This window comes from Phaethon aethereus (genome assembly GCF_964289735.1).
Source record: "Phaethon aethereus genome assembly, chromosome: 21".
In the NCBI taxonomy this organism is placed as follows: Eukaryota; Metazoa; Chordata; class Aves; order Phaethontiformes; family Phaethontidae; genus Phaethon; species Phaethon aethereus.
This window is the reverse complement of record NC_138597.1, coordinates 6959423-7030182: the sequence shown is the minus strand read 5'-3', so window position 1 is coordinate 7030182 and position 70760 is coordinate 6959423. Positions and strand designations below refer to the sequence as shown.

The 70760-nt window shown below is 45.3% G+C and overlaps 2 protein-coding genes across 2 annotated transcripts; both read left to right on the top strand.

Moving 5' to 3' along the window:
• The first annotated feature begins 10742 nt into the window (after window positions 1-10742).
• SSU72 (SSU72 homolog, RNA polymerase II CTD phosphatase) lies at window positions 10743-40547 on the top strand. The gene is made up of 5 exons (XM_082009401.1): window positions 10743-10836; window positions 17637-17780; window positions 36484-36623; window positions 38444-38562; window positions 39613-40547. The coding sequence occupies exons 1-5, from the start codon at window positions 10757-10759 to the stop codon at window positions 39712-39714; spliced, it is 585 nt and encodes a 194-aa protein (XP_081865527.1). The 5' UTR covers window positions 10743-10756; the 3' UTR covers window positions 39715-40547.
• A 5931-nt stretch (window positions 40548-46478) lies between these two features.
• Window positions 46479-63713, top strand: TMEM240 (transmembrane protein 240; the record flags this gene model as incomplete). The annotated part of the gene is made up of 4 exons (XM_082009513.1): window positions 46479-48017; window positions 48239-48345; window positions 60147-60355; window positions 63565-63713. Exons 1-4 carry the CDS (start codon window positions 47961-47963, stop codon window positions 63711-63713), a joined length of 522 nt encoding a protein of 173 aa, XP_081865639.1. The 5' UTR covers window positions 46479-47960.
• Between the last annotated feature and the right edge of the window lie 7047 nt (window positions 63714-70760).

Below are 70760 nucleotides of genomic sequence, written 5' to 3'. Positions count from 1 at the left end.
ATATACACAAAATAGAGTCAGTTACCATCTGAGAGGTATTTGTTTAGTGAGCTAGTTTTTATTTAGTGTTGTTTGTATGTAGTGACTGCTGTAACAGAAAATTACTATCACTTCAACTGAGCACCTAAAGCAAAAGTAGCAGAACAGCTCTTCTGTAAAGTGATATTGCTATTAAAATATGTCTGTTTCATAGGTGATCTCTTTGTGTAAATGTTTATCACTGGTCAATGACCCATATGCTTTTCTTTGTGGAAGTAGTTTTGTGAAGTATAAACTTGCTAGTAGAGGGTAAATATAGAAAGTGTATGGAATCCTTAATAAAATGCAGTATTTGTACTAATCATAATCCCTTTGATAATTTGAGAGTGGCTGAGAAACTGTGTTTCATCAGGCAGAAATATCTTATTTGTTATTCTTCCTTTGTTTTCTTTCTCACATACAGCTGACTAATTTTTATTAACTTGCCTGTGTACTTGATTTAAGCAGCCTGACAATATCTAGCGTTGCAGTAACAGAAAGATGGTGTCATTCATTGATATTGAAGGATGATGTCATAATTTTTCTTTTTTTGTCCCTAAGGAGATTGACTGTTTGAAGAAAATGGAATCAGTTTTTAAGGACATTGAGACAAATTGTAGCTAGTGGTTTAGTTCAGTGAATTTAAACACAGCGTAAATCGGCATCAAAGGTCTTTTAAAGGTTTCAAGTCAGTCTTTCCTGTAGGCCGTTCTGCACAGCAACTATTAGAGTGGCACTGATTTTGTATATCTCTGTCAGCTTCTGTCAACCAGTGTTACTGTTTTGTTCTTCATCTTGTCATGAGTTGCCAGATGTGAAAATTAAATGTGTAAATAATGAGCCTTGTACCACCTTGGCATTGACCTTAATAAATTAAGAAAAGAGTGAAAAGAAAACATCACAAATATTTAATGGTTCAAGATCTTGTTTGACTCAAAGTGAGCAAATCTGCCCAAAGACTGGTCATAATTTTACAGGCAATGGAATATCATTATGACAACATTAATGGGAAAATGAAAAGATATTTACTCTCTGAATACTTGACTTCTGTTTACTAGAGGTTTAGACTATAGGATCACAGGGTAATTCAGGTTGGAAGGGACCTCTGGAGGTCATCTAGTTCAGCCTCCCGTTCAAAGCAAGGTCAGCTGTGAGATCACACTGGATTACTCAGGGGTGTATCCAGTGTTGCCTTGAAAACCTCTGGGGACAGAGGTTTTGCCCTTCTCTGGGCAAGCCATTCTGTTGCCTGAACTTGATCATGGTACTGTCCATAACTGTAAAAAAAAGGGTTGGACTAGAGAAATCATCTGGTCCAGCCTAAAATATTCTTATTGAGCAGGAGGTCACAGCACCCAGTAGAAGGAGCTCATGATCTACACGTCCAACACCAGGGAGAAAAGAGGCACAACGCTCAAGATGACCGCTTCAGTCTTTTAGATATAGGAAACCAGATGTGAAATTTTGTATGAAAACTCACTGAGCCAAACCATCAATTATGGTAACCGGGTGTCTGGTTTTGAATACAAATGATCCCTATTTGACCTTTCAATGAGCTGCCCTTAAGCTGCTAAATCCGTCTTTGTTTACCGATTCAAGCTACTTCATTTTGAGTGCAGCCAGCACTGTTCCTTGCAGTAACACTGATGTAACTCTGAGGTAACTGAGCACCACATTTAATTTACAGTTTTGTATGTGACTCTCTTCAGTAAGACACCTCTGCAGGTATTGGCAGGATACAGTTACCTGCTAAAACAGCACCTAGTAGATACTATAGACATGTTATCTGTAGTCATCTCACATCTTCATGCATCTGTCTGTGTGGATTGCATTGCAACAGCGTGCTGGGCTGGGGATAGACAAGCAAGAGCAAAATACATAGAACAAGAGTGTAAATCCTGATGGAAGAAATTCTATAATTCTCTAAATTAAAAACTGATTATTTTTATCAGTTTTTTCCTTTCCATGCATTATAAGTGGGATGTGGGAAACAATATCTCATAGTTTCTCACTAATTTTCAGTGGGTTAAGTTTTAATTGGACACATCTTGGTGTCTGGAAAAGAAAATCAGAGTATTCCCTATTTAATTTTATGTGACATTAAGCCGACCCATTGATAACTGTGGGTTTTTTCCTTCATCGTGAGTATAGACATTTCTTCCATCGTGAATACAGACATTTCTTTTTGGCAATAATAGGGAAAATGTCATGTACATAGTATTGATATTAATTTGACTCCTACAAGCCTTTGTGAGACTGCACAGTTAGAGAAAGCTTTATCCGGTATTTGCAGCAATTCCCAAAACACGCAGAGTGTATTGTAGAGTTACAATCAGTGCTGGCCTGTCCAGGCAGCAGTAAGAAGTGGCAATACGCTGATTTATAACTGCCAAGAAGCTGCAAGACGCTGGCTGTATCGCACCTAATGCTTTGGGAAAAAGTGGAAATATCTCCTAAGGCAGCTACACATTCTCTGTGTGACTATACAAGTACCTGGGTATTAAAAATCCGTATAGTCCACCCTTAGGTGGTATATGGTCCTGCGTTTATCTGGTCATTTCCAGTACCAATATCAAGCCATATCCATTTCTGCAGGAGTTAAAATAGGGAGTGATATGCCCCATAACAAGCTTTTTTTTTTTTTTTCCTTGCCCTGAGCTAAATGTGAGGAAAACAAGTGCTTGATTGTAAGCGACTGGAGCTCAGCCTGACCCCAACTTTGAATCTTCTGGAGGAAATGGTCTGTGCCGCAGGCAGAGAATCTCCCTTAATTCCGTTATGGTATTTTTTGTGGTACGTAAGAGGAAAGGCTGCTTGGCTTTATTTGGAGGTGCAAGTGAAAGCTGGTATTTTGCTTCCATGGAGACCTGGAGCTGTAGTCCTACTGTCACCGAAATCGGGAATAAACCTGGTAACACCAATGTAGTGTTAAAAGGCAGGCATTCTTTATTCACGGCGCTGGGAACACGGCGGATAGCTCCTCCTAAATCGTGTTCGTCGATCAGTTCAAAAATCAAACATTTATAGGCAAGATTATTACATATTCATTAAGTTTCCATAGAATGATTGGTTAAATATTCTTCACCTACCATGTAAATGACCACGCATGCTCACTATGATTTCTTGAGATTTTACTTCCTTAATCTTTTGAGTCGGAGGGTTTCTTGAGCGGGTGGTCTCTGAGTCGGTGGTCGCGATCTCCCCCGCCGGAATTACCTTTCCTACAAAGTTCACTTAAGCTTGGCAACACTAAATAGATCTTCACGGGCTGTCGGTCCAACATGCAATCATTCACCCCACAGTCCTTTGTTTTAAGACAAGACTATAGAATGAATAATTACCTACCCACCGGACCGTAGAACTGACCAAGGTGTTCCTTCTTTCTGACTACTTGTTATTAGAACAAAACATAATACCATGATGACAATGTTACACTTAACTCCTTGATAATTAAATCAAGATGGGAAGGGTTCGGTGGTTCTCGAGCAGCATTGCTGGTGCATAATGTTCTTATAGTTACAACTTGCTACAAATTCACAAACCTGTTTTCTAACCCTATTTTATTTTAATTGCCTACCACCTTGGTTACACTACAAGACTGCAAACCGATGCTCTATGACACCAGTATGTTCCAAAAGAAAGGCTTAGGAAGGGTGGGCTGAAAGGAGAAAAAGTGGCCGGTAACAGCTCGCTCCGCCACATTCCTGTTAAAGGCTTCGGAATTACAGCGGTGGGGCTTGGATGGCGTCTTTCGCAGTTTTAGCCTGAGCAAATACACCCCGGCTGGTACTGCTTCGTCACAGGTCTGAGCCACATCTCCCGTCTCTACACAGTCTGATGTCATCTGTGAGAAAATTGCCCAACCCCCTTCTTTTGTTTCCACCGGAAAGTATGTTTTTTGATGCAGAAATTTTTGTATCGCGGTGTTTCGCTTGTCATTTAAAATTCACTGGCGGTATTTTCAGCCTGCTCTGCCGAGATGTAAATGCTGGCACAGCGCAGCACGGTATTTATAAAATGTGCCAGGAAAACCCCTCCAAAAGTGATTTTGGTGGAGGCTTTTCCAGAGGATATCTCTGGGCATTGACCCATAGGCCCTTTGTAAAAGCAGACGTACACGTTCAGGTAATTAATTCACCGACATCCCAGAACTACCGGGTGATTTGCAGGTGGTTTTTCAGAACAAGAAGTAAGAAAAGAGCGGGAATTGCAGCCAGCAGGGCAGGTTTAGCAAGAATGCCCGCGGGGAGACGCAAAGCAGAAGGTTTTTGCAGAAAGGCCAGGCCAGAAAGATAGGCGGGTTTCAGTGGGGACGGCAGAGGGGAGAAACATGGGCGGGCTAGGCGGAAGAGCAGCGAAGAAAAAGAAGGAAAAAGCGTTTTGCCGGGAGGGAGGCAGGCGCGGAGGACTGGAAGGGGGAAGGGCTTTTCCCGGGCAGCGCTGAGGCGAGAGAGGGGGGAAGCTTTTAGGCGGGAAACGCTGGGTGGCAGACGGGCTTCACCCGCACGCGCCGGGGCGAGGGTGAGGCGGGAAGATCTGAGGCGAGAGGAGCGGTAATGGCTGACGGGAAGGAGAGGGAAGGGCTTTGTCGAGAAAGTCGAGAGAATAGTGAGGAAAAGTTTGGTGTTTTTTTAAAGGGAAATGCAAGAGGAGACGGGGAGAGGTTTTACCAGAGCGAGCGGGGGCAGGGCGAGGCTTTTATGCAAGGTGCTGAGAGGAGAGCGACGCGTTGTGTGAGCAGGTGCTGAAGGTGCTGAGAGTCGAGAAAAGGCTCGTCTGGAAGTAGAGGGGAGGGAGAGAGAAACGATTTGTGAAGAAGCGACGGATGTAAGAGGGAGAAGATGTTTTACAGGGAAATGTCAAAGCGGTAGTGGAGAAAGTCTTTCTGGGGAAAGTGCTGGAGGGAAAAGGCTTTTGTGCTAGGCACAAGGGGAGGGAGGACAGAATTAGCTGGGTAACAATGAAGGGAAAGAAGTGGAAGACATTTGTGGGAAGTGCTCAGCAGAGAGATTGGAAAAGCTTTTCTCAGAAACTGCTGCAGTGATACTGAAGAGAAAATTTTCAGAAAGCACAGATAACGGGAGGTCAGAAAATATTCTTAGGAAGCACAAAGGAGAGAGAAAAAACCCCTTCATGGCAGAGAGAGTCCTGCCTTGCTAAGTGACAGTCAGCTGGGCTGGGGAATAGAGTTCGTTCTTTGATATCCTGATCATGACTCTTGTATTTCTCTTGCTCCCGGTCTTCTCACCAGTCAGGCGGGGCATGGAGCTCTCTTGAGCCCTGCCCTCCCACTACCCTGGGCTCGGGCCTCTGCCTTTATGGCGCTGAGCCCTGCCGACAACCTCGGCCGAGCGAGAGCTCTGTACCTGGGGTGAAGGTCACATGGGCTGCCTCCCTGAGACGCCGACGAGCAACTGTTGTCCGGAGTACCATGGGCTCCCTGCAGTGCAGGGGCCGAGCCGCCTCCATCAGCCTCTTGAGGAGAAGCTGCTTTTCCAAGCCCTCTTGCAAAGTGAGCCCCCTGTGTAAGTGACGGGTGAGACTCTCCCGTGTGCGTTGCCCGGCCCCTCCCCAGCCTTCGGTGCCCGGAGCCCCAGGCCTCAACATGCTGGCCTCCAGCCCACCCGCACCTCGCCAGGCAGGCCTCAAGCCTTCTGCGCAGACACGCCACTGGAGAAGGCTTTTGTTCCTGCAGCACCGTTCGGTAAGGGCAGGAGGACCGGTCCATCTGGCAGGCTGGAGGGGATGCCCTGGCGGGAGCTCCACTAGGCCATGGCCTCTGGAGCAGGTCTGGGTGAACATTGCCTGCCCGCCATTGGCCTCCATTTTTTTTCCCTGGGTGCATTCTGAACAGCACTGTGGAATGGTTGCACGGGGAGAGTGTGGGGCTGGGCTTTTGCTGGGTGGGCTTCTTGGTGGGTCTCTCATCCCAGCGGGGGGCCTTAAGAGGAGCCCGAAGACTCCCCGAGAAGCGGAGAGGGGAGGGTCCTGGAGGGGGCCTGAGAGCTCGAGTGCCAGGCTGTGCACTGGCTGGGCAGGGAAAGCCCTGCCTCACTAGGTGAAGTTCAGCTGGGCTGGGGAATAGAGCTGTTTCTTCGATGTCCTGATCTTGTCTCCTGTATTTCTCTTGCTCCTGGTTCCCTGCTCCTGCCATGCAGAAGTGAGCAAGATGAGGAAGGCTTTGGAGAAACAGCAAGCAACGAGCTAGGGGAGTCTGCAGGCTTCTTACGAGGCTGATGATGCAAGTCCCAGAAGAGGAGGAGGATGACCATGGACAGTGGCACTTCTCTGAAGGTAGGGCCTGGGATGCAGCTCCGCATTCCCTTTGCTCAAGGAGCCCTTTTGTTGCCCAGAGCAGCGAGGCCTCCCTATAAAGGAGGGCTGTGGTCTCCGCTCAGTTGGCATTTTGCTGTGCTGCAGCTCTTTGTGGCCACTGAGAGTGACAACCCTGTAAGGAGGGTGGAAGTCACCATGCTGCCGTGCTTGTGCCGTCACCATGCTTGTCTTATTTTCTATATTTCCTTTTATTATATAATGTAGATCTGTGTGAAAATACACCTCTCGATGGCCTATCTTTTGTAGTTCTAGTTCTGTATGGTAAAAATACATAGTCACTTCATCTTTCATTCTTCTGTTGTCTTCCTGACATGAAGCTGGAGTAGTATTTAAGTCAAGCTTCCTAAGTACTTTCTGAGTTTCATCTGATGACCACTTTCTAATGATGTGTTTTACTTAATAAAGATTACAAAAGTAGGAGTCTCCGTTCTGTCTTAGACCAAATAAATTGTAAGATAATAAATACTGAAAAGAATTAGAATGAAAATTAAATAACAGTTAACTGTACTATCTTCTTTAATAGTCCTTGTATATAACACCCATTATACTACAAATTTCCTGTCACACGAATACATGGGAAATAGCTTGACCTGCTGTGTGCAGTCTTGATGGCAATGTGTTTGGCCTGCTAGAATCATGACACTAAATTGGTAGAGTGTAACTAAATTTGTTTTGGTTGTCAGCAGCTTCATTGTAATTGTTCCAGACAGGACTGAGGTTGCACTTTTAAACTCAAAGGGTATGTTTGACACAGGATTGGAAGAGGGCTAGTGCATATGGTGCTCTGCCCATAGGCAGCCATAGCAGTAGACATACCATCTGTCTTAGGCCACTTTTGGAATCTAATTTGGGTGATGATTCAGATGATTGTGGTTATATGCGAAAGTTTCATATAAAATGGTGGTCAGAGGAATTTTTTTTGTGAGGGGAGAATTCAAAATACCTGAAGTTAAGCACTTAAAATGAGTATCCCTCTAAAGGTGAAACAGAATAATAAAACCTCTCCCTTCCTGATACTGTGTAGTGCCATGAAAAAGTTAACCCCAGAGGCCACACCAGCTGCAACCTGATACTGAGGAATCTAAATCTTTCATGCCTTCCCCACCCTGTACACAAATGTACTGTGCATTCCTGATATGAACCATCCTAGAGCTATAGGGAAACTGATCCAAATTCATGGCCAGAGCTCTTGGAGTTTCTGAGGTCTATGTGGAGTGATGACATAAGCAACTATCTTAAGAACAGACTGGGGATCTAGGCAGCTGTTCCCACATGATAATCAAGAAGTTTTTAATTACACCACTAGTTGTTTCATCTTGTATTCAGTGCAAGGTAGAAAGAAGATGAGGCCCCAGTCGCCATTTTAATGTAGTTCCATATTTCCTAAGTACTTTTTAGGACCACATCCTGTAAAATATTCATTGTCCAATAGCTATATTGAATTCAGCAAGAATGTAAGATGCCTGTTCCCATGGCAGAAAGCACTTAGCATCTTGATGGATCCATTTAACCTGCACCCATTTTAATATCAAATTGATTTTGTCACACAGTTACTCTCAGTTCATAGTAGTCAGTTGATAAGAAATTCATTCTAGCTGTTTGAGACCAGATAAACAGAGCTAGAGGGCTACAAGAAAAAGTAATTTCCAAGCATTTATCCTGACTGTGATGCAGCTCAGGGCCTATGCCACTAAATCTGGGACAAAGTAGCATCAATGGGAGATTTTTAGTAATGAGCATTATTTCACTTTCAACATTTTAGAATTGTCAGGATCTGGGTGTCTGCCTAATACAATCTCTCTTGTTACCACTGTTCACTTCCCTCCAATTATGTTAATCATAGTGGCACCAAGCAGCTTCTCAGCTCCTCTCTCAGTCCTGGAACTGCTAGGGTAGGACCTGTGATGAGATGCACCAGACTTGTGCTTAGAGCATGCAGCCATTGTCATGGTGTTGAATTTTAACAGAGACAACTTTTGTACTTGGAGTCTATGCACATTCAAATTGGAGTTGGTTTCCTTTGTATTCTGCACTGACAGCAAAAATGTCCTTGTGTACTCTGAGAGATAAGCTTCCTTCCACCTCACCAATCTGCTAATGTCCTCTCACTGCTCTAAAAGGCCCTTTTACGGAATGAAGGAGGAAAACCGCATGTCCTGCTGAAGATTTGGTTTCTCATCTCTCCTAGCTGTCTCATTTCTCAAGCGCTGAAGAGTACTAGTCAGCTGAAATAGTGCAAGTAAACCAAGGTGGAAAAGCACAATGATAGGGAAAGGGGAAACATGACGAAAGCCTCAGAAAAAAATGGAATTGGTCTGGGCTGAGTAAGGATTGCCACGATCATTTTGACCAGTATGCGAGCAAAACAATTCTGAAATCAGTGCATTTTACCAACCAGGCGGTACATAAATAACTCCTCATTTTGTCCATTCTTACTTGAACAGTTTTCAGTAAAAGCGTGAGAGTTTACTCCTAAAATGCAGAATTCCACGATTAAGCATAACAGAAAGCTTATGTCTGCCTCAGCTTCAGTGCAGAGTGCTCGGTACAGAGTGTTCTGGACACAGACATAGAGATGGGATTGATCCAGGGTGTCAGACCCAATTTACTTTTTCTTAGGGGTGATTCAGCTTTCCATCCAAACCCTGCTTCTCCAGATCTTTCATCCATGGCCCGGCTCAGTGGACCCACTGCAACGTTTGGCTGCCACCTAGTGCTGAGAAAAAAAACTAGCTAGAAGACTGCTTTTTGGGGAAAAAAGCAATTGCTTGAATCACATTCTTCTAAAAACAAACTAATGGAGCATGTGGCTTACATTGCCAGGCAAATTGGAATTATATGCGTGTGAAGTATGGAAATAGGGCATATTTGGGAAGAAGATGGGAAGAAGATGGCAAAACCTTACATTGTAAATTTGGAGTAATTTCTTTCTGGATGTTGGAAAATTGCCTGTATATTAAATGAGACAGGGTTATGTAGTAGCTAAGTTGGGGGACTTGGAGCTGGGGGTGATTAGAATGTATCAGCTGTTGTGGTCACAGCAAATTATTACGTTTCTGTCTCTTTGTTTGGCACATGTAGATGAAACCTAATAGCACGTCTGTATGTGTACGTCTGCCTGGGACTCTTCAGAGCTATGGAAGTACTAAATAGAGATGCTGCTGTTGTCTCCGCTGGAATCTTTTCGTTGTATTCGACTCTGAAAGAGCCACTTACACAGTAGCAGTACACGGCCATGGTGATTTGTGAAAGTGGTAACCCAGACAGGTACGTCATTGGACATTTTCTACATCCTATGTTTATGTTTAATTTACATGAGTGGTGTCAATGTTTATCCAGTAAAACATTGCATACATGTCTTTGTCTACAGTGGAGTAGTACAAATCCACAGCATTTAATACTGATTAATAATAAAGCTGGACCTTTTCTCACAGCTACTCCCAGTTTTGCACTAGTCCTCAGGTAGTTTCATTCAAGTGCCTTTCTCTGCCTCACAGTTGTCCCTAACGTTGGAACCGCACCGGTGGAAAACATCTGGTAGCTGAATTGTCCATCAGGACAAAGTTTTATCATTTAGGAATAAGAGGCTGTGTGCTAATAGCGGACTGCCCTGTGGGAAATCAGAAGTTGGGTCAGAAACAAACCTTTTGTGCAGCGCTGTTTCCAGCCACTTGCTTTGCTTAAAAAACTGGCGAATGCAGTTGGATGGAAGGAAATAAACTGTGCCATGCTTGGTGCTGGGTCGCCAGGGTCTTCTGCTGGCTTTTCTCTCTCAATAAGCAGATGGCAAATTAGGTGGTATTTTTAGTAACAGCCCAAGCAATCAGCAAGATTCACGAGTTCATACTAAAGGACCTGTTTTCTTTTGTACACACTCGAGCCCTTGCAGGTTGCGCTCACCGGTTCACTGGCACAGCCCGGGAAGCCCCGGGCTCCGGAGGAAGCGGTGTTTATTGAGAACTCGAGGCCTGTCGATCGGCTGCTGTGTTGCATATCAGAGGCTCGATACACAGAGAGGCGGCGCAGGCCGCCGGTGAGCCCCGCGAAGCCGGTTCCGCGGCGCAGCAGAGAGGGCTAGGGCGGCCTCGCGCCGGGGACCGGCCTCTCGCCAGGCGAGCGCCGTCCGAAGCGAGGGCTATGCGGCGGACCCTCCGCGCCAGCCCTGTGGCTGGCGGCGCGCTACCTCCTGCGCCGTCGCTCTGCCTCTCGCTCTATGGTAGGCGGCGGCCTCCGCCCCCTGACGCCCGCTCCGCGGTTGGCCGCGGCGGGGCGGCGCGGCCCTGGTGACACGTCCCGGCACCGCCCGCTGCCGGGCTCCCGCCGCCATTTTGTGCGAGCCGCGGCCGGGGCCGAGAGGATTTCGGAGCCGCGGGGAGGGAGCTGGACTCTTCCCTGCTCCGCCATGCCTTCCTCGCCGCTCCGTGTGGCTGTGGTGTGCTCCAGCAACCAGAACCGCAGCATGGAGGCGCACAACATCCTCAGGTAACCAGGGCCTGCCTGACCCCCTTCCTTCCTCCGGCTGGCGGCGGCGCGGCCTGGCTCGCCGTTGGCGGGCACCGCGAGTGCGTCCTAGGCCCTGGCGGCCACCTTCCGTCGTGGGCTGCGCTTCCAGACCGCATCAGGGCCATATCCTTGGCCGCTGTAGCGCGAACGCTGGCTGCCTTTCCTGCCCTGGAGATGAGTTGGAGTGGGCTGTCAGGGCAGCGGGGCGCCACGCCGGCTGCGGTCCGAGGCCCTGCTCGGCGCCCGCGCCTAACCCTGCTAGGCCCACGGGCTTCTGGACTTCATCCGGTTTGCATTCTGTCTCCTCCGGATCTTACTCCAGGCGGGGTTCGCCGGAGTGGTCAGTGCGGTGGGGTCCGCTCCACTGTCTCTGGCGGACCTCCGGATCCACTGCTGCAAAACATGAGCTGGCGAATTCGTCAGGTGCAGAACAGCTCCTGTGTCATGGCATCTGAAAACTTAAACGCTCCTTTTCTCCTTTTTTTTTTTCTTTTTTTTTCTTTTTTTTTTCCCCCTGTAATGCATCTGAAGACTGGAACCACTCTGCACTGAAAAGGAGCCTTTTCCTGTTTGCAGGAAAACAGGATGAAGCATTTGGTTCAGAATGTTAAATGTCTGAGATTATGAGGGTTTTAGCACTATTAGCACTGCAAGTACTTTCAGCTTGACTGAATTCAAAAGGGGAGATGGGAGACTGGGGATGGACTGTCAGACAGCAGAGACCTGATCGGCCTGAAATCATGTTCCTAAATCTTCCCTGTGCACTGCAGGAACATGATAAAGGTGCTTTTTTGTTGTTCTTATGCAAAGTAACATCCACACTAAAAGATACATATTGGTAGGACAGTAAGCCAAATAACTATGTGTAAATTGTGTGCTGTATTTAAAGAAAAACAACAGCCTTGAAAGGAATAAATAATAGAAGCATCTGGTCTGGCAGCCATCTTACTATGAGCAGCATATGATGCTGTTAATGCTTAAACTTGGCATCAGATGTTACCTGTGGCAGTTCTATGAAAACATTATGGTACTAATAGCTGCTTGGGGAGGAAGGATGCTATTCGATTGGTTTTTTTTGCTTATAATACTGGAACTGAGTTTTAATTTAAACCTGAGTACTAAGGGCAAGGTTAAATTCACTTCTAACATCTAGGCTTTTTCTTCCTCTCTGTTTTTGCAGAAGAAATATATCACTTCTGGTGTGACTGATGTTCTTCTGGCAAATGTAGCAGGGAAATGTTTTTTGAGAGTCTCTTCTCCCTTAAGATTTTGATTAAAAATTAACAAAACGTATGTATTTATAAAATCTTAATTTTCAGCAGCTACCAATGTAATTAATAGCAAGAATAGCATAAATGACAAAATAGGCATGAATTGCTGATGTTGTTCTAAAGAAATAACTAGCCCATGCAATGAGAGTGGTCATTTGCCAGTAAACTTCAGGAAAATGTTTTCATTGGCTCAAAGCCACTCTGCTTTACCAGTTCTGGGTAATGTCTTGCTGTATGTTGCACTACAGTTTGAAAGAACACATGATTAAAAGAGGAAGAAGAGTTAGGAAGAAATTGAGGTATTATGAAACTTTAAGGTATTTTGTTACGGGATTACAATACTTTAAAGGATACAAATTCTACAGAACTGCAGGTGACTATTTGAAAACAAAGTCTGGAATCCAGCCTTCAGTGCTGAACATCTTAATGAACGTTCATAAACAGTGCTTTGTAATGTGTAGCCTAAGATCTTGCGTAAGTATTTTAGACAGGCTTTTTTTTGAAAATATTTATGCTAGGAAATATATTAAATTTTAAACTTTTGTTGAATTGTTTGTCCTATAGTTGACTAGTCTTTTAGATTTTTGTAATGCTGTAAGTGAAGTTTCAGAATTAACTTCTGTAGTCTATTCAGTGTTTTAATGAATTGCAGATTTTAGTTAAGCCAGTTTTCATGTAGAATTTTTATCAGTAACTTGGCTTATTCCATTCTCCAATTTATGGAGAAAAATATCAGTAAGACAAGCTTATTTTACTTTCCAAATGCTAGGCCTACCCAGTGCCTACTAAAACTTGAACTTAATTGTATGCTACTTCCTTTTAAAGCAAAAATGATCTTGCAGAGGTGTCTGCATTTTAACTTCTGATGCATTTGTAAAACATAAAATTTAGCCGTCTACATATAACATCTAGGTGAAATGTTTGATTTACCTGGTAGACTTTTGTTGGAAGTACCTGCAGACCATCTGTTCTTGCTTTTATGTTTCTTCTTAGTAGTTTATCCTTTTTAATGCATGAAATTATGAAGTGGTATAAACAGGCTTGATATAACGTTTTAATGTACTTACGTTTTATAACACCCTGGTGTTCTCTCTTTTAGACTCAGAAAAGCAAAATTGTAATACATGCTTTCTTCACACACTTCAGCAATTTGGAGAGGAGGCAGTGTTTGAGTTTGTTTTTCTTTCTTTCTTTCTTTAAACTTAATGTACCAGATAATGAGTCACTTTTTTTTTGACACTTACAAACTTCCTGTCATTTTAAATTGCAGTGGTTATTCCAAGAGGGTTTGCAATGAGTCTCACTTGCCAGTCTGAATTTCTTATTCATCCTCACTGTACTTTACATCTCTGCTGCCACTTGTGCCTCTGGAAAACAAATTATGCATTAGATTTTTTTTTTATTTGAATAATTAATCTACCACAGTTTCCAGTGTTACCTTGGTTCAGTACAGTTTCCATTTGCTTTGTAGGATGCTTGCATATTTTCTAACTAACCAGTTTTTAAACATTTTGTTCTAATCTTCCAACAGAAGTCAGACGGGAGGTCTTTTGAAGTTTGTTAATAGAACATTTACCATCACCATAGCGGTATGTCGAGATTTTAAAGCAAAGGGAAAAGAAGAAAAGCAGTAGGGACTATGCAGAAAGACATAATAATTCTTTAAAAGCTGTCAGACTGGATGTCTGTCTGTAACCAGTCCCTAGGTGAAATCTCACTCATCCTACATTTCTTGCTTTTACAAGTAGAATCCGTGTCTAGGTCTCTTCTTTCTTTCCTTTCCGGCCCACCCCCACCCCCCACCCCCACCCCCAAGTATGTAGATTTAGGCCATGGTTCTTCTTCAAACTTAGAAGAGGAAGGTGGAAGGGTAACACTTCTCTTATTACCAGACTTCATTATACAGCAAATTCAACATTACCATTTGTGTATATTTATTTGGTAGTACACTGATGGCCTCTGAAAAGAAGTTACCATTTCGAACTTTCCCAACATACAGGAGGTGCTCTGGTAACTTTGTATTTTCAGGCTCTTAAGGACTAATTATCCTATCTCCATCTCCTGAGTTCAGGGTCCCTGTGTTGTCTACTGATAATGAAAACTTGTAGGATACTGATACATGCTTAAGCTACGTATATGTTCCTTTGTTTTAGGAAACTGAGTGTGTTAAGAAATTAGGGGTGTGAATATAAGGTATCTTAGTGGCAGTAAACAGATTGAAATATTGAAACCCTAGTAGCTGAAACTTAAATTTCATGTTGTTATGAGTTGTAGTTCAACATTGACCATTTAAGATAACTTATGTAAACTGCAAGGGTGCAAGTCACTAGTCACAGCTTCTCTACTGGCATTGTCAGCAGCCTAAATGCAGTGAGGTATTGAAATTTGTATTGCTTCATTTAAGAAATCTTACATTGTATTAATAAACCCTCAGGAAGAAGGAAGTATTTTAACATTTTTATAGTAAAGCACTTCCATTTGACAGCTTGTCACTGATAATGCAAATTATAACAAATTGTTAATGTTTTAAACATTTCATAGTCAAAATTAGTTAATAATACTTGTGTTCCTGCTGTTTAAGAGGTAGGTTTTTTTTTTTGTGGGGGTGGTGTTTAGGTTTTGTTTGTTTTGTTTTTTATACTGATTAAATAGCATAGATATTTTCAAAGTGGTCTATAAGGAGGGCACTGCTGCTGATTTTTTTCCTGCTGCATGTTATGGAAGGGGATGGTGCTGTGGTACTGCAGGTTTTATTGTATTTGCTTTAATGTTTAGTAATACTACTGGCCATTGTAGGAAGAGAAGCTGTGCTGTTACAACCTTACAGTAAGCTGAAAATACCTTGATGTAATAAGCATGTGTGAGATCCCAAAATAACAATTAAATAGAAGAAAGGTGTGGGTAAAAGTTCATACTCAATCTGCATGGATTAATATTATTTCTCCTCTCAGTACCTGAACCCAAGTGATAACAACTCTGTCATGTGTTAGTGCTTTGTTAGTGTAGTCCCATGTTGATCTCAGCTTTCAGCAGCGGTTGTGTCCCAGATGAGACACATTGCGTTTCCCTCCAAAGAATCTCAGAGCTCACTGCAATGACTGCTTTCAGGTTCTTTAGTTAAAAGTCTATAAACTCATGGTCACATGATTAGTGTGTGAGATCTTATTGTAATGAGCTTTGGACTTAAACTGAGGTGAGCATACTTGCTGAAAATGAGATCTGTATACTGGCTTATATTTGTAGTTAGTATATTGATAGTTTGCATACATTGGTCTTAATAGTATATTAATAGAAACAGCTTCCTGAAATTTCACAACATTTACAGGTCTGTTAATATTTGAGGTTCACGTTTTCAGAAATCAGTGCTAGGATAGTATATTCCTTATCTTACCCTTTCCTGTTTATGGTGAAGTTGAAGCTCGTTATTTTTCATCTTCTGGGGTAGTTTTATTAGGCCAAGAACAAATGCTAGTTGTACATTGTCTTGTAGAAAATGTTCATTGTTAAAAAGGCTGTGCCACATTACAACAGATACTTGATGACTCGCTAAACTAGATCTGTCCAGCTGCTTAATAACAGCAGGCTCTGTTGAATAGTGGTTCTGTGCAGGCATTCTTCTGTCTCCCCCAGCCCCCAATTGTTGCAAGAAATGTGTTGAAACATTTTCAGAATATTTCATAATGGTACACCTTGTGCATAAATAGTGTAAAAGCTGTACCCTGGCAACAGCTAGTGTCAAAGCATGAAATTCCATGTGACAAGGGCGTATTGTGGCTGTTCAGGGAAGTAATTTTTGATGGGTCATGTATATTAGAGGCAAGCGAAGGTGCCAAGGTCCACTATTTCTCAGCTGGTAGTAAAATTCTTAGCAAAAATAGCTTCAAGTGGTAGATACAGAAAGGAAAGAAGAAGGATGAGGCACCTGGAAAAAGGATCAGTTTGAAACATTAGTATTTTAGCACTGCAATTTATGGCTCTCTTCATGTCCAGTAGAAGCAGTAGAATGAAAATTTGGGTCTTGGAAGTATCGCAGGGAAAATAAACTGAATGTAAGTGGTGCAGTTATGAGTCACTGTTAATGTGTGAAGGACCGGGAGAGGGGAAAGAATTGCAGAGAAAGGAGGGGCTACGTTCCAGTAGGATAAATTAAAGGAAATAACACTATTGATAGTTGCATAGCAGTGTCTGAGCTTGGGGAAAAGCTTGATCACAGTTAGGCTCTGTGTAGAAGCTTTTTGGATCACTTGAAAGACACCATTTGAAGGCAAACATGCAATTTGAATTGGTGTGTCTTCTACTGAATTTCCTTGCTATCTTCTATGTGAAGACCAAGGAGTCAAGATGTGATTTGTCTGTCGCTCAAAACACATACTTGGGACTCTTGCACTGGTTCCCAGTCTCCTGTTCGCTCTCTTCAGAAGAAGGCTCTATAACTTTGGGAGAGGGGGGCTGGGCATTTGGTTGCTTTTTGGTTTTGTTTTAACACTGTTCTTTCCATTCAGTCTCTGATAAATTATTGAAGCTGAAAATGTGGGTCCTTAAAAAAAAAAAAAAATTAAGCCATGGTCTTGACCTGTTTCAGAAGTTAGATTGTCATTATAAAGCCAAATGTTTCAGCATTCTAGACAATATTGACAGTATTTTACCATGCAACTTTGTCCATTAGACCACTAGAAAACAACCTCTTTTTGGTCCTGTTATTCAGCAAATATATTGTAATGTTTCTTAATATTACTGAAGGATTTGCTGAGGTTCAAGTAAATGTATTTAGGTTAATCAGAAAGAACATTTTGGCATTACCCCTAAAGACAAGCAGGTTCCTGCCTCTTTATAATTATAATTATTAAACAAGTAGTTGTTCATGGGAACAGAATGAAGCTACCCCTTGCTTACTCAAGAGTTTTAGGTGCCAGCCAGCAGAATATGTGTCCCACTTTTGTTAAGGTAATTGCACAGTGTGTTTTTCAGTCCACTTGGAGAAAAGTGCCAGGCACATAAATGTTTGTACTAGGCTAATTCAATTACACTGGAGGTAGTTTTGGCAACATAGTGAGGGGAATAATGCAGTTAGCCCAGCAAGTTTAGCAGAATACATAAATATTGATCAATTGGTATTGTTACGTACTTATACGAGACAAAACCATCTCTGCCTATACTGTATTGTCCAAGAGTAAATATAGAACACATGCTTGTTGGAAATCCAAGATGCCTGAAAGCACAAAAGAAATATCCAAAACGCTACCTACCATAATTCTGAGAAAGTTTATTATAAAATATAGGTGCTCCTTTAGAAGTGGAGTTTTGATGGTAACTGCAAGGAAATATGCATGTTGGGTACACTTGGCAATTTACTTGATAAGAGTTGCCTAACTGTTTGGTTGTGATTTGGCTGATTGCTAAGAGGTGTTTTAACAACTTTAACAATTCAGTATGTGTTCTTCAGCACTTTGGTGTTTAAAGTCCATCCAATCTAATTGCCTTTCCTCCCTCTTCCCCTCTGTCTTTCAGCAAACGAGGATTCAGTGTCCGATCCTTTGGAACAGGGACTCATGTGAAACTGCCAGGACCAGCACCGGACAAGCCGAATGTTTATGATTTCAAAACAACATATGATCAGATGTACAATGATCTGCTTAGGAAAGACAAAGAACTGTATCCCCGTGGCATGGCCTTTTTAAAAAATCCAATATGATTCATCTTTGAAAGGTGTAATTCATTATTTGGCATTATGCGTTAGGAATATATAGTTGCTTGACTGGCGATCTTAAAATGTTTTAGGTTTATAGGAGGTTTTTTTACAATGGGCCTCTAATGCTCCCTTGTAAGTTGCTATCGAGTGACAATGCACGCATTCAAAATGCTCTTTTGTAGTTTGTAATATGTTTAGCTCTTGAATGAAAGCACATTAATACTATCACAGATTGTCCATTACCTCCACTGCACTGTGGATTATATTTTGAGAAAATATGCAAAGACTGTCCTGATAATGGATATGCGAAGAGCCACCACCTCAACATAAATGTTGTATTTAGCTCAGACAAAACAGGTAAGGTTTACAGTATACTTTCTCTGGGAGAGAGGATGCCTTTCATTAAAGATCTCAGCCTTCTCACTGAGAATTTCTTGATAATTATTTGATCTGTGCACCGACAAAAAACCCAAACCCGATAGCATATTATGAATCATAGAATTGTAGGATCATTTAGGTTGGAAAAGACCTTTAAGATCATCAAGTCCAACTGTAAAAGTGTGGACATAGGAGAGTCCAATAACATATTTAATCCTGGAGAGCAGAGGTGATCAAGGTTACATACACTACTTAAAACCATTACTAATGTCAAACTGCATGCTTTTAGAACATCTGTATTTAAAGTTGACTTTTCATTTACTCTTAAGAAAAACCCACAAACCTACAAAATTGGAGCACTGATTTTAGATACAGTTTTTCGCAACAAGGGATCTGATCTTTATTTTTTTTTTTTAAATGTTAAATATGAAAGAGAAAACTTACCCTAAGTAACAGGTTCAGTATATGCTGAATTTCTACTTAAAAGATAGAGGACCCTTTAGAGTGAAGTATCCCAGAAATGAGGCTTGGTAATTCAATAGAGCAGTTTTTTCACTTTTTAGTAGTATAGGGTTTTGTAGTAAAATCTTGGGTATGGTTATCTGAAGATCCAACAGGAATGTTAACATGGTTTAAGTATCTTAATTGTACTCAAACAGCCCAGTTTTCTTCCATCTTTTTGAAAAAATTGGAATGAGACTAAACAGATTTTCAGAGACTAGAAAACTTGGAACATGGTGTAAACTAGTTCAAGCTGTTACCAAAGGAGTCAGCAAATTCAGTAACTTTTTGAAAGATAGCTGTACAGTTGTTTGGTAGCACAGATTATACTATGGCTTACACTACTCAGTAAGTTCTTTGTTGTATTTGCTCACCAGAAATAGTAAATTTGAGTGCCATGAGACCCCAAGAGTGGTGCCTTCTTTTGCATTGGGCATTGAAAGACTTCTGTTAAGAAGGGCTGTGCTGTTTGATTAAACCTATACAGTACAGTGAGAACTGATTAAAACATTGGAATACTTTTCTGCATGGTGTTCCACCCAAATGGTATCCCTTGCAGGGGTTTTGGTTTCCTAGTATCTAGTTAGAGGTCCTTCTTTAAAAAGAAAAATTGAATTGTAGGGTATAGTCTTAATTAATCACGTGTGATGTGCTGGGGGGGTTGTATCCCTCTGCCTATAGAGAAAAGGAAAATCTTGCAAACCCGCCTTAATGAGGTATGCCATATCTTGATTAAAAAAGAAGTGCTTCAAAAGAAAATTACTTTGAGAAATAATTTTAACAAGCACTAACGACTTGTCATTTCCTTGTTGCATTCTTCATTGCTGCTGTACTGAATATGGCAGTGCTTTAAGATAAAACCAACAGAAAGCCTACCTAATCCCGCCATTCAGCATACTTTGGAGTTACCATTTTGGTTCTGCTCCATGCTGGAGATGATTGCTGTGTTCCCCAAATATATTTGCAGTGTTGCAGTTGAACCTTATCTTAAGATAAAAGAAAGCACACTTAAACAATAGCCATTGCAAGGGAAATAGAGAAAGAACAATTGCTTCCACATCTTTGCATTTTTGATTCTCAGATAATAGAAGTTAAGGTTTTCAGAGTGTAGACTCTCAGTGCAGAAAGCAACTCTATTTCCAGAAATGGGTTTTGAGGGTAAAGACTTCTACAGTAACCAAAACCAGACCAACCCTCATCAGAGAATTGTGGAGTAGTTTTTTGTGAACCAGGGTCATGTGGGCTCTCAGGTTCTGTGGGTGTGGATTACTTCATAGGGGTGATGGGCATGCAGTTACCTGCTGAAGGATAGGAGGGCCTGCTCTTCTGATGGGCTTTTAGTGTAATTGGTATGGGAAAACAAAAGGAGGTGTGGTTCTTCATATGATTTAGCTGCTTGTTCTGTTCCCCAACCTTGCTTTCATCAGCTAAGCAGAGATGACTGTCATCTGTAGCCTTTTCATGTGGCTTGAAATAGTGTGTCTTGGTGACAACTGTCTGCTTGTTCCCATATTCCAGTGATGGGACACATGAAGTTTGAGTGCTTAGCATTCAGTACTATCTCATGAGTGATGTTCTTCCTCCAGTTCTGTATGCCAACAGAGGTCCAAAGCATTATGGACACTAGATACTCAGTGAAATTGTGGCTGTAAGGGTCTTAGAATGTTTTCTGTTGGCCAGCCAAGTAAATGATCCCTGTTTTAGAAAGCAGTAGTCTCAAACAGAAATGAGGTCCTGCTGTGTTGGACATCAGTCAGAGCAAGGTCAAAAATGTGTTAGAGTGAAAAGTTCTGTTGACACTCTCTTACTCACTTGTGGGAAGACAGGGCAACTATCCAAAACCCACTGTAGAGACTAAAAGCACCTTCATTGTAGTTAATTAGTGAAATAAGGAGGACAAGCTCACATACCTTGAAGGCATATGCTGAATTTCAGAAGCACAGGAATAAGGGGATTAATGGAGCCAGGCATACAGATTCAGTTGAGTAGGTGGTTACAGGATATCTAAAATGGAAGTATTTCAAAGCATTTTAAGATGTAGTTAAACCTTATAGTTAGAATAAGTATCCATATCTACCATTGCATTTTTAGAATATTGCATTTAAATTCCCTGAGTCTTATAGAGGGCTGCAACAAAACCATTTAAGGCTGTTCTGAATGTGGCTTTTGGTTGCTTTTTAAAGTATTACTCTATTATAATTTCTAGGAGGACAGTAGAGGGTTCTGCTAGTCTGTAGGAGACATGACCAATGTCTGCAGTACCTCTGTGAGGCTATGCATGCGTAGTATAGATACACTACCTTGTTGTATTTGCATGTGTAACTGGACCTCTCAAAGATAGGCCACTGTGATTACTTGCTCCTTATAGCTGTGTGAAATGCTTTAAGGACTTAGTACTAATTATATGATGGTGACTTTAAAGATGAAACAAAAAATAGAGGGAAACTGGTGAGCCTTGCCTTCAAGTGAATGCAAAAAATAGTCAAGGATGAAACTTTCTAAACGCCAATTTAAATCTGCAACAGCAGTTGCTTTTATGCCTAGGGATAGGAACTGTTCAAATGGAAAGTTGACCAAACTTCTGCAGCAGTAGCTCCTGGATTCTCTGTCAATATTAACTACATGATTGATCGTTTCTTTCCCTTTCGCAACACTGATGTATCTGTGACTCTCATATGGAAGATACCTAATGATTTCCATAGATAGTTTTTTTTTTTTTAATTAGGATTTCTAGGAAGCCTACCTCTGCCCTGCAAGCTTGGCCTACTGCTCTGTTTCCTGCTTTTTTTACCTCCTCTTTTAATTTGACCTGCTGTCTAACTGTAGATAGCATTCCAGTTTTAGCTCCATAGTTATGATATAAAATTGGGGGGAGTGGGATGGGACATGTTCTCAAGAAGTTATTAAAGGTGTGCTTCAGGTAGGAAAGAAAATGTTTTCGGAATTAAGAACAACTGGCTTGGTACATCTCACTCAAAGACATAAGGATTCTTTTCTGTCAAAAAAAAAAAAAGGTAGTGATAATCTAGGTGATTGGGATCTAGTTTTTTCTCTGTGAACTCCATATCTAAGCTGGATGGCCATATGGTACTTTTTGTGCTATTGCTGATGTGTGGTGGTTGTGTGGTGTTTGTTGTTTTTTAATTGTACCCTTCACATTCAGAACAAGTGGAAACAGTTTCTTCTGCCATATACAGGCTTAATATTCATAGCGTTTTGGTCTCCCCATAGCTGACACTTAACCCTGGTTTATCCCCAAGTCTTCCATCTGCCTCAGAAGATGTGTGCTATTAACTGGTAAGATGCATTGTGGTAGAACATCAGTAGAGGAAGATGTGGTGGCTTTGGAGCAAGCATAGGCTTGAGGGACTGTATGTAGCAGTTCCAGAATTCGGGGCGGGGGGGTGGTGGTGGTGGTGGTGTGTGGAATCTGAAGCATGTTCTGGCGTGTACAAGATCTTCACAGAGTCTAGATGAACAAAACTGAAATCTTCATTTCCCTACAGAAGATGAGAAAGGCCAACAGAATTATGTTGTTGAACTAAATTGTCTTCAGTGTAGAACTGTGTAGGAGAAAGGTTTTGTGCCTTTCCCAGAACTTTCAGTCCCACTTCAGACACCGTCTCCTGTGCCCATGAAGAGGAATAAACATAAAGAGGATTGGGACTAGCTGAGAAGAGGTGGCATCCAGAAGCGGTGAGCCTATACTGAGGAATAATTTTTCTGTCTTTGTATGGTGGTGATGAAGGAGGAATATTCTTTAGTGCTGAAGTCTTTGTCAGATGTCACTGCAGCTAGGCTTTTCTTGCAGAAAAACTGCATTTCCTGTCTTGGAGTCAAGCTTAGCTTCGTGGGACGGTACGATTCGAGTATTGATGGTCATCTCTTCCAGAAAGTTTCCTATGCTCTCCCTTAACACTCGTACTGGAGGAAAGGAATCAGTTTCTTGTGCAGTGTCTCTCAGCTGTAGTAGAAAGTTACTTGGCATCAACCATAGAATTCATAAGCTAACTACTGAAATACTGCATATGTGTTGTAGTATGGGTGTGTTGCTGAGTTCTGCTCGAGGCAAGAAATAAATTGCTTGTTGGACCAAGGTCCGACTATCTTACAGGTCAATAGGAAGTCATTTTCTATTCAGTCTGAAGGGTGGAGTCAATAAGAGATTAATATTTCTAAATCGGGGACTGAAACTGAAAAGGAGTTGTCATGATACACTTCCTAATAAACTCAAATTCTGTAAGTTTGCAGCAAGTCTAGGATTACATCTGGTTAGATGTAGGTTTACATTCCCAGTTAGATGTAGCATATATTCTGAGGTAGCATATATTCTGAGGTATTCAGAGTAGTAGTCTGTTTAGTACAGCCTTGGTCTTAGTCGTTAAGAATTCCTGGGTTCATGTACTCAGGTTCTTGAGAATTCTTGCTCTTAAACTGATCAGTTTGCTCTAATATATCTTCTCAACATTGGAGTAGAATCCTACAATAGAATCATAGAATAGTTTGGGTTGGAAGGGACCTTTCAAGGCCATCTAGTCCAACCCCCCTGCAGTGATCAGGGACATCTTCAACTAGATCAGGTTGCTCAGAGCCCTGACCTTTAATCTTTCCAGGGATGGGACATCTACCACTGGCAACCTGTGCCAGTGTTTCACTACACTCATTGTGAGAAATTTCTTCCTTATATCTAGTCAAAATCTACCCTTTTTGTAGTTTAAAACCATTACCCCTTGTCCTGTCGCAACAAGCCCTGCTAAAAAGTCCATCCCTATCTTTCTTCTAAGCCCCCTTTAAGTACTGGGAGGCTGCAATACCCTGGAGCCTTCTCTTCTCCAGGCTGAACAACCCCAACTCTCTCAGCCTTTCTTCATAGGAGAGGTGTTCCATCCCTCTGATCATTAAGGAGTAAACTGATGTGGAGAAGCCAGTTAATAAGTAGTGACTTTAGTCCATTTTCTTAGCCCAGTAAATAAGGGAACAGATACAAGGATTTCAGTTTCTCACATAGTTCGTCTAGAGCATAAACCATTTTTTTTTTTCTGCAGTTCAGAGCTCCTAAATTGTTTGATTATGTAAGACCTTCCTTCCATTGGGCTTAGACTTTCATTTTCTTGAGAGGGGTGTAGTATTGAATAATATCTTGCATCTTGCTGCTTAGTTGCATTTTCCCACTTTCAAAAAGTGGCATATGATACTGATACCCAGATGATTCATGGCCTGAGATGATGGCTGTACAGGCATTGACGGGGAAAATCCATTGGAAGAAAAGTTGGCAGTGACAGGAATATCTTCTCTAACCCACTTACCCAGTTTCTATTGAATACCATTTGTTTGTTGCAGAAACTTCTGCCACCTGCAGCAAAGCTGTAGGATCCATAATACTTGAGTAGTAATTCCTGACATTTCTGGATCAATGAACTACCCTAATATATGGAGTGTTTATATTGGACCACCTTACTAGAGGCTGTACAAAGCAACCTTGAGTTGCTTAATAGGGAGAGTTACCACTGCATGGGTGCACAGGAGGACTAGTGAGACCTGCAGAGCGTCTGCATCCTGCTTGTTGGGGCCATATAGCTCAATCTTGAGGATTACTTAAATTACACTTCAGGTAAGCTCTTCACACATGTATTTATGTTTTTGTTTGATTTTCTTCATGGATTTTGAATTGATAAACAGTTGTCAGCTTCTGTTCTGAGCTGTCATTCCGTTGGTCAGTGGGATACTTTCTGTATCTCTCTAAACTGCTTTGGAATGTTTTATTTTAGGTATGTTTAGGGTCTTGGGTTTTTGTTATTTGGGGTTTTGTTTTTTCATTTTTTTGAAGCCCAGCCTTGCAAAAGCTAAAAGCAGTTGAAGTCATGGCCTGCTGCATGTCAGTGGCAAAACTTCTTTTGAATGCAGTGCAACACCAGTCTCATTTTCTTTCTTAACATGTCTTTCCAAGTACTTTAATACCCGTGGAAATAGAGGGAAGGGATGAGGATGGAAAGTGGTGTTTAAACTGGATTTCGAGAGTCTTCATCTGTAGGCTTCCAGCTATAAGCTAAATTCCAATCCTTTTTTCTCCATGAAGGATCCTAAGACTGAAACACTTCACAAAATCTCAGACCTTTCAAAGGCAGCAGTTTTCAGTACTTTTTGCTTTGGCTTCTGTTCAGACTGCCATTAATCTTGGTTTCATTCACATTAAAAAGGATATATTTAAAATTATTAAAAATATGTAAAATATATTATTTAAATATTATTTCCTCTGTAATTGAACTTCTGGGACATGGTAAAAACTACAGACTCCAGTCTAATACTAATTACTTTCCAGCATATAAAACATCCTCTGCCATCTGTGTTCTAGGTAGAGTTTTTGGAAGGTTTATTTCCTTAACCAAGGTGAGTCCTGAACAGATGCTCTAAAGAATTCTGACTAAAGGATCCTGTCTGAGACTGATAGCTACTTTAAAATCCATTTTGAATTTGATTTCACTGACTGTGTTTCAGTCATAATGTATGAACTATGTTAATGAACGCTTAGGTTTGAATCTTTTAAGTGTATTTAAAAGGTCATTCTTGGAAGTAAGGGTGGCACTTGGATCTGAGACTTCACGTATTTGAATGGATGTTAAAAATAAAACTACTTGAATGTCTAGCCAAAATATGTCCCTGCCATCTGCTGGCCTCCTGAATGCACCATGCACAATTAGCATTGCTTAAATATATTTTGCTGCATAAGCTGATCATAATGCATTGGCTCTGTTTCTTGTGATACAGCAGGAAGGTTTCATAAGTAACCTTAGCAGTAAATGCAGCAAGACATTCATATTGTTTGCTCTTTGCATAGCTAAATTCTTAGCACGGGCCTTCTTTGCTTATTAGACTATCGTCTTTGTAAGGGACATTGGTAAGTAAAAGAATTTTGCTGCTTCCACTCTTGGATATTGGCTTAAATCCCACTTGGTTGTGTTGTAATCAGTGGTTGATAAAACTTAAAAGCAGTCTGCAGCATAAAAATGAGCATAGCCGTGTTTGGTCCTAGTTTGGCAGAAGACTTGAATGAGGGGAGAGAAGTGACAGTGGACTACTGCTTCTTGCCTTTCAAGAGGTTACCTCAAATTAGCACAAAACTTCCTCTGTGCCAGCATAAGGGATGCTTATATGTACTTTTTTTCCTTATATTGATTCCAAAACAATTTCCATCTTCAGAGTAGTGACTGTAATTTCTTCAGCTAGCATTAGTTGCAAGACAGTAAAACCTCTGTGCCTGACTTCTGGGATGTTAATGCCATTTTTCTTGCATATGCAGAAAGATAGTGAAGACATTTAACAGATGGACTGAAGGCATATTTCCACACAAAGTTTTTGAAAATATGTTATGCCTGCTTGTTCTTTGCTCTTATATTTGTAACTAAAGATACAGAATTTTTGCCAGAGCATTTATCTTAACAGAGTTTTCTGCTTAAACTTTTTGTCTATGGAGTTAATTAGTGTCATGTCTGCCACCTTTTAAAATGGTAGAGCTTTTAAGTATAAATCACACTTACTTTCATTTAGGCAAAGTTAGAATTCTCTTGCTACTAGTATTGCTTCTTACTAAAACTCCAGATTAAGCAGTTCTGTTTGTTTAAATCTTGTGGAATCATACCTTCTACCTTTACTAAAGCATCTAGAAACTGCCAGCAAAACTAATAGCCTAAGTTATCGAAGATAGTTTTGAAAAATGCTACTGTGAAGCAAGAAATCTGCTTTCATTTACTGGGAAGAAATCTTCATAGTTTTAGCAGTTAATTTTGATGCTTTTGACTCGAGGGTGATCAACTTACATTTATGTAAACCTATTAAGACTTTTGGGTATGGAAGAGCAAGTGAAGATTTGATCCTTCATCGTCATTTTTGTTTAATGACTCTGATCTTAAAATTTTCTCAATACTGCCAAAGGTACAAATTGTAGAAATTGAGTGGACTCTGCCAAATTTTTCTGATAGTCTACATCTGAGATGGATTATATGTCACCCTCTTCCATGAAGCATTTTGGAAACTCACTTCTCTGTAGCTTGCCCCATGTCCAAGTAGTATGGCATGAAACATCTCTGAGCTACTCTAACAGAAATGCAAGATTGTTTGGAAACTCTGGATGCATTTGGAAATGTGATCAGTAACACACATCTTGATAGAAGATTGGAAAAATGTGAAAGGTAAGAGAATCTGAGTAAGATGGCCATTGTTACCATTTTACATTGGTCATACTCCTAAGAGTACACAAGAGTGTGCAGGCATGTGCCTCAGGCATTGGCAGAATTATTTGGATTACAGTGTGTGAAGGATAGCATATATCCTCCTATGTATTTCAAATATAATTGTTCTGGCACTTGGGGACTCAGGTGCCAGATTTATTCAGCTAGAATAAATATAGCAAGGTTTCAGCAATGGACCAACATAAAAAGAAGTATTTAGCAGTGCAAATTAGAAGTTTAGCATGGGAGTGGCAGGAGGGGGGTGTGTCCGTTTCTTACTTTCTATCTCAGTAGAACTAAAGTGGCTGTATTTATAAAATCCCACTCAATATAGAGAATAGTTGTTGGCATGGAATTCTTCTTGGAAGATCTTGTTCATGTATGCTGATAGTGTACATGCAAGAAGTGTCTGAAGGGCTTCATATCGCAGATAAGAGCTCAATCAGCCCTGAGAAATTCATATACATGAGAGCTCTTTTCAAAAAATTTCTGCAATAAACTTCTGAGAGAAAGTTAGCAAAAGAGGGAATCTAATAGAAATAGAAATACATTTTTAAATGCTTACTTTTCCCAAATGTTATGCTGCTACTTTATCAGATGCTTATTTTTGACTGATTTCATACAAGGTAGTGAAAGTAGTATTAAAATCAGACGTAGTGTTAATTACTGAAGTCCCTGTTTTCACGATGTGTGAAGGAAATTCAGGCTGTCTTGCTGCAATATCCCTCATTGCCATAGCATAAATATATCATTTCAGGAAAAAAACCCAAGTTGTTATAGCATAAATACATCATTTCAGGAAAAAACCCAAGTTATTAAAGTACTGTATTTTCAGAAGATAGTAAGTTAGGGTGGGGATGAGGAGGAGAAGGTGTTCGAGCTTTGTTGCTGCCCAGTGACAGAACTGGCAGTCTCTGGGATCTTTAGAATTTAATACAGGAATAGAGACATACTAACAACCAGTGTGAGAAGGGCTTATTGTGAGAAGTGTTTACCCAGGGCACACAAGTTGTGTGTATGTAAGCTTTGCAAAATTGGTTGTTTATCAGACTGTAACCTCATCCCTGTGTTCTTCAGTTATCCTGTTTGCAGTCTTGCTCTAAGGAATGTTTGCTGCAGACCTCATCCAGCGTGTTTCTTGCTCTGCATGCTGCTGTTTAAAAGTGGTCCTGCTGTCTCTATGAATACGTTCTCAGGTTTCCCAAATGTGTTAAATGGAATGGCTTAATTGATTTAAGTTTTGTAATACTTGTGTTTTGCTTTATCTGAGTTACCCTATCCAGCTATAACTCTTAGTTGAAAATTACCTTTGAGTTCTACAGTACAATGCAATGACAACAAGAGAAACCAACTTGGAAATAGTTGTTGCACACCTTGTTTCTCAGAACCATTAAGTGGAATGACTATTATTTTTCTCACAGACCTTTCTCCTCATGGCTAACTCAAAGCACTTCCTCCTTCCTGCCCAGTCCTACGACATCTGCTGCTCATCTTCTGAAATCTGGCACTTGTCTCTAAACCCGCGAAGAGCATTCAAAAGTCATGTGTGATACTTGGGAATCCTCTTATGATTCCCTCTTGCTTGCCTACTGGTCCTGATAGTGATTTCTGTATTCTTTGTTACATGTCCATGTCACATACTTGACTTATCAGTAGTTTGAGCTCTCTTGTCAAGTGACCCAAGACATTGTAGATTCTAGAAATCAAAATCAAACTCCTCTTGAAGTACACACTTGGATGAAGTGTATAGTCAAACATGCCACATCTTTGAAGTCATCTTGTGTTCTCTCTCTGGTATCCTTGTCTTTCTGGTAATCCCTTCAGCATGTCTTTGATACCCCTTCTGCAGCTCTTTGGCAGTGGGCTCTGCCATTGCTCCCTTTCTTTTCCCCTTTGACAGCTTGTATCTGTCCAGTTTCATCCTCAAATATAGTTTCAGCTGTTCAGCACTGACAAGTCATTGTCTGGAGCTTGAGCTATAGGCTAAAGATTTTTCCTTCTTTCAGTGACATGTGGGCATGTAGCCCTCAGCTTTATGGCTCAGCCAGACTTGAGGAAATGAACATGGCTAGCATGTTGTTACACTTGGACCATCTACTGTGAACGTGCTCAGTTGGATTTTATCTGTGCAGCTTGTAGCTTAGAAATGCTATGTAGTTGTCCTTAGCAATGAAAAACAAGTAACACTTCAATTCTTTGCAAGTTGTTAACACAAGCACAAATGTTATCATAAATGTTATTTAACCCAAATTAGTATTTTTGTGATATTTTGGGATGTCATAGTCTCAGTGTTAAGACTATAACTTACACAGTGCCACAGAAGACTTGTGAACAAACTCTGGTTTGTACTAAACCCACACAGTTTCAATTCCAAATGAAAGGCAGTATGCGCTCTGGATGTGGAATGTAGTCGGTTCTTCCAGTCATTGGAGAGTAGAATTTGTAGTGCTGGTGCCCATTTTTAGTCTTTTATTCCCTGTAAAGGAAGTGTTTCTGAAGGTGGAAGAAGGTTGGGCAGTCTCACCATCCCACAGACTTCCTTTGAGGAAATGTGTGGTTCCTAGGCATTTTTCCCAGCAGGGTTTAACACAACACATCTTCTGTTTATAATACAGATAATAATAAATAAATTAAGATGATATGCAAAAGAGACCTGCAAATGCCATTCATGCTAGTGTGGGAAGTATTCTGCTCTGCTGCTTTTTTTTTTTCCCCCACGAAGAAGAATTGCAGTATTTGAGTATGATGACAGCTGCAGCAAAATGAATAATCAGCACATCAGATTTGTCTGAAGATGTAGAAGCTTTGGGTGCTAGCTATTACTTTGAAGACTTTTTTTTTTTCCCCTAAGTGTGTATGTATTCTAGCAAATGTAGCTTGCCCAGTTATGTTTAATAAATTGGTCTCTAGTATATTGTAGATGACTATGTAATTAATTTCTATACCTTAATTCAGCTCAAATGACTTGTGGGTTTAATTTTTGGTTTCACCTGGGAGTTAAAATGAAACTTAGTGATTACTTTGATCAGTAAGAAATCACTTTTCTTTTATAATTCAGGATTTTAATTTATATGCCAATATATTGACCTATTTAAATTGTATTAGGCAACATTTATCTCATCTAAGTTTAGTCATCTGCAGACTAGTCATCTTGATGGGACCTGATTGGATGCCCTTATGCCAGGAGGAGAGAAAGGGATAGTTCAGATTTTTTTCTTCCATGGAGGGTGAAAGAATTAAAACAGTAGCTAGTCTATAGATACGCCATTCTTTTTCACTGACTTTCTACCTTGATGATGTTAGAGGTAGGTGTTTGCATACAGCCTTCTCAACCAGCATGGTTAAATTCATCTACATTTCTTCTTAAAGTATGAAAAATACTTCTGAAAGTAAATTGCTTACATACAATGATTGCCACCACTAAAATGCAGCTCTGTGATCCATAGTGGTAAGAAATGAAAACAAAGAAGCTGTTGCCTTAAAATGCAGCATCATATGCTGAAACATGTTAGTATAAAGAAGTAGGCGTGAAATTTATTTTGTTGCTTGCATTTCTTACATGGTGCTTGGTATCCAGGTGATGTTTTACAAGTTCTGAAATACACATTCCTTTATAAACATGCAACTTAGATGGCCAAAGGTGATGGTCATTCTGGTCTATCAATTTCTGAATATCAAGCTCTGAGGCTGAACTACTGTTGAAATCTCCCTGCTGAATTAATAGAGCATTCTGATCGAGGCTGGACACTGAGGTCTGCAAAACAATAGTCTAGTGGGAAACAGAACTCATCTGGCTGTGTCTAACTCTAATTTTAGTCCATCCCATTTTCCTGAAATTCTCATTCAGAATTTTGCAGTCTTGTATCTCAAAACTGACGTGGTAGGTCGAGGCCCCGTCATCATAGTTACAGGAAAAACCCCTCAGCATTAACTAAGTACATTCCCAATGAAGTTAATAGCTATTCTTTATTCTTACTGCTCTGGGAAAAGAAGCAGTGATCTTGTATTCTGACAGATTTGAATGTGTCTACTGTTGTGCAGTATACCTCTTTCAACCTTTAACTGTCTGATCTTGGGATTTATCAAAACCTCCTGTTTTTTCTTTGCTAATCTGTTGCTTTTTGTCAACCTCAAGTACAGGTTCTCTAAACATAATCCATAATAATTTCTGTGCAGACTAGTTGCTTTCTGTACCCTGTATCTTGCCATGTGCTTTGTGCCCTAACGAGTATCTGTTTTTATTTAATGCAAATAAAACTTGATTTTCTTATGTAATTTTATATAAGCTTGTTTGTTGATAAAAATGCTCAAGTTGCAGCCAGTACTTTATTGTAATCTTGTCTTCTGTTTCTGAGCTTTCTTTCTTCTTGCTGTCCTCTTGTGCTTCTACTTGAAAGGTGTATTCAACATAAAACCTTGATGTCTGGAAGTGATAGAAAATCTAAGGCTGGGTTAGGTGTGACACACTGATAGCACTTCATATGGGGAGGGAGAGCAGAACTCTTGTTAATGGAAAGTCAAATCTGATGCATTTGGCTATTTTAATGCAGATTATTTAGTACTCTCTCAGGTGCTGGCAGTCCACTTTAATATTGATGTATTGGGAGAATTAGTTTTTAAATGTGTAATTCTTTAGGGAATATGCCATATTTTATCCAGGAGCTATTTACAAGAAAAAAGGTACTGTCTATCCCTGCAGAGACACTCCCTGTCACTTTCCTGCTAGATTCTGCTGTTTGGTGTGAAGAAGAGAATGCCTAGACTCCCCTCAGTTCTTCATAGAGAGATTTGCAGGTTGTTCTAAAGACCATCTTTGGTTTCCTAAGAAGTTGGCATCTGAAATAGAACTTGGAATGCTGTTCTGAAATACGGCTAAACAAAGGAGTGTATTGTTCACAGGCATAGATGGGGAGATAGCACTAACATTTGAGTCATTAAAAAAAAATTAATTATACCATGAATGATTTTTATGTAACTATATGAGCATATTCAATACAACTTTAGCAGTTACAAAAATATAGACCAGACCCTGGAAAACCTAATTAGGTGAGAGTGTAAATATGCATGAGCATGTGCTTGAGTGTTGTGGTGTGTTTTTTTTTCTCCTGTTAATTTTCACAGTACCGGAATGGAATAACACATAGCATCCACAGGAGAAATTTTTGTTGTCGTCGTCTTTCTAAATCTGCCTATCACTTCTTTTTTAATGCTTTACCTAGCCGATCTCTGACAGAGATAATCATCATACAATGTTAAGAGGCTGACTGATACTGAAAAAGCTACATGCATTTATTTGTTTTCCCCAAATGTTTTTATCTTGCTGAATTTCCAAAGATAGTTCTCACAAAATTATAGCCAGAAGTATCATTCAGGTTTGTAAGGATCCCGTTTCCTAACAAAAGCAATCTACATTTTATTGAATTTCACAGTCTGGTAACCACCAAATCTTTGCCACTCTATTCAACTACACAAGAAACACTATCAGCAAAACAGGAAGCTGGACATTGTGAAAGCAGTGCAGTTGTTATGGTTATCTTTCAACATGGGAGTGGTGTATATGGACATTGAAAAATAGTATTCTGGGATAGGGAAAACTTCTTTTTTTAATTTTAGTTGCATTGTAGGTTTTATGACATGCAGTGCAGGTTTGGGGAGGTGAGAGCAAGGAATTGCTCTAATCATAGTGTGTGAAGATAATTACGAGAATATACTGAACCAGAAAACGCTTCTGCTTCTCAGGATTATCTGCATTATTCTATGAATGTTCTCCCATATGCCAGTTTCACTTTAACAAAAGCTCCTCTTCACAGTTTTTACCAAAACTTACTCGTGTTTTGCAAAGTGGGCCTATTAAACAGTTAATTCAGTGCAGCAGTGGAAGATGAGTAAAACCAGCAAACAGACTTTCAGTTCTGTAAAACTACTTCTGAGTATTAACGAGTGCTTGGGGAGAATACTTTATACAGTATCTTTAGCTGAAATTGCTTTCAGGAGAGACTTGGAGAGAACTTGACAAACTCAGAAACATTTTGGTATTTTAGAACTTTTAAACTGCCTAGGAGGGGGGGAAAGGCATTAAGAGAGGATACCGTGGATCATTGGTATCGTCTTCGTTATCGTGGCACTGAATGACTTCCTGTGTCCATCCTTTTGTCACATCATATTGGCCAGAGGTTTTTGAAGTGCCCGGTTCAAAGCAAACACTCCCATGAGAGGACATCTGCAAAAGCCGACACTGAATGTGAGAGAGAAGAGAGAATGCATCACTATTACTTGCTGATGTTCAGGCAGTTGGTAGAATCTGCTTGTTCTTGCTTTGTCAATGGTCTAGATTTCTGAACAAAACCAGCCCGATCTCGGTGTGGTCTGTTTAAGTACAGTCACTGCTGGCTATGCTGTGCTGAAAAAGGGGGGGAGAGACTGTAGTCTTTCGGCTATATGCATCTTCCAGTTTAGTTCTCTGGGTCCTGTCGGTGAACAAATTACTGATAAACTGATTAGAGGCATAAAGGAGGGTTAGCCATGTGTATTGGGCAGAGACCTATTGAGTAGAAGGTAAAAGAAAAGGCGTTTCTGCTGTATACGATAGGAATTTTAAATCTGCGTAGCAGAAGCTATGAAAGCTTTAGGGGCTTTAGGGGTTTAATCTAAAAACACAACTTTATTTTTTTTTTAATACGTATATATCTTCATCAGTACATTATCGTGGGATATCCTTAAGTAAATGGAGAGAATGCACAGTCAGTAACAATAGAAATATCTTGGGTGTAGCTGTCTCCATAAGAATGAGCAACAATGCTGTGTCTATTGGAAAAACTCGTATTGCAACGCCTCCTTTTTATATCAAGTCTTTCCATCACTGAGTTGTCATGCATAAATTTCATTATATTGCAGATCTGTTTAGCATAGTTGTTCCAATAAAGGTGATATCTGAATTGGACTCACCATAAGAATGTGATGGATTTACTTTACCAATAGTTTGCAGTAGGTGAAGGCCTCTTAGATAAATGTGTGCGTGTTTTGTTGGCTTTTTGAGCATGGTTCTGTTAAGAAGGCTGATATGGCCAGACAACATAAGGGCGTTGAAAGCCAGGTGAAAATTTTGTGAGTACCTTCTGAAGAAGTGACTGCTGAAAAGAAAGAGCAGAGGTGCATAGGATAGGGAGCATGGAGTTGAAATCTATTGGAAGGCAGGCAAAGTCTGACTTAAATGATTCAATATCTGGCAGTATAGTGGAAGCCATTAATTAGTTGTAATAACTTTGTATTTGCCTGAGCTCATGAAGAGAAAGAAACTGGGTTATGATTATGCATTGAAAACAATCATGCAGATCACGTCACCCTGCTTCCAGAAAGGATGGTATGCTGTTTGTTTCCAGGTGAAAAATATTTCAGACAACCAAATATGAAAGTGTCATGAATCTTAACTGCTTATTTCAATCTCCTTTTATAGGCAGATGGATCCTTGGAAAAAAAATAGCTGTAAGTTGGCAGCAGAAAGCTCAACTCTCTGAAGCAGAAAGCTTGACTGTGTGGGTTTTTTGAATATCTGTAATTCTGTCTCCAAGCACAGTCAGGAAAGCTAAGGGACGGATGCCAGCAACTTTTTATCCTAGAAGGGCAGGGGGTGGGGGGCTGGGAGAACCCAAAAAAGTGTGGGGGATGTTGTAGATTTTTTTTTTTTTTCCCCTTGAACTGCATGATATAGAAATGAGGACTATTAGAGCCCAGAAAGGGCTCACCTTCTAAACTGAACAAAGCAATGCAACCAGATGTTCACAAGTATTTTGAAAATGGCTGTTGCAGTCATTTTCATGCCTTGCAAATAACTGGAGGTCTGAAATGGCTACATTGAAGTGGATTTTTTCCAAGCATGTCAAACCCAAGGAGAGTTTGCAGGGGTGCTGTGACGAAGCAGTGGGTGCCGCTGTACAAGAGCTGCTTGTGAGATAGCTTTGGGTTATAAAGGACAATTCATTAATTATACAGGGACAAATCTTTTGGGAAAGAAGCATGGTAGAAGGCTTGGGGGTGACCTGAAGAAAAGAAATGCAGAAGAAGTCAGTTGGCTGAGAGGGAACTGACAATGTATATTTGTGATAAACAACATATCATTCAGTTTGTGATTGAAACTTGAAATTTTCTTTAGTCAACTAGTTGAAGTGTGATGATGCAGACACATAAGAGAACTGAACATATTTTCCATATAAAGTAGACTCTCATAGGTAGAAAGATGGGTTTAATTTTTAATATAGCTTAAACACTTGGAAGACTTAAAAGCTTTGGAGGCCATTTGCTTGAAAACTGTTGAAGAACACTTGGAAGCATATACATCAACAGCTGTAGGTCTGACTGTCTAGGGCAGTAGAATTTGAGATACCAGAGGGCAACTGCAAAAAGGTGGAAAGAGAGTTGCTGGTCTTTTGTTACAAAAGATTAGGACTGTTCTCTGAAAAGGAGTAAGATACCCGCTAGGTACGTATCTGACGTTTTCAACAAGCAAATAAGCCAAGATGACTTCTTACACACTTGCTGCTAATGGTGGAATTTCTTTTGCTCAGAATCCTTCTGTTACCTCAAGAAATTATAGACTGTTATCCTTACTGCTGTTTTAGTTTAAAAATATATACTTGGATGGCTAAAAATATTGCTGCTTCAAAGCAAAGAAGGGATGCATCAGTTCTCATGCTTTCTTAATTCATACCTTCCCTGGTACTCCTAATTTACCCATAAAACTTTGCCTTCAGAGGGAGTTTGGTTTTAGTCAAGTGAGCAGATTTATGTGACAGTCAACCTTGGTGTGCTTCTAATGAAACTGCATGTCCCAGAAGGCTGCAAAGACAGTGGGGATGAGTGAATCCTGTCTGAAAGGGAAATACAAGATGTAAATTTGAGCCTCAAGGTTACAGTACCAGCATAAATATAGCTACAAAGCAGCATAATAGATTCCTTTCACACAGTGACTGAAGTTCTGACAGGCATAAAGTCTGTTTTTCTTCATTCCCCCATTTTATATATCTTGGGATATTTTTAAGGGATGATGCTTCTGTGATTTATTTAATTTTCTTTGGAAGTTCAGTTGCATAAACCTGAGGCCTGAGTAGGACTTCATGCAGATGTGCCGTTGACACTGGAAACACCATATAATTGACTTTCAAAATAGAGGCCCCTGGAGTGAGGGACAGTGACTTAAGTGAATGTAGGACATTATGCTCACGCAAACAGCTAAGTCAGTGTGTTCTAAGCATTTTGGATATAAAAATAGTTGCCCAAGAAAAGTTGTCCTTCTGAGGAACTTGGCTCTTAGGAGGGCCTTTTAAAGCTGTCTCTGCCATTGTACTAATGACGGTGACAGGCATCTGAAAACCAGAAGCTGCATGAATTACCCTGATGGGGGATCGTGCTGCCACCGTGGGAATCTATTTGGTGATCACTGATCTTTGTATTTGCAAACAGAAAGAATCGTATTTTAAAGATACAGTAGTAATTTAACTTGTGCTGGTCATTTGCTCAAAAACATGACTTTTCTTAAAGTAAAGGTACTTAACTCAAACGACTTCAGATACACACAGAATGGGATTTTACACATGTTGGACAGAAATAAGAGAATCAAGCCACGACCAGAAAGATTCCAGAACTGCAAAGATGTTTTTGATTTGATCCTAACGTGTGAAGAAAGAGTCTATGATCAAGTAGTAGAAGGTAAGGACCTTGAACTGATAAACCAAGTTAACTTTGAGTGCTTTTTTTCCCCCTCTACCCTGAAGTACCTCACAAATCTGGAAACATCTCTGTCTCCTCTGACTACTGCTGCTGGAACACCAGTGGAGACAAGAGCTTGCAGTTCATTGATGTAGACTTCATGTACCAGAGAAGTGACAGCTGAATACCTGTTTCTAAAAGATGCTAGTGTTGGCAGCTACGCAGAATGTGTATGTATAGCAGTTTTGAGGGCTGACATAAGGAAATAGCAAGCATTTGAGGAAACTCAAATACATACTTGGTTTGAAAATGCTCATGGACCTAGAAAACCAGCAAGTTGTATGTGATGAGCATTTTTTCACCCCGGGTTGATGGAGAAACAAAATCTAAGCTGTCTTCATTATGTACTTCCCTTCTCTGTGGAAGACTTCCTGTGACCTACCAAGCAGTTTATCCACAATAAATACCTCCTGTACAGGTGGAGAAATTGTTCTTGAGCGTGGTTAACACACTGCAAATATGCTATGGCTTTGCCCTTGTATGAGTCTATGCCAGAAGAATCTCAGTTGGGGATTGGGTTCTGCGTGAATACGATGCAGCAAGCTTGATGTGAACTCGCTGAAAGTCATGGGGTTTCAGCAATGACTCCATTAGCACCTGGGCCGAGAACCCTGCCTCTGTCTGGAAATGCTGAACACAGGCTTGTGTGAGGTTTAAGGTGTTTCCTTTACATTGAAAGACCAGCCAACTGTATTAGTATCGTACACATAATTTAAAAGGCTGTTGCCTTGCCTTTTCAGTCCTCGGTGGTTATGTGGTCAAGCAATACAGAGCACGACACGTTTGGGCTTCTGCAAGCTGAGCAACTAGTGTTCTGAATGTTTAAGTGAAGTGTTTTAAATGTATTCATAAATTCTGAGAGCAACTGCCTTGGTACTTGAATGGATCTTCAGCAAGCTCAGCATTTTTTACATAGAAAGCAGCTTTCACTTTGGTTTAGGTGAGTATCCTGAGAAAGGGAGGTAGCAAGCAACCACTTGCTAATTTTCCAATGGCACATCTCTCTGACTTCATGCTGATGCCCTTCATAATTGACCAATGAAAGGAAGAAGGCTTGAGTGCTACCAAATGGCTCTAGATGTGAAAGCTGACATTTTAAAATGGAGGCCTCAACAGGTTTGCCAAAATGGAGTTGCAGAATGGGCTTAGGAAAGAATAACCTGTAGCTTAAAAACTATGTGTAATAGGAAGGTTATGTTAGGCATAACAATAACACACGGGTGGATTAGTTGGAAAAGGATGTCTTATTTTTTTCTCCATTCACCTCTTGTTAATAAACAGAACACATTAAAGCTAGAATTTTCTAATGTGACTATCAGTACTTAACAACTTGTAGGAGTTCACCTTACACTTTAATTTTCAGAGTGTTGGATGTTCAGTGCTTTTTTAAAAAATGGGCAATTTAAACTCTCCAGGGGAGGAAGCCTAAAATCACTCTTGATTTTAGGGAATCTTGATCTTGGTATTTAAAGACTGTCAGAGTAAGGTGAGCAGTAACTTTTCTTGACCAGGTCAAATAAACTGTCCTGACCCTTCCACAAAACTGAATTGTTGTGTTTCCAAAATCCATCTCATTTTTGAAGCAAGAGGAACTATTGTTTAAGACAATGTTAAATAAACACTTTTTTAAAAACAAGCTTGGCGAAGGTAGAGATGGACAAAGTCTGTGTATTTTTAAAAAATCTTATGAATACTCTGTGTAAAATATGATACCATTCCACCCAAAGTTTTGTTGCTACGTGTGTTTTGTTTTCAACTAGATTTAAATTCCAGAGAGCAGGAGACATGTCAGCCAGTACATGTGATCAATGTGGACATTCAGGATAACCATGAGGAGGCAACCCTCGGTGCTTTCCTTATCTGTGAGCTCTGCCAATGTGTAAGTAGAGAAGGCTCGTTGCCTGTGGGTACCTTGGACCCAGCTGACTGCACAGGGGTTGGGGTTTGCTTAGCACTTCATAAAGGTGCTGCATGTTGCAAAAGTTGTTTAAGTAAAATTCTTGTCAAGAGACAGCAGTTTCCAAATTCTCATTATTTTTGGAGCTATTGTGCAAACAGACGAATTGTAACTGAGTTCATGGTTTCCAAAGTGGACTCTGTGGATGTGTTCAGAACCGATGCATTGATAGCTTACACGAAAAGCAGTATTGCAAAGCACTGCGCATAACCATTGCACTTGTTGAGCCCATACTCAAAACACTGTTTATGGCAAAAATGTCCATTTCCAAAGCAGCTGTAATACGTGGGATTTAAACATCAGAGTTGCATTCTGAATCGTGATATACTTGAAAAAGTCCTGGTAGGTGTATTTCATATTACCACCCTGTTGTGCGTACGATAGAGAAGAGAAAACTGTTGCCTTCTGTCATCCATATTCAGGGGCTCCAGCTCTTGAAGTAAGACTGAAGTAAGCTGCACTCGAAGCAGTCAGTGTAACTGTCAAGAGAACAGAGAAAGGATTTGCGTCCGTTTACAGTGTGCAAGTTGATGAGTTCACCTATTCCAGTGTGGCAACAGGCTTTTTTTTTTCCTTCAGCCTGTGTGATCTATTCTGGGGTTAAATCCTTTCCAGATTCAAAAAGCCTGAGAGGGTTCAAGGACTTGAAACTTTAGCCATCTGTTCAGTGTGCTTGTAGCTGTTCTGAAGCTTCCATTCGTTATCTGGTGAGGATAGATGTTGCTTACTCAACAAAGTACTAGTTAAGTGCCAGTTCAGTGGGTTGGAGAAGGAAGGATATGCAGATAAACGTGATGCAGAATATATGTATTTGGGAACGCTGGGAATCTCAACAAAGCACCCAGTGCTGCAGTATTTGGTACAGCCTGCTGGTTTAGATTTCACAGTAAGCCAAAAGCATTGAATTACTACAGTTTTCTAAACTACATCACATCCTTGGAGTCGGGTTGCTTAGTATTTTTTCTCTTCTAGATACAGCACACGGAAGACATGGAAAATGAAATAGATGAGCTGTTACAGGAATTTGAAGAGAAAAGTGGAAGGACTTTTCTTCATACTGTCTGCTTTTATTAAAGCACATCTGTCTCTTAGGCCTTAATACAGATGAGGAAAGCATGTGTTTAAAGTTCTGATTATACTGTATTTTCCTGGAAAATGAATATTGGGTTTTTTTGTTGTTGTTGTTTAAAAACTCCTTTTCAGTGTCTTTTTTTGTTTTTTGTTTTCTTTCAGGTATTCTGTCACAGGTAGGCAGAGATACTGGTTGGGGTTGTACATATGAGATGATTAAAAGTATACACAAAGGCCACCTATTTAAAAATGAAAATCAAGATTTTCTTTAAATCCTACTTTAATTATTACAAGTAGGTTTTTAATTATAAAGAGACTGTTTCTTGAATATAAGTTTATAATGTATTTTTCCAGCTTACAAATTTATTTTATTTCAGTTGTGCTTTTTTTTTTTATTTTAATGTGACAGAATGGCTGAACTATGTGAGGATATGAATGGAACAATGAAAAAACGAGTATCTGTATATTATTAGATATAAAGTTGGAAGCATCCAATAAAAATTAAAAACCTGGAAGTTCGTCTGTTTCCAAGATAGAAGTTAAGTAAGTGTGACTGCTCCGGGAGGTAAAACACAAAGTATCTGAAGTAACACAAGAATGCTCATTCATCCAAAGGGTCTTGAAGGGGGTAGTGACAGCAAGATCTTGACAGGAATCAAAAGACCTGTCCCTTGTTCAGAGAGGCTGTGTATTTGGGCAGCTCATAATGATTTTTGATCTTCTGTTGAACTAAAATGAACTTCTTTCTTTGCATGAATTAGGCCAGTGCCAGGAAATCTTTTGGGGTCTCAATTGCTTTTGAATTACCATGTGTGAGATTAGTAAGACACTGAGGCTCTAACTGTAGCAGCCAGGGCCAGTTTTATGTATGTCGTCTATAAGGAGGATGGGGAGAAATGGCAAACTCCACCGTTGATGGAAATAGTTTAAAGTTTGGGGGTTTTTTAACCGAAATATCTTTTGAATAGAAGCATTCTACTCCCATACAGCAATAATAAACATGCTTGTCACAGCTCAAAATCCAGAAATTGAGTATGTGTATGCAAAGGGAGCAAAAGCTCAGACTTCTCTTTGTTCAAACTGATACAAGTGAAAACACTGCAGATTATTAGACATTCAAAATGTGAGTGGTAAAGTGCTGCTGCTTAGAAGGCAAGACAAGATCTTAGAAGTTATTTTGTTAAAGGAACCTGCAAACGATTTGGAGGAAACGAGGTGTGTGTGCTCTTTCATACTTGGGTATGTGAGGACAACTTTTCAAACATTGTGTTAAAGTGGAGTAGCATGAAATGGAGTTTGAGCTTCCTGGCTTAACCTCTCTCTCATTCTGTTACTGACTTCTGACAGCTCATGTGAATCACCTGATTTTCTTTAACTTTAATCATTTTGCACATGCAGGAAGTTAGTGCTAAGTACTTTTTAGGGCAATGTTACCCATCCATGCAGACAACTTTGGCTGTGTATGTAGTAAGTCATATGGCAATGCTACTTAGCCTCTTTCACTGAACATGCTCAGATATATTAAGGGGCATCTCCAGTTGCAAATCTTGAAGTCTGTTGAGTCAGGCCCCCAAAAAAATCTTGTACCTCTCACTACTCCTGGAATCTGGGAGTTGGCTGTGGTTTCAACCGCCTTGTGGGAAAACTTAGACCTCTGCCACTTCAATATGTGTACTGGACAGTGTCAAAATGGGTCGTTGCACCATACTTGGGTCCCAGGAATGTTTACTATCCCTGAATTACCTCTGCTGTTTTTTCTTGTCTGTTAAAAATACTTAACGATTTTGTGGAGAATGAATGAATAGATCACAACAATTAGGGGATGGGGAGTTCAAGCAGCGGCTGTGATAAGGTTTGCAGATTGTATGTTTTCTGAGTGGCTTGTTCTGTCCCATTTTGTTTCTGGAGACTGTATTTGAAGGATTTTATTCAGCCGCCTCTGATTCTGCTCATTTGTCTGTCTGATACCATCGCTTGTTACCATGGGGATATTTACAGCCAGAGGAAAAAGATGGTTCTGTAAGGACTGAACTGCTTTAGTTGATCTCTAAAAAGACATTTCAAGCAAGCATGGTACTGATTCTTTTGAGCAGAGTTTTCCTTCCCTCTACAGTATCAATACTGAAGTCTACTCTGTGGCAAGGTGAAACTTGAAGAGTGTTTGAAAATGTTTTGTACTTTCAACTTAATTCATCCTAAACAGAGCTCTTTGTTGTTATTTCACAGAAGGCACAAAAAACTTAAAACAGGATGTTTCAACCTGTGTTTTGTGTGTTAAATGGAGATTTACAGAAGTGTCCTTTCTATTATGTAAAGATTCTTCCCATGTGTGTAATTGGCAGAGAATTCTGGTTGCTGTAGTGCTAAGTACGGATTAATTAGAGGAACTCCAATTCACTGCATCTCTTCAACTAAAATGAGAAGCCCTGGTCTAAAAACATGATACAGTATACAGGATGTTACAGATTGTTCTTTCCATCCTAAATGTTCTGTTCATAAGCAAAAGCAACACTGGGAGCTGGTCATTTGTTTATTTACCGGTGTGCGGAAGGATGCTTGCGTAGATGGATGACTGACCTGGATAGGCAGGCAAGTATTCTGAATGATCTACAGTCCAGTTCAAAGCATTTCAGATTTCTGTGGGTGAAACTTGTTCTTCAGCTAAAACTGTTCTTGCTCTGACACATTTCTTCTCGTTTACCTTACAGGTTAGTGAAAATGTATGCATATGCATAGTTACTTTGTCTCCACGTGCTTCATTTCATTGAAATCCACAATGAAGCTCAATTTATACAGGGATTTTATGAGGTCCTAGTCTTGTTTGAGAAATATGTATATTTATACACACACACTAAAATATATAGGTAGGTGTAAAGTAAACTCTGGCTAAACACATGGTCAAAGTTATTTTCTGTATCAAAGAAATTTCAAGAGAAACATTGGTTTAAAAGACATCAGAAAACTAATGTATTTTTCCTTTAAGAGTGGGATGGCATATATATGATGATGGTGTGCTCTTCCCTGCCTGGTAGATATATTGATACTCCTGTTGACGACTGTCAGTGCTGAAAGAGGGTCCATTTCTTTTTAAGTCCTGCAGTTGGCCTTCTTCCTCTTTAATGAAGAAAAGCAATGTTCACCTTGTGAACACAGACTGCGAGTATTCAGAATTTGGCTGTGATGGGAGATTTCTGCTGTAAATGAGAGTTTTCGGCTATCTAGGCTGTTCTCACAGTTGCCATAAGGCCAGCAGAGGTGACTTGAAAATGCGGGTTCCTCCCAGAGGTTGCTCCCCCTTTCTAAATGTGGTGACTGTTTTGTCAGCATTTCTCACTTTTTTGACTTTTTATAGAAGGCCATATTGATTAAAGAATAGTATCTGTTGAAGCATAAGATTTTTTGCTCTCTTGCTGCCATGAAGTTGATGCTACCTCCTGTGGGGGCAGATATTTGCCAAGAACTTCTTGAGGTTTCCATCTCACAACCCAGCCCTCTGCAGATCCTATCCATAAGGCACAGAGCAGTAGAGCCCTGTTCACTTGAGTTTGCGGTCTTTTTCTTTCACACAAGTCACTTCTGATCTCCTGTCAGTTTTTTGTGTTTCTTGTCTTGCTTAAGACTTTTGTAACATTCATGAACATGCTTCTTTCTGTCAGAGACATCAGCACATCTTTCAAATAGGTTTATGTAAATAAAAGCTGGTGATTAAAGAGCAATGCCTTTTCTCCCTTCTGCACTGCTGGTGTCTTATCCTGGAAGTTCTGTGCTCGTTGGCTTCCTTTGCTTGCCTATAAGGCTCAGTGCACAAAGCAATGCAGATAATGCAATCAGACTGCATATGGTGGAAAAGAGCATTCTTCCCCAGGTTTCAACGTTGCTGGATCTGACTGCGCAAAGATCAATGATCCTAGCTAGATTTCCCTGATGTGGCAGCCTAATGAATTTGTTGCTAGGCAGATTGTCCAGCTTCAACTTTCATTTTTCGTACATGTAGGAGCTTGGGAGAAGGTATCAATAAAGACAAACACAAGTGCCTGTACCAGTACAGGAACTGTGAAAAGAAAAGGGGAATGAAAAACAGTCAGTGGAGTATGGGGAGGGTATATGACAGCTGAGTGTGTTCTTATGCAGGAGAAAAAAATTGAAAAGGAGAGAAATGCTAGCTGTAGTTGTTGTTAGACTCTTCTATAAATTCTGGCTAGTGTGAGCACTGCACAATGCTAGCTGAGGTCTGTGCTCCCTTAAAGAAGAAAGTAGAGGGAGTCAGTTCCTGTGAAGGTGGCTTATGATAATATTCCTACCTGGTGCTGGGAACTAAAGGAGGCTGGGTGACAGTACCAGGTCATGCAGCAGGGCTGGATTAAAAGAAAGGAAAAGGCAGTGGTCACTCGATTAGGGATAGGCCAAATGCCACTGAGATCTTGTGATGCAGACTGTGGACTTGACTGCATGAGAATGGTGGTGACAGTACGACATGAATCTTGGAGCTGAATAGGAGCCATAGACGTGGATGTGTGGATACTTGCTTTCAAAAAGGAGCAGCTTGCTTCTAGCAATATTAAAGTGATTAGGAGCAAGTTTAACAAATCTGTTGTAAACTATTGTGGTGGCAACCTGAAATTGTCTAAGCATCTGTTAGCCCCTACATTAAAAAGACAGTCTTCACTCGTAAAAGTATGATGTCACTTTGCTCAAATACAGTCAGTCCCCGATGCCTCTTTTCATTAGATGGAAGTCACTAGAAAACTCTTCTCGGCCTTGTTTCCCTTAGACACGCAGCTGAAAGGCCAGACTGGCTGAACACCGTGCATGGCCTCAGGTTGTCCTTGGGTCTCTAGCTAATGAGGCTGTGAGCAGCCAAGAGTTCAACTGCTAGCACTGAACGGGACAGAAGTGTTGCTGTTGCCAGAGCAGGTGAGCTATTTATGCGGGTCCAGGTTCGCCTCCAGCCCGATCCCTGCCACGGCTGAGCCGAACTCATCGTTTCCCCCACAGGCTGCTGTGAAGAGCTGCTGCTTGAAAAGCACAGTAAGTGTCTGTACCAAGGCTAAGGAGCGAATCTAGATGTCGTGGGGTCAGGAGGATGGGAGAAGACAAGCTTTACGGGGTCCAGCCAACTCCGGGTATGTTAAAAACGGGCCAGCAAGAGCAATGAGGAAATCTGTTTGACTGACACGCTGTGGAGTGGCAGATGCCGCTCGGCACTCCTGCCAACTGAAGCAGGATGAAGTGGAGAGAGAAGGAATTTCTAATATAATTCAGTGCCACAGAAGACCATTGACTGAAATGTTCTGCGTGGCAACTGGATTTTGTAAAGGCTGTGATGATTTCATGGCTGCTATCCACACTTGCAGCCCTGTGAGCCTGTCACATTTAGTGAATCCTCTACTCCGGGCAGTGCCAGTGGGTGCACGAAAGGACCCTTGTACCACCCTGTACATGAGCACCATTTCGCCCAGGGCTAGGCTGAGGTTTGTTGGCTGTCAGGCAGCTGGCTACCCTGCCCTATAGCTGAGGGCGGCGGGTAAAGGGCACTGGGCGCAACCAGGACTGCGGTGTACGGAGAACAAAATGGTCAGAACAGTGGTTTGGAATCCCCATCAGCCAGGACTTTTGCTCCAAAAGGACAACACGGGAGGATGGCTCCTCCAGAGCTATGCTGAGAAACCCGGCTTATACCTGAGCCAGTGACAAAAATCTTTCCTCAGTGCCTCAAGCCCAGCAGAGAGCTGGCCCAGGCTAATTTGTGGGGATGGCTGGGAGAACAGAAACACTGGCTGATGGCCAGGCAAAATTTAAATTACACAAAATTCCCTGTGACTTGTCTTCAAACTGGCTGTTCTTTCCCGTGAATTTATTTGGCTGTTGCTTTAAAAATGCATGTTTTCTACAACTAGGGGAGTAACTAGCTGCATTCTCTCTGCATTACTTTTACTGAGGTTTGCAGGCGGATGGTGGAAACCACCTCCTAGCTGTGGTGAAAGCAGCTCAGGGCAGAGGGCTGTTGAGGAGGGAACCCTGATGGGTTGGGCAGGATTGTGGCAAGAGGTGCTATCCTAGCCTTGCTACTCTTTTGTATGAAGTGCCTGGCTTATAAAATGTTTCGTGTGTGGTTTAATTTAAAAAAAAAAAAAAATCTGCAATGCACACTGTGCTCTAATTTGAGGACACCATTTAGTGATTTTAATTGTGTGACAGTATTTTGGTATTTTCGATACCCAGTAGTAGGTTAATGACTGTTCCTTGAAGAATGGAGTTTATATAACACAAGTAATTACATAAGGAGGCTGACTGTGGCCTGAGGAACAGAAGGAAAACAAATATGCAAGAATGCAAAACCCAGAACAAGCAAACTCTACTTTGATGACCCTGAGAAGCCTAAAAAATAAATGATACTCCGGTTCCAGCAAGGTGAAACTAACCTTGAGGAAGGCTGAGGACTTGGAGGTGAAAGCACTGCACGACACAATCGCCACAAGCTGTGTGCTACCACTCATTTCCCACGGGGTGGCTGTAATCTCTTCTGTTCATCCAGATTGCACAGTTTACATTGAAAAGAACAACAAGCAAGCAAGCAAAAAGTTATTGGCTGGTCACTTATTTTCTTTTATTTTTCCCAGAAGCTCTTAAACATGGCCTGAGTCGGACTGACCAAATAGCATGGTGAAACAAAACCGTGGGAGAAGGTGGAGCACGACCTTTTGCTTGGGCCTTAGACCTCAGGTTTGACGGACGGGACAAAGTTGTATGGGGTAATATTACTTTTGTCACACAAGTGGGTGGGTCTCCCGTGTCTGCATCACTCCAGCTTTTCTTAGGGGGGCCAAATCCAGGGGAGATACTTGGCAGGGGTGGGAATTTCTCCGGCTCTGTTGCCAGCATGCTCAGAGAAGGGCCGGGCGCCCACAGCCTTCTTCGGGTGCCCCTTCAGGCATCTTCCCCCAGATAGGGGCGAGCGGGCGCCCGGGCCGACCCGGGGCAAGGGGCTGGGGGACCCCCCAGAGAGGCCGTCGCTCTGCGGGCGGGAAGCGGCCGGCGGGGGGAGGCGCCGAGGGAAGCGCGGGGGCGCGGCGGAGTTCGGGGCTCCCGTCCCACGCCGCCGCGGGCTGTGCCCGTCTGCCCGCGCCCGCGGACCCCCGCGCTCCGGCCGGCAGCGGGCGAGGCCGCGGGCCCCGGGCGCCCCCCCGCACCCTCCCGGGCTGTCCCACCGCCCGGGGCGGGAGGTCCGGGCTGCGCCCGAGCGCGGGACGGGGCCGGGCCCGTGGCCCCTCCGGGGTGCGAGGAGGACGGGGCCGACCCCGGGCGGGAGGAAGGGCGGGGTGAGGATGGCGTGTGGGACTCGAAATGCGGCCAAGCGCCGCTGCCGGGGCTTCGCTCGGGAAAAGCGTGTGGCTGCGAGGCGGGGGAAGCCCCGCAAGGGCAGGTCCGCAGAGCTGTCGCTGCTGCCGTCGCTCGCAATGAGCCGCGCTCGGAGCAGCGCCTCCCCACGTAGGTAAATGCCCGGGGTGGGGAGGGGGCGGCCGGCTCTGCCTGGGCGCATCTCCCCGCTGCATCCCGCATCCCTCCCCCGCGCAGAGCCGGCGGCGCGGAGCCACCCGGACCCGGGAGGGGCTGGGCCGGGGGCTTCCAGCACGGAGCCCAGCAGCGGGGACGCGCAGCCCCGAGCCGGGAGGGGTGGGCGGTTGTTTAGGGTTTTTTTGGGGGGTGGTGTGGTTTCGGGTTTTTTTTTGCACCGATCGGGGGGGGTGGTGGTGATTTTGGGGAGGATCGGGGAAGAGGATGCAATGAGGCTCCCCTGGACTGGGTGATTTTTGCAGCCTGCCTCCTCCTCCCCCAGCCTCCCCCCCGGTTTTGGCTGGCTCGCTTTCCAGTTGCTGCATGAAGGGCTGTGCTTGTGGCGGTGTGTGCCCGCTCCCGGAGACGTGGCGCACCTCCCTCGGCTGAGGCCGGGGAGAGGCCGGGGGAAGGGGATTTTTTTTTTTTTTTTTTTTTTTTTGCCTGTCACGTTCGTCCTACAAAAATAAAAAAATAAAACGGGCAGGGCGAGGGAGCCCGAGGCATCCCCGGCACGGGGGAGTGCGTGTGTGTGTGCGGGGGGCGCCCGGCCGCCCCGCCGCCCCCCGCCGCACCGCAGCGTGCGGGCGCCGAGCGCGATGCGCCCCGGGCTGAGCTCTGCGGAATAGCGCGGCCGCCGCTCGCTGTCCGCGGGCTGGGGGCGGACGGACCCGACCGCTGGCAATTCCCTCTTGATGTCCATGAATGCAAACACCATGATTTTCATGATCCTGGGCGCCTCTATCGTTATGGTAAGAGATTTTGCTTATTTCCCTCCCCTCCATTCCGCCCCCCCCGTCCCTTAGCCTGTGCACCTCTGTGTGTATGCGTGTGTGTGCATGTGTGCGTGCCCCATTAAGCACCAAAGATTATTTTCTTTATGACTGCTTCAGTCTTTGGCAATCAAACTAGAGTCAATGTTTTATTCCATCATCCAGAGTTGACCAGATGCCTTGGTTATGGGCTCTTACAGGCAATAGCTTGCTTGATGGACATGAATGCGTTGTTGGACAGATTTCACAATTACATCTTACCGCATCTGAGAGGGGAAGACCGAGTTTGTCACTGCAACTGTGGAAGGTAAGTTATCTGCATAAGCTCTCTCTCACCTGTCCCCACAGCCCCTTCCCACGTCCTCTCATTGGAAAGGCACAGTGAGGTGGTGGCCAGCAGCAAGGTGCTGCTGGCTGGACTACCATTTTTGCATTCTGGCTGTGTCTCACCTTCTTCAGCAGCTCCTGCATGAACACAGGGGTTTTTTTGCTTTTCTGGAAGAAGAGTTTTCTGTGGGCCTGGAAGTCCATTTTCTTTTGTGTGCATGCTTGTGTACATGCATCTGCGAGACCTGGGAAAGTGAGTAACTTTCATTTAAATGCTTGTAATTTTGCCTTTGTTGTCACTGGGCTGCCTTGTTCCTCGGTGTGTTTGTGGTCTGGGTGTTGCAGCTGCTGGCTGTGTGGCTTAAATGGAATGGGGTTTGGAAAACCAGGAGGATTCGTGTCCAGGAAGGAGTGCTGCTGTCTAGAACAGTGTCACTTTGAGGCTTTGTAATCTTTGGCCAGCTTTTAATTCTCTGTGGCTTTTCTCCTGAGAGTTGTAGACAGGTAGCTGGTCTGTGCTTTTGTGGATCCTTCAGTAAACTGAGACCGACGGAGTGGATTCTGTGGCAGGAGTAATGCCTTTGCTGTGTACAAGTTTATGACTGGACAAATACCTACCCCTGCCCATGGCTGTCTGACAATGCTTAATTCTCTTAAACAACATAGCACTTCTTGTCTTGTGTTGTAATCGCTGAGGTGCTCAGCTTTGGCTAGTAACTGGGCTTTGCCTGGTCTCTGTGTTAGAGCCTGGGGTCTGAGTTTGGGGAGGTGAACATCTCTCTTCTCTATGGGACTATTGTCAGGGATCCATATCCTACAGTCCCCTCCCGTGCCTGGTTACTCAGTGCCTGCTGGCGAGTTTCTTGTCTGTGGGGGAGTAAAGCAGCATGAGGCTGTGCCAGCTAACGGTCATGCTGGGGGAGCCCTCCCCTGCCACATCCAACATTTAGACTGAGCTTTACTCCTCTTTGAGCTGCCTCTGGAACCAGCTCCATCCTGTGCCCCAGGCGTCACATCCCTCTGGTATCCCTGGTGTGGAAGCTAAGCTGAAACTGGAATGTGTATAGCTTAATGAGGGGAAACTGCTTTGCCCTTCCACTCTGCTTCATTCACCGAAGGTGATCATTGCATTTCTCCCCATGATTCCTGCTCTGACTCCTGTGGCAGAACAGCAAACGTACAAGCAGCACCTCTAGGGCCAACTGCAGCCGGGCCCTGAATGATCTAGTAAGCAGACCCTAAATACCTGACTCCTTGGGCCCCTCAGGAACCTCTGTGTTAAGGTCAGTTGGGAAGACTGTGGACAAGAAACATCCAGTGTCTTTGACTTTTTTTTGGCAGGGATTGGCTTCTTCTTGGGTAATTTTTTTGACTTTTTCTTGATTTTTTTCACTAGTTTAGGAGTTTTCCTCTGCGTCTTCAACCAATGTTGCTTTTTACTTGTCACAGCTGTGTTCAGTGGTGGCGAAAATTGGCCGCTGGGAATAGACTTTAACATCGTCTGAAGCAACTGAGGAGTGTCAGGTCTCACTGGTGGTGTTGGCAGAGTGTCCCTTATGCCCCCAGTCTGAGAAGGTGGCAGGGGCACTCCTCTCTCCTCTAACCGTAAGTCTGCAGAGATGCCATTGAGGCAGATATATTAGCCATGGCGCTCTCCCCAGACGTAGTTAGGTCATTTCTTAGAAAGCGCACAAACCATCTTCCAAATCATCAAGCATGGATCTGAGAGGAGGCAAAAAGCGAAAGTTCACCAGTTGCCTCAGGTATGTAAAAGCAATGGCCCTTGCCATCAGAAATAGCATGCCAGTCTCCACTCCTGGGCATGGGCTCTTGTGCATGAGCATAGGTTTCAACGTGTTCATGCTCTGATGCAGGAGATGCTTGCGTGGAGGATCCCTGTACTATGGGACTTTGTGTGGTTTGGTCCGTGTTCTTCACCGTCGCTCTGTGAGCTCTGACCTGCTGCCCGAATACCAGTGTTTTGAGTTCTCTGATTTAAAAGGCAGGTGATGCTGAATGTGCCTTTTTGTCAGCTGTCCAAGTGTTCTGAGTGCAGGCCTTTAGAGCACGTATAGCATAAGCCATAAGCAATTTTGCCTTGCGCTAGGCAAGGATGCATCCTGGAGCATGTTGTGAACAGTGGTACCAGGGATTGCTAAAGGACTCTTAATTTGCCAATAACCGAAGGGAGCCCTTGGAGGAGGGAACTGGCTGCACTTCAGCGTGTTGCAGGGAGGAATGGGGGAAATGGGTAAATGTTGCACAAATGGAAGGGAAGGAGGAATTGGAGTAAGTGAAGATTGATGTGCAATAGGCTGAGCTGCTGTGATTACTGTTTTTTCCCTCCTGCCCTAGCCTAGGTTGTAGTGTCAGTCACACCAACTAATTCATCCAGAAGTGTTTTCCTTTCACTCTCCTCTCCTGGTTGTATCCTTCCCCAGGGTATCAGAGTGGACCCCTTCCCCGGGAATAGTCTGCCATGTCTAAGCACCCCAGGCTGGGCTGTGAGGACCTGGCCTTGGGCATCCAGTGTACAGCAGGATGTGCTCTCCAGAAGGGATCAAAACCTGCACTGAGCTTATGTCAGTGTGAGGGGCTGGGAACCGCTGCCTTGCTGGTGGTGGCTGTGGACAGCGAAGGCTGACTCTGTGTGTCTCAGGTGCCGGCTGGAGCCCAGCGTGCCAGGGGATTTGGGGCTCCGTGCTCTGCCCCTCCCAGACCACTATGTCCCACCTCATCCCTGCAAGACTCCAGGGAAAAAGCCCAGGCCCCAGCCCTTGGCTGGCCCTGACGCCCTTTGGTGCCAGGTGCCCTTCCTGGGCAGAAGACTGGGAAGATCACAGGCAGCCCTGGTGGTTGGCTCCTGGCTCAGAGCAAGCCGGGGGCCCAAAGGCAGATGTGTGTCATTAGTGCATCTGCAGCCCAGACCTCCACTGCCTTGGCAGTGGGATGGGGTCTGCCTGTGTCTCCAGCTCCCTCTCCTCCCTTGTTTCTGTCCACGCCTTCTGCTCCCCAAGGAGGGGTGGCTGGGGCTTGGTGAGTCTTCCTCTGGCGTTGGTCTCTGGTGGGAGGCTGGCCGGCAGCAGCACGAGCCATGCCGGGGTGTGCCCCAGGCTCTGCCCACATTTTGGTGGCTCTGGGCTCATTAGAGTCTCCTGGGTGTGTGTCCAGCAGGGCAGACTCTTCTGGCTGTCTCCTCAAAGAGAGAGGTTGCATGGAGGCTGTGGCTGGTGTCTCTCCTCATGGGCAGCAATGTGTCTTCCCCAGGACTCTGCCTGTTCTCCTCTGCATGGGGGACGGGGCCTGGCAAGAAGGTCCCAGGACAAGTGAAAGGGAGTGCTAGCTTATGGCACCCTCCCACTTCTTCCTGGAATGCCCTCTACCAGCCCTTGCCTCATAGAGAGGGCCTCATTTCCTGAAACTGGGCACTTTGGGTTTCTTTCTGTTTTTTTCCCATGTTCTAAGCACTCGGTGTGTTAACAGTGACTGGGAAGAGTCACTGAGGTCAAGACATTTGGGGAAGAAAACCAGCCCCATCTTCAGGTGCTGCTGAACGCTGGACACTTGGCACTGCTGGGGCTGATCTCCACCCTCGCTATGTGCATCCCCGTGGGGAAAGGGTCACTGGGGCTATTCGAGACCGAAACTTGTTGCTTTATGGCAGAAGCAATTTGCTGAGGCAAGAGTGACCTGGCTACGCTGGGCCCTGACAGGTGCTTTTCAGGTCTGTGGTCTCAGAAGGGAGTTGTGGCCTCTTGCTGGACGCAGAGAACTGAGAGGCTGCGCCCTGCGAAGTTTTCAGTGACCGCCGGTGACTGTAGGGACTGGACCCCATGGCTGGCTGTGGTGTGGGAGGTAACGCTGCCTGGAAGCGCACGTGCAAGCTGCCCTTGCCTCCAGCCCGTACAACGAAACAGGTGGTCAAAGCTGATGCATATTTGAGGTCTGTAAGCGGCAACGTCCACCGAGCCGCTCTTTTCAGTTTGAGTGAGCCTGGGCTGGACTGTGCCTTTGCCGTAGGAGTGGTCCCGCGCTGAGAGGGGTAGTCCTCCGGGCTGTGAGGGGAGCAGCCGCACTCACCTGTGCAGGTGGGGTGTTGCTGTTAGGCTGGGCGGGTGCCTTCCCACTCGGCTGCCGGGCTGGCAGCACTAGAGCCAAGGAGGGCAGAGCTGCCAGAACCCCCGCGGCCAGCCAAAGCGCATCTACAGCTGTTCGGTGGGAAGAGAGTCCTGCCAGTTGCCTGGGAAAGGAAGCTGGTGTAGTGGTGGTGCATGGAGTGAGAACGTCAGCAGAGAGACAGGGCTGGCCCTGGCAGCTGGCGCTGGTGCTGAGCCTGCACAGACACGCCTGGTGTGACAGGGACTGTTCCTCTTTAGATCTGCCTTCTTGCTGGAGGAGGAAGAGGTGAAGGGGTGACAGCCACATTTACACTCCTGCTGGCTCCTGTTGATGCCATGCAGGAATGTGCCTGCTGGAGCAGGTCCCTGGGGGAGCTTGGCCTTCTGTCCTCAGCTTGTGGAGATATTCAGGCTGTCCAAATCATGCTTGCATGCAGGCAGCCCAGCCACCCCGGTCCTACCTCCTTGGGATGTACCTGTTCCCAGGCGAGGGCGGGCCTGTGGAGGGCTGCAGAAGTGTGGCACTGCCCCAGTCCAAATGTCTGTGTCCCAGCCAGTAAAGGGTCCTCTCTGGAAGCAGAGAGCTGGCAGCAGATCAGGAGCTGGGTGATGTCATGCAAAGGAAAAACACCAAAGGGCATCTGTGGAGGCAGGGTGAGATGGAGAGAGCAGATGACACCTGCGTGGAGCAAGGACCCATCAAAACAGCCTGGGGGGCTTGGAAGTTCCCTGTCTGGGAAAGGACAGGGACCTCAGGAGCTCTGGCATGTATTCTTCTTGCCACCGACCTTCTGAGTGACCTTGGGTGAGTCTGTCGCTCCCAGGCAAAGCCTCTCCCCATAAGAGGGGTTAGGAAGGACTGAGAGGAGTGTCGGCCTTACCTGAATGCCAATACCCTGCAGCAGAGCTGGGGGCCTGGCCAGCCCTCAGGTCAGCTCTTCCCGTCTGAGAGCAGGCCTGAGGTATCCCTCGCTAGGCTCTGATCCAGGAGGGAAAGCCGCAGGGTAAGGCTCTGCTGGAGACCTCTCCTGAGCTACTGGTGTGCGTGGAGACCCTGCAGTGCAGTGGGCTGCCTCCCAGGAGGGTGGCTGGGCACCGGGAGGAAATGTGTGAGCTGGCTGGGGCTCTGCGCTGGTGCTGGGGTCACTGGCAGCGCTGGTGAGCGGGGAGGGCGGCTGGTAGTGCCGGAGCGGTGTTGTCTTGTGGCAGCGTGGCTTCGAGTAGTGCTGCTCGCTGGGCTCTGCCCACTCAGAGGAGGGACGGGCCAGTGCTTGTCCCAGGCGAGCGGCACCGCTGTTGGGAGGTACACAGAGAGAACGTTTTTGCTCCTTTCCCAACCATTCTGGAAAAGTCATTAAATCTCCCTGTCCCCAGAGCCTCTGTGGGTGTGCTGGGAGGCTGGGAGCGCTCATTGCCTGGTGCTGGAGACCACTAGGCCTTTCTTGGGCTTCTGGTAGCCGCTACGGTGCGGAGGGTCCCAGGGAGATGTTTCCACCTGTGCCGTGGTGCCGTCCACACTGGTCTGCAGGCCGGCGCTGCTGGCGACGGCTCTGGGAGGCACGTTTGGGGAGAGGCTGCAAGGTCAGGCAGGATGCAGAAGAGAGAGGCTCTTGCCCCCGCTCTAGCCCGGCCTGCAGCCCCTGTGCAGGGCACGGCCCGGTGGCGGTGCCGGGGGGCTGGCCAGCAAGGCAGGATAAGCCGTGTGCCCCCGGATCCTGCTGCAGCCGGAGAGGGGGAACGGGTCGCTCCCGGCAGACTGTGGCAGCTGCGGCACGAGCCTGGGAGATGTGACATGTCTGCTACCGACCGAGACTGACACAAGCCAGCGGGGAGCCAAGCTGAGCCGGAGCATCGGCGTGCCGACACCCCAGCGGCGGGGGGAAGTGGAAGGTGTAGAGGCGGTGACGGGCTCCTTGCATTTAAAACGACAGCTCGGTGGTGCTTTTTTAAAGGCTCCCGTGCTGTGCTTTGGCTGCAGCAGCCGGCACACGCGCAAGGTCACTGGCAGGGACAAGAGCACTTTGGGCAGCTCGGTAGCAAAACTCCCCAGCCATGCTGGCCAAGGCTCTGCTCCAGCCCGCTGCACCGCTTGCCCTGGGACGGAGGAGAGGAGGCCTTCCCCCTTCGTCACGAAGACTGGGAAAGGGGACGGGAGCGCTACAGCTCAAGCACACGTGCACAGACACAGACGCTGTGCTCCCTTTGTCCAGCAGCTTCATGTCTCACCTGAGCCGGCTGCCGTCAGCTGGGGACAGACCAGCAAACGCAGCCCCTCACTTGCCTCAGGAGAGCGAGGGCTCGCGATCCCCAGACCCTCCTGCTTTCGAGGGTGTTTCTGGCCTGCGGTGTGGTTACATCTCCTTCCGGCGGAAGCTGCGCCCCACCAAGGGCAGGCATGGCTGGTAGGTGTGGATGAAAGCGCATGGCACATGAAGGGAGGTGGCACATGATTAACCTAGTAGGAATAATTTGGCCCGGATCTGTCGTGACAACTGATACCAGCTTGAACTGCCCAGGAATTGGCCCTCGGGTTATTTGGTACATCTTTTTTCTTGTAAAGGAACACAGCCAGGGCATGGGTTTGCCTTTTGAGGACCACGTGTCTCTCACAGCTGAGGCAGCTGTGAACCCCAGAGTCCTCACACCCACGTCAGCCGTCTGACTGCTGGCTAAGGTGATGCATGGCTGAAGGAGAGTCTCCTCTCTTCTCAAAGGTCTTTGGTCGGTGAAACAGGCACTGGCTGGAGGGTTATGTCAGTCCCTGGATGACCACGTTTCTGGAGACAAAGTTTGGCCAAAAGCTCTTACTCTGAGGAGCTGCCCTGCCAGAACCTGGTCTCCAGCACTGTCTGCCCTCCCTGGCAGTGCACTGGTGTGGAGCTGGTGGTGGCTTGCTGCACCCATGTTATGCTCAGCTTCGAGGTGATACGTTCCCTCGCTGGATCCAGCCCCCAGAGCCATCCAGGCCACGTTCCATTTTCCAATTCCCTTGGTATGCGGTGGGGACCCTGGACCTTTGAACACTATTAATAACGTGCTGTGCTGATGTGCCCGTGTCTCTGAATCACTCCCGTAACCTCCTGAAGGACTTGAGCTGCAACAGAAAACTTTTGGGGGTCTGTCCCTGTTCTCCTCCCCATCTCAGTGGCACCACGCAATGCTGTTAGGCCAAAAGAAACCATTAAAAATCCCTGCAGCCCAGATCTCCAAACTGTTGCACTAGCAGGAAGAATTCATCTTCCCTGAGCCTTGCTAAACCCTTTCCAGAAAACTCTGTGAAGTGGAAACCTAGCACTGGCATCTCCACTGCATAGGACTACTCTGGTAAGTCAGGGTTCCCAAAACCTGCCTAGAAGGTAGCAGTGCAGGGCCTCGGGTGCTTTCCTGGGGTGTTTTAGTGACAGGAGGCTTTTCTTTGAAGGAAATTTGCACCTGGGATGCAACTTTGATTTCTGATACTTGGAAAGTTAAATTGCCAAATCTAGATAGCTCAAAGTTTTTGCTCTCCGTTGACCCATGACTTCTTGGTGGCTCGCCGTACAACAGGGCTGACTCTTTTCTCCCCTGGGCACGACCGTCCCACAGCACTTGAGGCTGTACAGGCAAAGGGCTGGCACAGGGATACTGTGAGGACTGAATCCCTCCTTGTGGAACGTTGAAGCCAATGGTCACTGTGTGTGCCCAGCCCGAGCCTACATACGAACGGTGAGAAAGGGTCAACTGGCTGGAGCTTCCGCTCCTGGAGCTTCCTCCCTCTGTTGTCTGTCTGAGGTTCACCTTACAGGTATGCAGCGATGTTGGTGCAGTCACATTAGAGAGGTTGTGTTGAAAATAGTTGTTGCTAACTTCAGTTGTGCCCCAGAGCTGGACATGTTGTCTTTCCGTCTCCCCCACTCCATTCACAGCCTCTAGATCTAAGTGACCTACAGACCTAGACTCATTGTGCTGTGGAGCCTGGAGAAGAGAAGGCTCAGGGGGATCTTACCAATGTGTATAAATACATGAAGGGAGGGTATAAAGAAGGCAGAGCAGGCTCTTTTCAGCGGTGCCCAGTGACAGGACCAGAGGCAATGGGCACAAACTGAAACACAGGAGGTTCTGCTTGAACATCGGGACACACTTATCTCACTGTGGGGTGACTGAGCACTAGGACAGGTTGCTGAGAAAGGTTGTGGTCTCCCTCCTTGGCGATATTTTAATGCCTTCTGAACGTGGGCCTGGGCAATGGGCTCCGGGTGGCCCTGCTTGAGCAGGGGGGCGGACAGGATGAGGTCCTTTCCAACCTCAACCATTCTGTGATTCTGTGATTTTATGGAAGCTACAGGGCAGAAACTGGGACTTCACCTCTGAGTCTGGACTCTAAAATCCCTGGGCTTTGGGGACAGTCCCCTGCACGTGGAAAGGGAGCTGCAAACACAAAAGGAGCATCAGGCCCTTGCTGCGGCCCCTGAAGCGCTGTTCAGCCCAGCGAGGGCCAAAGGAAGCTCGGAGAGCTGGAGGAGATGCCACCGCAGTGTGCAGAGTCAGCCTGCGCTGAGGAGAGGGACAAGGCAGGGAGGAGGTGAATGCGTCCCTTCCCTCAGTGCCCTGCAAGCAGAGAACGAGAGCTGTAAAGCAAGCAGGCTCTGTGGTAGGAAAAACCTCTCGTGAGTCTCAAGAGGCGAGTCCATGTCCCATGTTACTGCCGTGCGGGCCATGCTGCACCTGTGTGCGCGTGTGTCTGCACACGTATGCGAGTAGCGCTCCCCGCGCCGGAGTAGGGGGGAAGTTTGGCAGTGGGGGGAGCGTGCTCCAGCTACAGGTACTCTGCTGGTACAGGGCTGAGACCCTCTGTGGAAACACCTCATGTGTGCAGAGAGCTCTGCACTCCCTTCCGAGGGTCTGTCCTTGATGTGTCTGGGAAGTTTTGATTCTCTCGACCCCAGAGATGGCTGCATGTTAGTGATGGTCTGCATGGGGAGGCTTTAGGTAGCCCTGTGGGTTGTGACGCAACGATGCAGAGCAGATACACACCTCCCGCGGACGCGCTCAAATTCCTGGTCGTTTCAAGGAGTCTTGGTTTCTGGAGGCGGGTGTGGACTCAGACCTTAGGCTGTTCCTGTACTGCAAGAAGTGAAAGGGAGTAAGTGAAGGACCTGCCGGGTATCCCTGGCAGTGGCCGGGGAAGCATGGCACGTGGGAGGTACGTGTGAGGCTTGCCTTTTCCCCTTCTACAAAGCTGCTTGGCCATCTTCAAGAAATTAATGGGAGCCCTCCCACTCATGAATAAGAGCTGCCTTTCTGGGAGCCCTCCCTCACACTCTGCCCCCCAGGTTTTCCCTAGCCAAATGAGGGGGGAAAAATCTCTGGTTACAAACCAACCAAACCAGCAAGAGGAGGCACGAGCAGGGCCTGGCCTTAGCCTCTGAGGTCACTTGGGCTGCCATCAGAGCTGGCCTGGATGCATCTCCTTTCCGCTACTGCCCCAGTCTGGTCCCCAGTACTGGAGCCTTTGTTGAATGGAAATGGGGAGCAGTACTAGGCAGCAGGAGCACGGCTAGATGGGCTTCCCATCCGCACAGACTTTTCCAGCCCGCACATGCCGTGGCGGCCGGTTGCACATCAGCCCTGCATGCCTTGGGCTGCGGGGAGCTGGTGCCTCAGGTGCCGGTGGCCTCCGTGCAGTTATTGCTGAGATTAGGGCTGTTTTCAGTAGGTTCCTCTGAGTGGAGGTTTGTTTGCGTAAATATTTGGACATTTCTCAGGCATGATTATTGAGCAACCTGCACTTCATGCATATTCAGAGGCCTCCGGTGATTGCCTCCCCTCCCGCGTGTGGGAGCAGGGCTGGGTCCGTGGGTGTGCGAGGGACGCGAGTGCAGGCGATGCTGGTGGGGGTGGGCAGTGCTGGGGAGAGCCCCGGCAACCGTGCCCTGGCCGTGAGCTGGGATCCCTGGCGATGGCGTCTGCGCTGTGGCGGTGGTCTGGTGCGTGCAACCCTAGCAGTGCTGGCAGGCACGTGGGGCCGCCGAGCACGCCTCGCCGCGGCTGGCCGCAGTGACAGCACCTGCCCAAGCAGTGCCTGCCTCCAAATCGGGCAGCGGGAGGAGGCAGGACGGCTATGCACAGGGCCTGGGCAGCCTCACGGCTCCTGGCTGCTCTCAGGGAAGGTTAAGAGCCATTTAAAGCAGATGCTGAAGCTCCAGAGCAGCTCGCTTCCAGTTTTGCTTTGCATCCTGCATCTCCTGTCATCTGGGATCCTCCCATCCCACGTGCTCAGCTCCCCTGTCACAGTGGGTCCCCTCCCATTCAGCCCCCACAGACCTGTCTTACTTCTTCTGCTCTACAACTCCCTCCCTCCCTCCCTCCTCTCCTCCCTGCCATTTTCCTGCTATTCCCAGGCTAACCAGGGTCCTTCAAGCAGTTCAGCATCATCCCAAGCTTGGTCTCCATCATCTCATCGCGCAAATAAGCGATTTCGCCCGTCTGGCCCAAGGCGTGGGGTCAGCGCCCCAGAACCCCTGGCAGCGGCGTTCAGTCTCGGAACGCTGCGGCGTCCGTGCTTTCCCGCTCCGCAGACTGGCAGCCTGCGGCACAGCAGCCTTCCCCGCTGCACCTCTGCGCTGTTCGGGGACAGCACGATGGCGTTTTTTGGAGACTGGCTGCCATGCAAGGCCAGGCCAGGCCTCCGGCCGCGTCCCCAGCCGGAGATGAATGGCGGGGCGAGGTGGGAGGCAGGGTGCCGGCAGGTCCTGCGCCCAGCGGGGTCAGGCTGGGAGACCTTCCTGTGCCAGGGTGCTGCAGGAGGGACTGTGCAGTCCAGCTGCAGCTTCAGGCGGCATTCAGGGCGCTGAGGGGAGGCTTGCTGGCTGCTCCACTGCCGGCAGAGATTTCTTGCTATCTGCTACAGGCAGTAACCGCTGCCTGTTCCTTGAGGAGGGTGAGGGAGACCCTGCATCCCAAACCGCCCCAGTCGTGCAGTAAGAAAACCTGAGATGGTCTTCGAGCTTGCGTGGCTTTTCCAGGAGCGATACGCTGCAGGGTCTCTGCCGTCTGAGGATGAATTCAAGGCACGCTCCCAAGTACTTCCTCTGTGAACTGCAAACATGCTCTGCTCCAATACGTGAAAGATACGATTCTCATTTTACTCTGAGCGGTGGGATGTTGAGCAGAAGAGCAAACCTCTGGAGAAGCGCCGTGAAGCTGCTGGCACTGGCCGTACTGCGTAACAGAGGACTTCTCTAGCTCTCGTGAGGCAGCGTGACATGTCGTGACTGCGCTCGCAGCACGCGCGCTCACAGGAGCAAAGTGTTATTGGCCTCTGCCCGCGAGCATGAACACAGTAGTGGCCTTTACGTGTCCGGGGGGGGACCACTCCAACCTCATGCTGTCCTTGATAATATCTTTACAGACGACGAACCGAGGGACAGAGCCTGTGTCAGGAATGCAATACGAGTTCCAGGCACGGGTTCAGGTTCTCTACTTTTCTACCTCGCTCTCTGCCAATTCCTCTGCCGACATAAGCACAAAAAGCCAAGGCGGCATTTCTGCTCCCAGGCATGTTGGTGGGAACTCGAAGGAATGGTATTAAACCAGCCCTTGGCAACAGGAGCAGGCGCTGGATGGAAAATGTGCTCTGCTCTTCTCCACTGATGCTTTTCCCTGTTTCTGTTCCCTGCAACAGGCATCACGTCCATTACGTTATTCCGTACGATGGGGATCAGTCAGTGGTGGACTCCTCGGAGAATTACTTTGTGACTGACAATGTAACCAAGCAAGAGATCGATCTGATGCTGGGACTTTTGCTGGGCTTTTGTATAAGCTGGTTTCTGGTGTGGATGGACGGGGTTCTCCATTACGCGGTGCGAGCCTGGAGAACTAGCCGCCGGTATGGTAAGTGCAGTCTCACCGGCTCCTTCTCTTTCCTCAAGCCCTTGCCATGTCCTCTGAGGCTGGTGGAGCGGGGGGAGGCCGACGGTCTTGCAGCGTTTGTTCCGTGTGGCTTTGGCACGGGCCCGACCCTCTGTATACAAGCGGTGATGTTTACGTGGAAAAAGGCAGCTGAGCATCCCAGCCTGGAGGGCTCTGCCTTGGAAAGTGTAAAGCCTGTGCTGGTGCAAAGGGGTGTTTGATGGAAAGCAACGTCTTTACCCGCAGGCAAGCTGGCAGATGGTGCTTGTATGTCCGCACATGTGGGCAGAATATTTTCAGGCCAGACGAAACCTCCCTGAAATCTGGATTTTTCTGTGCGTGTGATTTGCAGCTAGGCACGTGCCTGTGGAGTGCAGCCTCTTGTTGTTTGTATCAACTTGTGACAACGTGGTGACAATGACAGACATTTCCGTGTTGTGGCAGGGATGCATCAGCTGAGGTTTCCCTATCCTTATTACTGTTCCAGATGTGTCGAATTTTTTCGGTAGTGACGTCAGCCCCACAGGGAAAAGCATTAGCCATACCGGTTAGTCTTTGGACCAGTTAGCCTGGCATCCTGAACTAACATCCTGAAAATGTCCAACAGACGCTCCTTCAGAGGCCCTCTCTGCCCCTCTGCGCTCTCAGCGTGGACATCCCATGGACTTTAGTTGTTGGAGGGGGAAAAAAGACAGAAAAACTATTAAAATAGTGAATGACTTGAAATTCCATAACAGTGTACCTACAAACCTCAGTCTCTCTAACCCTGGCTGATGGTGTCTGTTACATTACAACTCAGAGGAAAAGGAGAGTGAGAAAGATTTATCTGTGAACCTGTTAGAAATTCTAACTAGGGAAGTGGACTGTCTCTTTCTAAAAACTCAGCTCAAAATCATATTAATTTCTCATTAGTCTTCCCAAATCCCCAACAGCCTGCTTGAGCAGTTTCAGAATCGGGACTCTCTTGAGGCTGTGTTGCTGTCATTTCCCAAGCAGAAGGCTAATTGTCAGCGTTTCCAGTGAGATCTAAGGTACTGAGCCAATCTTGAGGCTGTGACACCTGTTTTTGATCACACCTGTGGCTGTGATCTCATCAGTGCTCATGAAGTCAGCAGGGCTGGCACGGGCGATCCTTGGGTGAGCTGCTGTAGTGGGTACAGCAATATTGCTCTTCAGAGCCTTTCGTTATGGAGCGCTCAGCTACGGATATGGTACGCCATCTAACCTACCTTCTTCTGAATGGGTACTGCATAGATTTTTATTTTTAGTAATTAAGGGTAATGCTATTAATTAATTTAGTATTTAAGCGGAACAATCTTTTTTCTTTATTTTTTTTTCTCCCTCTGTATGCATATTCTAAGGCTTTAAGAAGGGGTTGGCCCATGCTGCGATACACCGTGCAGATACGTCTTTTCAGAACATGAATGCAGTATTACTTTGCACCCAGCTTTTTCTTCCCTTAGCAACCCCGCTGGCGGTGCCCCTTTCCTGCTGCAGAACGCTGGCACCTTCTCTGGCCTGAGACGTCGCCTCAGTGGCGTCGCACCAGCCACACGGGACCCGTCTGCTCTTAACCCAGGCTGGTGTTCCCCAGCTGCGTGCTTGCACTGGTCCTGGCTCTGTTAACAACCCCGTGTCCTCACAGTCAAACGTGTGGTAGAAGAGACCCTGGAAGCCCTCCTCATCTACTCTGCTGGTGAGGCTTCCACTGTATACCGTGCAATGGGACATGATGCTCCTTTCCAGTCAAGGTTTTTACATGCCGTGAGCTGTTCTGTCCCAAGAGAAAACAGCGCGCTTGTGTGCTGTGCTGAGCACGTTTCACTAAAGGCAGGCTGAAAAATCACTGGGGAACTTGGAGCAAAATAATGAATGTTGAAATAGGTATTTCCTATTCACTCAACTCAGCTACGCAAATCTAGTCATTTTAAAGGCAATAAGGAGAAAGGGTACCCGTTTCTTTGTTGAACGACTACCTAAGCTAAAATCTCCTTCTAAAGAAATAAATGGTGCCTGTGACTGCGACAGATAGGGGTAATACAAAATACTGTACTGGTGCAGAATGTAGAGCCCTCCCTGAAATACATGAGTACCACTTAGCAATGACTCAATGTCACACTGTGGATTGATCAGCTTAAATTCTGGTCTGTTAGAATAACCTATAGCTCCTTCCTGATGGAAGAGATTTCTTAAAATAGAAAATATTCTATAGAAACTCAGCCATCAGATTGCACTTCATAGTAGCTGCAGTGCTGGCCAGAACAGTCACAAACCACCTCACGCTGCTTGCAATAGTTCAACTTTACACAGCTTATCAGGCTCTGGGGCTTTCAAATTCTCCTTTGAGGGGTTGGGCTATGTGTATTTCTGGGTGGAATGACCCAAAGCTCTTGTGAAACTGAAGTTCCAGGGAAAGGTTCATGGGCTGGGAGCTGAAACACTGGACAAAAAAAATGACGCTGCCCAGCCTGCACTGGCTTTGAGGCAGAAAGAAGCTTGTGCTGATGTTGCGTGAAGTTGGCCAATGTTTCAGAAGACAGAGGAAAAGAGCCAGGGTTGAGCGGGGGTGATTGATACATATGCTACAGCAATGTGCTACTCTTTGCCTGGCAGCTTGGTCCCCAGAGCAGCTCCCTGCTAGCTACGGAAGTTAGCAGAGATCAGTATGAGGTTACTGCCTTTGCTGGCTCTTGCCCATACTGTTGGCCTGGTATTTGGCCTGTGAGTAAAGTACAAGGAGGGCTGGAGGATAGGGCTCGTCACAGGGAGTTGGTTCCTACCAAGAGTCGAAAGCTGGAGTTTGCCCCTTCTAACTCAACTCCCACCCGTGCTGTCATGACAGACATCCCTTGAAACAAGCCGTTCCTATAGCAGGCACAGCCAAGGTGTGTTCTGCTGCCTGACTGCTGGGGTCGTGGCTGAGGTGTGGGTATCCATCTGCTGATTGTGTTCAGGGCACAGGCTGTTGCAGTGGGAGAGGAGTGGGCAGTGCTGTGGCTACAGCCGAGGCATGAAGTCTGGCTGGGGAACAAGCGTGGTCTGAAGGGAAGCCTCAAGGGTGGCCTTGCCGAGGCCATAGCTGGTGCCTGACTTCTGTGGGGCAGGCCAGGAACAAGACTAGGCAAGGCAGGAGAACACGGGTCTCACCCTTCCTGTAATATCTCATCTTCCTTCTCCTTTCTGCCTTCCAGACAATTCCTGGTCTTGGATTCCAAAATTTTGTAACTTAAAGGAGTTCAGAAAACGTCATCACAGGCAGTACGAGGAGGCGACTGGGAACATGGTGCACATCAAACAGAAGCTGTACCATAATGGGCATCCTAGCCCACGGCACCTCTGAGGAATGCCTTCCCCTCCAGAGACTGCAGTGAGGTTTTAAAAAGGACTTTTCTCTTCTTCCAGAGGAACAGCTGCTGGTTTGCTCCTCTATGGAAGCCAGCCGAGGACACAATTTTATTTATCCATCCTGTGTGTCCCTGTGGCACACCACGATGCACAACTAAAGCCAGTCCTGGATGCTACGCAGCCAAGACATTGCACTGTGTTCCACATTTTATTGTCAGACTTGTGTATATATGTAAAAAGCAGACAAACGAAAACAAACAAAAAAGAGAAAAGAGATTTGCATTATACTTTCAACCCCCTTTTCCTGGCATTCACGGCTGTCCTGCACATCCAGTTACCCTCTGGGGAATGTTGGTCAAGGGTATGGAGTTGGGACAACATGAAGAAGATGCAGTTTCTCATGCAAGAGCTCAAGTCCCCCATTTCTTTGGTCCTTTGGCTTGGTTTTGCTCTGCTCTGTTCCTCCCGTTGCTAGAATGGCTCTGCTGGTCACAGGTTTGGATGGGGACTGCTGCCAGCTGGTTGTGAAGGCACAGTGTCCCTTCTGCTTTGGTTCATGTTTTGGGGAGTTGCTGTGGGGGAAGTCCTGGGAATATGTAACTGATTTGTTGTTTGCATTGCTGTACACTGAAACCTGCCTTAAGCAATCCAAAAGATCTTGGTACCAGGGGAACAGTACTGTAAGGTATCAGTCCATTTAACAGGGCTGGCGCTGCCGGCTTTACACCACTTTTACGTTGGTGGTACCTTGCTGGTGTCAATGCTGTTATCCTTCACTAATGCTAGAGAGGTGTTGCTCCTGATACGCGGGGAGAAGTGTATTGGGTTGAATGGTGTTAGGTCTGACTCGCGCCCTGATCGTACCGCTCCCCTCTGCTAATAAACACCACCCACCCCTTGCCTGGGAGGAAAGGGCTTCTCTCCCCCTCCTCTAAGAGGGAGAGCCTGAGGCCCTGGTTAATACCACCCTAGAAACACTGAAATGCAATGAGAGCAGGGTGTTAACCATTCCACTCTTCCTGCACATGAACAGCCACCTATTTTCTTGTGTTACTGCTCCGAGCTGAAATAGCACTTCGGCAGCAAGCTGGGCTTGGCTTGAGGAACATGGAGAAATGTGTGCCTGAAGCCAAACTCATCTACAGAGTCAAATGTCCCAATAATGGGTTGACTCAAAGTACGAGGATGCTCTAACCTGGTTTTGCCTTTGCTTCCCCTGGTCCCAGCTTAGGTGTGGATTTCAAGGTAGCTAACAAGTGTCTGAAACCAACCTCCACATCCAGAGACCACCTTCACTTCCAGTCAGAGTTGCCAGAAGGAGTGTTGCTTGATAAAGCCTGTGCGCATCTAGACAGCACAGTGGTATCCGGTTCCTGTAGCAGTCACGTTCTGCTGGGGGAGAGAAGCAACTGCGCCCAGACTGCATTGCTTTTGCGCAGGCTGGGCAGCAGACGGCCGTAGCCCTGAGAGGAGTAAGGGAGGGAGATGCTAGTCACAAGAATTCAAGGTGGTGGCCCTGAATCCCAGTCATTTCTCCTTCATTCCTCATTTTGTATTGAGTAAGCTTAAATGGGGAAAACATCCAGAACAAAAGGATGACTAATATTATCAGAAACTGCTGTTTTTTTCTGTGGGTTCCTTGACTCTGTCAATGGTCTCCTATTTTTTGATAGCAATGTCTGTGAAGGGAAAAGGACACCATGACTCCCTGCTTTTTTTCTCCCTGCTCCAGCTTCCGTGTCTCGGGTTTTTTTCATCGTTTCCTAGGCCCAGGATCAGTTCAGTTATTTACAAGCCCCAAAGCTATCCAAGAGCCAAACATACCTGTTCTTTGCCATTCCTACCTTTGCTATTCCCTAGTGCCTCTTGTCTTGGAGCCTCAGTTTCTGTCTGGACCTAAGTAATTGCCTGGCCTGTACTTATGTCTGTCTGCTTGACTGTCTGTCATTCAGGACTTTCTACGGTTGTAATGTCTGCAGCCACCTGTTAGTATCTAAAGAATGACTTTTCCTTAAGCAGCTCCTTTTCAAGACACACAGCTTTGCAACCTGCCTCACTGTATGAGCTTTGTGCATTTGACTATATGGGCTCATCCTCAAGTGGCATAAGATGCTCACTTCCATGGAGTGTTACTCACACAGAGACGGGTGAGATTTGGCCAAACAGCTGTTCTGTTTGTCCTTGTGTGACGGCACACACTTACTGACAGCAAAGAATAGGTACTGTATTACAAAACAGGTACATGTCATGGACATGTCTTCAGATGGCACAGCATTTTGCAGGGGAGAAAAATTCCATCACGATAAGGACAAATACTGAGTCTCCAGAACTCATTATGGGGAAAAAAGCACTTTAAATAATCACTCCACTTGGAGCCTCCCACAAGAGAGACTTAAGGCAGTGACCTAAACTCAGACTGAATTGAAAGTCTGGTTCTGCCCTGCTCTAGTAACTGACCTTAGCTGAAATATCCTTAAATATGAAACTTACAGCTAGAAAGAGTGAAGTGATGTCTCACACTGATCCACGTCAGAATTTTCAGAGGAATATGAGGCTCTGGAGGGGGGGGAAACCTTCCTTGCGACATATTCCCGTTGTTTAAGAACAAACTTATTTTTAATCTGCTGTGTCTACAGCAATTACCTTGTGAGCCCATCTCTTGTTTACACTTAGTCAAAAAATAAAACAAAAAACACTCTCAGTGCAATTAAATTTACTAGGAGTAATTCACTGGTCTTAAATCCAAGGAAACAAAAAATACCCTTCTAGAGCAAGGTTTGTCCCAGCACACACTACACCGATGGGATTAATCCTGGGGAACTGACTAGGCCTTTGATTCTCATCCTCAATAAATAAGCGGCAAAGTTCCTCCCCATGCAGCAAGGCCAGGTCCTGTTCCTGACACAAGAGATGTGGTGCACCTTCTTTGTAGTGGTGATTTCAGGCAGCCAGCTCAATAGAGACACAAGGGCAGATTCCTGGTGCGAGGTGCCTTTTCCTTTTGAGTCTAGGAAGCTACTGTAGATTTGGTCCTGCATAACAGAGATCAGAACAATCCTGTTGCTGGGACTGGACAACCTGATACACCAAGTAAGGCTGCGGTGGTGAGAACTCCATGCAGAGGAGCAGCCCAGGTCCCATGTGCCACTTAACCTGTGGTGGTGTGCAGAAGACGACTGTTGTTCCCAACAGCCAAGTGTCTGCCGTGTCTCGTCTTTGGGGAATAAGATGACAACCCCTCCCCGAGAAGCAGAAGGTAAAAGAGGCGGCTGTGTTTTGAGTATTGCTGAACCCCAGTACCAGCTGTATTGCCCCAAGCAGCACCTGCTCTCTCTCTGCTTGGCATCAGCGCTCTTGTCCCTGTCCCATCCCCTCAGCCACTTCTGCTCGAGGTGTGAGCCTTACCGACAACGTCTGACTTCGTGGTCTCTTGTTCCTCTGTCCAAGTGAGGTTGCTACTGTCGCTCGCAGCTCAGTTGTCTGTAAAATCTGCCCTTGCACTGTCGTCTTCTCCTGTGCATGCGTTCGTTTTGCTTTTGTCTGGTTGTGGGGGTGTTTTCTCCTTGTTTAATTGTCTGAGATGTACTAGTGTTGACTCGTTTGTTGTTCTCTTGCCTCTGATCCAGTCTTCACACACACACAAAAACCAAACAAAAAATCCACAGATTAAAACAACAACAACAACAACACCCAAACCCAGCAACAACCTCAAACAAAAAGGGTTCAGGTGAGAGAAAGTGACTTTGGCATCAGGGAGCTGACACAACAAGGTCAGGGCTCAGCAAGGTGCTGGTCAGCACCTGTGGAAGAGAAAACGTGGAGCTGCAAAGCTTACAGCTGGCAGCTCCGTCTGTAACAGCAGCTCTGTAGGGACAAAGGAGTGGGAAGTGTGCACCATGTCTTAGCACTCATCCGCCAGATGCTTTGAGGGAGGCTTCTGCAGAATTAGATAGCGGGGGGAATTTTGTGCCGCCTCAGGAGGGGCTATTTTTAGAGCAGAGACAGAGCTTAAAACTGTATGTGCCAATTCTCCAGAGCTGGGATTTGCATTGGGAACATTCTCCCTCATTTTTGGTGTGAGGAGCCCGGGTTTGGCCGCCTGCACACCGAACGGGTGCGTGCTGGTGGTTGGGGTCTGCTGCAAAGGAGAAGTGTGGACAGACGGGTGGAGAAAAGCAGAAGCTTGTGGAATCCACACTATCAACCGGTAGCTCCTTTTTAAATTCAACCAGCCACTTACCAGCACTGCTGAATAAACCCGCTGCCCCGCACTGAGATCCTTGAAGGTAGCATAAGCCTAAACACATTCCAGGGCCACCTTCTTTCTGCTCTTACCGTCTGCTTTCTTCTCAAGAGAACCACGCATTAAAGAGCGGGCCTATCAAGCTGGTTGTCTCCTCCACTTCGCTTCCTGTCATCTGGTATCTGTCACCCCACCACATTCACTGGCTCACAACAGGATGGGCATGGGGAAGGAAGAAGTGACAGGAGGCCGAATTCACTGGGCGTGAGAAGTGCTCTGCCAGGGAGCTGCTAGCAGAGCCACGCATTGCTTCAGGAATGGGAGAAAAGGAAGAGCCCATGGCCACCACACATGGGATTTCAGGTATAGCCCGGAGCAGACCCAGGTACTATGCGTGTCTTCTTTGGCCTGCTGCTCTGACACAATGAGAAGGACCCTTCGCCTTTGAGGAACAGTTTGGGAAGGTGACTCCTGTGATACCAGCCATCCAACCACCGTGCCCTCTTACTGGTCAGCTGGCCCTTGAGCCAGCCAGGGACACATCAACTGGCCCATCCTGGCTGAAGTATCCGGCAGCACGTATCAATGAATGGTAAAAGACCAGAAGAGAGGCCAGAATGCACATCCCAGGCATTCACAGCACGGTGGGGTGGTTTTAGTTACTCTCACTGCTACTCTCTACCTCATTTTCCAGTTGCACTCAGCTGGGAGAAGAGAATCCCTGATAAAAAGGGGATACTAAAAGAGCCACCAAGGTGATTAAAGGACGGGAACATCTCTCCTATGAGGAAAGGCTGAAAGAGCTGGGACTTTATTCAGCCTAGAGAAGAGAAAGCTCAGGGGGATCAATGCATATAAATACTTGAAGGAAGGATGCAAAGAAGATGGAGTCAGGCTCTTTTCAGCGGTGCCCAGCGACAGGACCAGAGGCAATGGGCACAAACTGAAACACAGGAGTTTCTGCTTGAACATCAGGAAACACTTTTTTACTGTAAGGGTGACCAAGCACTGGGACAGGTTGCCAGAGAAGTTGTGGAGTCTCCATCCTTGGACATAGTCAAAAGCCAACTGGACATGGTCTTGGGCAGCCTGCTCTAGGTGGCCATGCTTACGCAAGGGGGTTGGGTAATTCCAGAGGCCCCTTCCAACCTCAGCCATTCTATGAAAAAAAAAAAAAAAAAGGCCATGCAAATCGTGTCAGGTGAGCTGAAGCCCACTGGCTTCACAAGAGCCCAAGAGTAGACACGTCAAGACTGCAACAGGCAGTGCAAACACAAACATCAATAGCCTTTGCTTACCTTGGGTAAGGTCTACAGAGGAGCCCAGGCAGGAGAAAGCTGTGAGGGAGCCAGTGAGGGAAGTCCTGATCCAAGCTCATTCCCCAGCTCTGGAGAAAGCACATTGTGAAGGAAATGTTTCGCGTGTACTGGCTCCCCTGGAAAAGGGAGGGCAATCTTCACCCTTCACCTTCCCTTGTATGAAGGCCAGAGGCTTGCGGGCAATAAATGACACAGGGAGCCTCAGTCTCATTTCAAATTTCATTTTGAGGCATCTTCACAGCAGCAGTTTAACATTTTGTGTGGCATTAATGAAGAGCGTGTGTGTGTGAACATGGAGGTTATGAAGGCCCCTTCTGCATTCAGGGAGCTCTGAAGGTAGAAATAGCCAACAGGAACCCCCAGAGCACCTCTAGATGTAAAAGAATAGAAGTACTTCTATTACTAGAGCGTATAGTACAAATAGAAAGACATTTGGACCAAATGCTTTGCAACCGGGATACACCGGTGACACAGATGTGTGTTTCAGTGACAGGCAACGGGATTTAGAGTAGGGGACAGACAGGGCATTGTCTGTTAGGCAAGGACGCAGGACTGCTGCTTCCACCTTAGGATGAAGATAAAATGTCCTCTTAGGCCAGCCTGGCTCACTGTGGTACCCTGGAGAGCATGAAAAAGCAAATGAACTTACTGAAGGCGGGGGGGAAGCACCAGGCCTGCAACCTCCATGTGTGTGGGCTGTTGGGGCAAAAGCAGAGGAAGGAGAGAAGTAGGAAAATGTGGGCAGGTGGGAGGAGGAGCTCTACAGTGAGCCTGGGCTGACAGTTTGCTGCCTGCTGGTGAGGCTCTCGGGATACTGTTCCAGTTTCGTGTGCGTGTCCGTGCGCGTCTGCGTGCGCGTCATCGTGTGCTCACGGCATGAAGGCCATTCCTCTTCTCTAGTAGCTCCCATTCCTTTGCATTCATTTCTTTCCCAATGGAGTCGCTAGCTTTAGTCCCCTCTTCAAGCTGAGCCCTGGGATTTCCACGGAGGGGTGACAGCGGGAGGATGGCTCAGTCCTGTGAGGCACCAAGTACCCTCAGCTCACAATGACTAAGGCAACGGAAACCCTTGCAGGACAGATCACACAGTTTAGGAAGATTTTTTCCAGTAGTGCTCTGCAGTGAGACTACAAGAACAAACTCGGAGCGCTGGTTTCCCTGATTGTTTATCCTTTTTTCTTTTTTCTGCGCTCAAATCAATTTTGCATGCGTCAGGAAGAGGTACAACACACGTTGATACTAACAGAGAGAGAGATTATACTCTGCTCCGAGTCTAATCATAGAATAATCTCTACTGTGGTTGAAAAGCAATAATGGCTAATTTTTTTATTAAATACACTTGCACAAGCAAATGTCACCTACAGTTTCTGTTCTCCAGCAGCCGTGCTGGGACCCGTAACAATGCTGTGCTGAAGCGAAGGGGAGCAGTTGAAGGCCACAGAGAGCTTGGGGGTGGGGGAGGCAATGGGAAAAGCACACT

What these genes read in the sequence shown, in the direction of transcription:
- SSU72 (XM_082009401.1), top strand. Translation starts at nt 10,757, where the DNA reads ATGCCTTCCTCGCCGCTCCGTGTGGCTGTGGTGTGCTCCAGCAACCAG. An exon ending in GAGGCGCACAACATCCTCAG is followed by an intron (nt 10,837 to 17,636) that starts GTAACCAGGGCC and finishes TCTGTCTTTCAG; the next exon opens with CAAACGAGGATTCAGTGTCC. An exon ending in TCTGTGAGCTCTGCCAATGT is followed by an intron (nt 38,563 to 39,612) that starts GTAAGTAGAGAA and finishes TTTCTCTTCTAG; the next exon opens with ATACAGCACACGGAAGACAT.